Here is a 72,089-nt window from a genome sequence, read left to right on the forward strand (position 1 = left end):
GTGAATAACACATTCATATATCATAATAAACATGCCCAGAAGTAATAATCCTACTCATGCATGCATACCATTCATATAGTTGACTACAATGTCAAATGGGGCTAGATGCCCTAATTAAATGATTAACAGAATCATATCTGGACCCATTGCCCAAGTATATGATTAATAAATCATACTGGGGCTCAGCGCCTTAGGATCTGGGACTAATAAGTCACCCTGGGGCCCATTGCCCTATCCTTTATATAACTAGCCTTGGTGATGGCCTAGCGTACCATGCGCTTTAGTTTTCTACGAACATTGGGTCAAACAAGTGTATAAGGCGCTCCTAATTAGGTCTAACCATAGCGACCAGCGACCAGCGCTCAACGCGTTATTGCCGCCCTTGACTGATAAGTCAATGCTTTATGACCAACGCTCAACTCTATTGCCATCGTTGACTGATAAGTCAATCCTTTTCTCAAGTATATAATGCTAACATGCATTCTCCATATAACAAATGTCCATATTCAAAGAATTCAACACACTTTAATCAGTCATTCACAAGCATAATCATAATCATGCGCATTTATAGGGGTCAATGCCCAATCAAGACTATATTCAGCATCCGGGCCAAGCCCTAATCATGTACATCACATAATGGGTGCAGTTTTCTTACCTCAAGTATGAGTGCCACAAAAAAGAAGAATGACCCTCGAGCACGATCCTATCTTAAGTCCTACCGGTAACCATGTCTCAACCATAAACGGTGTTCAATGAGTTCATGTTCCAAAACCCAATCCCGGGACCAATCACGTGCTCTCGGGACCTCCAATTCCACCAAATAGGGTGGTGGAATCGTCCCCCAAGCCCTCGAGCCAAAACTGCAAAAAGTACCCAAAAATCATGTCCTGAAAATTGTGTAGTGCTACAGTGCTACCTACTGGGCGCTACAACGTTAAGGTCAAGGACTTAAACCGCCATTAAACTAGCGTTGTAGTGCTACCTACCTAGCGCTACAACGCTGATGGTAGCCACCCAAAATTTTGGGTTTTTTCCAGCGAACTACCCCGAGCCAAAGCTTCAAAAATCCATCCCTCAATACTCCCAAACCCAGAATTAACCACAGAAATCAATTCTACTCATGAAAAGCAATAAAACCAAACAAAGTTTTCCTCAAAACCTCAAAAAATCCCAAGCTCAAGAACACCAGAAAAACAGAGAGATAAACTCAGAATTATTACCTCAATTGCTAGGAAAAGGATTCCTAGTTGCACCTTAACCTTCCTCAAGCTTCAAATCCACAAAATCCACTCCAAAAACTCCAAGCTTTTCATCAAAATCTTCAAGAGATAGAGAAAGAGCGAGGGAGAGAGTGCTTTGTTCTAAATGTTTCCCCTGCTTTCTAAAATGGCTGAGTATATCTAAACTTTAGGAAGGAAATGACCAATATACCCATTAGCAAGGTTTAGGTTCTATAATGCCCTCAAGGGCAAAGTGGTCATTTGTCTGACACCTCGTTAATCATAATTAACGCCTTATAATTATCATTAATTCCAACATCCTCAAATAATTACCAAATAATTTCCCATTACCTGCTCAATCCCGGTAACGTACTAAGTACCAAATTACCCCTAGGCTTACCCCGAGCCCAGTATTTGACCCCGTTATGACTAAATCACTAACTTGTTTCCTAGGACCGCCTCACGCCAAGTAGCTCAAATATATCAACATCATAATGTGGTCTCAATCCATATACACACAAGTATAACAATATGCCCTCAACGGGCCAAAATTATGAAAATGCCCTTCTAATAAGAAATGGGCCCACATGCATGCAAATACAACCATATAATAATACATCTCACATAATCATGCATATTATCACGTAATAACACAATTTCTAATTTCTTTTCAGCTTCTGCTTGAAATTCTTTGAACTTTCCAAAAGTTTCAGATTTTCTTTGCAGTAAGTATAGGTAACCATATCTTGAATAATCATCAATAAAAGTGACGAAGTATTCATAACCTCCTCTTGCTTGTACATTAAGTGGACTGCAAACATCCGTATGTACTAGCTGAAGTGGTTCTGTGGCTCTTGAACCTTTGGCAGAGAAAGGTCTCTTGGTCATTTTGCCTTCTAGACAGGATTCACAAACAGGGAGAGATCCAATAGATAGTTCTCTTAAAGGACCACCCTTTACAAGCCTATTTATTTTGTCTAGACCAATATGGCCCAATCTTAAGTGCCACAGATATGTATCACTATCGGAATTAGTCTTTTGTCGTTTAATAGATCTAGGATTGTCTATTTTAAATAATTCAGAATTATTAACAGATTTCTCTTTAGCTTGCAGTTTATAAAGCCCATCGATAGATTTTGCAGAACATATCTTAAAACCACATCTTGAAATAACAATCGAATTATTATTAAAAGATATTTAAAATTTTTGTTTCTAGAAAATCCAGGAATATAATAAACATTTTCTAAAACAAGAAATTTATTATTTTCAAATTCCAAACGGGTTGTTCCAACTGCTGCTGCAGAGACTATCTGACCACTGCCTACCCTCATAGTCACCTCTCCATCAGCAAGCTTCCTCGTTGAACTAAGAATCGGAAGAGAAAAGCAGACATGGTTAGTGGCTCTTGAATCTACTATCCAGGATGAGGAATTATCTTCCACTAAACAAGATTCTAACACAAGTAAATCAAATTTACCTGTCTTTTTCTCTTTGAGGTCAGCGAGATACTTTGGATAGTTTCTCATCCAGTGACCATTTTCTCCACAATGAAAGCAAGTCCCTTTTGGGGTCTTCCTTTTGGAGGTTTTAGTGTTCTTGTTCTCTTTGCTTTTGGATGACTTTTTAGGCTTCTCACATATTAATACAATGTTCGAGTTTGATTTCCATTTCATGTAGTTTTCACCAGTCAACTTTTCATTAGCAAGTAAAGAAGATATAGGATTTGAGCTAGACATAATTGCTGAAAATAAATAAATAAACAAAATGAATCTATGCATATAATAAATATCAGTTATTTTCGGAATAGTAAACGTGATGCATGAATGCAACAAAAAACACATAAAAAATAATTACTAATTCAATGATTAATTAATTTGAACATTAATGGACCAGCCTTAGGGTAGGTCAAACTAATTCCAAATTAATTTTGAGACAAGTTCTCAAATTTATAAGTTAAAACTTAAATCAATATTTCTCTTTTGACTTATAAACAACCGCTTGTTTGGTCAAGAATACACTAGTCCGCTCGAAACCCTAATGTACCTTGTGAGTGTAACCCATTATTTTAGATCAATGACTTAACTCAAGAGTGTGCCTTAGGGTCAGTCAAACTTAAAATACATCATTAAATCCTATTCTTGAAAAAGAAGTTTGCCTTGAGAATAACACAGTCAGAAGTCTTCCTTAGGGGGACACAAGCAATGGTGCCGCGAGGCTCTCTCCATGTTACCTCGGTGCTAACTAATAATGGAGACCATGGGACTTATTGTCATAACTCCCTCTCCCACTCACTATTTTAGAACATGTGTTTTCTCAAAATATCCTATGCTTTTTAATTAGTTGTAAAAATAAAGTGATCTATTTTTACCAAATGATATTCTAATAATTACTAATCAAATTAAGCAAAATTAAAAATATAGAACTATGCCCTAATTAGTTCAATTTTATTTTGCTATAATTACTAAGAATATCATTTATAATTTAATAAAACAATTTTATTAAATACTAGAAATTAAACAGCTTTTAAAATCTATTTCTGCTCTTTAACTAGTTAAAAACTAGATTTATTATTATATGGACCAGCATATAATCACATAGGACAATCCTAAGGCATGTTTCTACTCATATGAGATGCATGCACAATTTTAAATACTGCATGGGTTATATGTATGGCATGTCAAAAAATGCATGATAAAGTATTAAACAATTGAATCGCATTCAAACATTTAATAAATAAATAAATACTAACTAAATAAATGTGGGCCAAGTGTCTTGGGTATTTCTAGAAAAAATTACAACACTTGAAAAAATATACATAAAAATGTAAGAAACTAAATAAGACCTAAAGAGATCTCTATCTATAATGTTGGGCCTTCACAAGTAGTCTTGATTCATTAAGCCACTTATCCATTTAATTTTGAATTAAAATAACTTTTAATTATCTTAAACAAATTTTAAAAATAATTAACTTTGGTTTGATGCCCGATAAGTTATTAGGCCCAGATTTGAATTTGGGCTCATACAATTAATACAAAATAAAACAATTTTAATTATGGGTTAACTTAATTAAGCCCATAATTTAAATGGACAATTTTTGGATGCAAGCCCTAGGGTTTAAAACCTTAGGGGCGGCTGCAATTGGTGGCTCGGCATGGGGCATGCGGCTGGGGTGCACGGGCTGCTGGTGGGTGCGGCACATAGGGGTGCATGGCTGGGAGCAGCAGCAGCTGGCGCAGGGGTGCGCAGGCGTGCAGCTGGGCGAGGCGCAGGGGTGTGCGTTGGGCAGGCTGTTGGGCGAGGTGCGCGGGGTGCCTTGGTAGGCAGCATGCAGGGGCTGGGCACGCAGCAGTTCGACTGGGTAAGGCTCGGGCTTCGAGGCTCGGGCCTTACAGAATTTTTCAAAATAATTTTAACACAGAAAATTAAAATTACAAAAATTCCTATGCCCCAAAATGGCTTACATTTTTCATCTAGACTTTTAAGAACATTTCCTAAACCCAAAACACCATATAATTAACGACCCTTAAGAACAAAATATAATCATACATACATCCATCCATTCACGTATATTACAATAACATAAGAATGCATATTATGCCCACACAGTAATTAATGTATGCAGAGATTAATGACCGCTCTGATACCAATTGTTAGGAATGAGTTTCCTATACGCAGCGGAATGGTGGTGGGGTTGGCCCAGTGTACAACAAAAATTTAGTAACATATTTAAACTACCTTTAAATATGCGGATCCATTAATATACATACATTAATCATAAGCAAGATAATAATAGAAATCATACCTCTTGAAGCCTATCGAGTGTCCTTGCTATCTTTTCGTATTTAGAACGATCTTCCTATCCAAGCCGCTCCCATGTACTCACACCAAGATCTTCCAAAGCGTTCTATACACCTCAAGAAGTGTGTGGGAACTTAGAGAATGAAGGATAGTTTATTTGTGATTCTACTTGATGTACTCAACACATGAGATCAAGAGAATAGGCCTGAGAATTTGTTCTTTATTTTTCAGGGAGAGAAAACTATCGTTCTATTTTTCACAAAGCGAATGTTCTGAGTTGTCACAAATCTCTGAATATTTTCTGATTAGTCATACTTAAAAGAAAATATTCAAATTTAAAATATAAATCTGTAACAAACTTACAATTTACTTTTTAATTAATTAATTATTCTATTAATGAAAAAATCCAAAAACCAATTTTTTGAATTATTCATTAATTAATTAAATAAATAAATAAAAATGAAAATCCTATCCCTGAAAATAGCCCTACACGCCACTGTGTGTGCACGTGTAGCCTCCCTATTTTTAGGGATGTTGGTTTTTCAATTTTTATTTAATTATTTATTCAAACTACTTTGTCAGATAAGATCTAACAACCTGATAACTAATTCAAATTTGAATTCAAATTTAAATTAATTATATTTTTAATTAATTATCAAATATAATTAATCATTTGAATAAATATTAATCTTTTAAATTCAAATCCAATTTGAACTTATCAGATTATTATCTCCCACTCAAATAAAAATATTTAATTAATTCTACCAATGAATTAAATCCAATATTTTCGAAAATAAATATTTAATTTATTATAATTTCAAAAAATTATAATTAATTAATTATTTAATTAAATTTCAAAATTACTTTAATTATTTAATATAATTTCAAAAATTATACAATAATTAAATATTAATTAATTTTGTTAACTACAACTAATTTGTAATTAATTAATTAATCATTATTATCATATAATTGCATATTTGGCCTGAAGAACAAATTTCTTCTTAAATATGTCCTTAAACTATTTTTCCCTTTCATATCAACTCTTACCTTGAACAGTGTTGATAGAGCCGTTATGGAGACCTATGGACATTTAATTCCAAGCTCCTATAAATTTGAGATTATTAATTAAACTCTTTAATTAAATAATCTTAATTTATTAATCTCATGATTATTCCACTATAAATATGAGACTGCACTCTTGTAATTATAGACATTTCTTTTACTGAGTACTTTATAATCATAAAGCGTCCATTGATATAATCATTGCATACAACTTGACCCTCTAATAATGGTTCATAATTAATTGGGAATAAAATTACCGTTTTACCCTTTTAATTATCTCTTGTTTCCTTAAGTACCATTAACTTTACTAGTGAAGGTTAATTCATAACTAAATTATGAATTTGAGCTCCATAACCTTCAAGTCCCAAAAGTCAACCCTTAAGAGAACCATCATTCAATCTCTTGCGAGAAGGCATAGATTCCATATCTGTATACTATGTCCCCAGCCATCTACATTAATGAGTTCCCAAAACAAAAGTTTCTAGCCTGATCATTCTGACAGACCCTAACAAGTGATTTAAAGAACTCATATAACATAAATAGGAGTTCATAGTAACTTCAGGATTAAGATCTATTTGTATATGATCATCAGTTGATATATTTAATTAATACTTTGAAACGGTATTTAACTAAGTATTAATAAACATATCTGGTCCAGTTCTATATATTCTCTAATATATAAAGCACCTCCACTAAATTGTCTTACCACACTAGTGATCTGGATCTAGATCACATGTATTCATAATACTAGTGGATCATACTTGCAGTAATTAATCTAAAGATTCCATAACTTTATTTTACTGTGAACTATTCAAGTCATTTATCTCAAACACAATCCTCCCGTACCAATACGTGTTTGAGATCACATGTATGAACTTAGGAATTTTCCTAATATTTACATAATATTATCACAAAATAATATAGTCCATAAAATATATGCATAACAAATTCAATTTATTTATTTATTTCATAAAACAATGTCTACTACATATGCTTTCAGGGCACATTTCCAACATTTCCTTTCTCCTGTCTCATCCCAATGAATGGGAGATCTGAATTTCCTATAATACAACATCTCATTAGGAGCCACCCCAATGGTCGACTGATAACTGTTATTGTAGGAAAACTCTATCAAAGGAAAATACTTACTCCAGGACCCATCAAAGTCCAGTACACATGCTCGCAACATGTCCTCTAATATCTTTATCGTCCTCTCAGATTGCCCATCTGTCTGAGGATGATAGGTAATACTGAATTGCAACTGCGTACCTATAGCCTTCTTCAAACTTCCCAAAAACTTGGAAGTAAACGTGGGGTCCCAATCTGACACGATCGACCGCGGAGTCCCATGAAGGCGCACTATCTCTTTCACATAGAGATCTACATACTGGTCAACTGTATAAGTTGTCCTCACTAGTAAGAAGTGAGCTGACTTGGTGTATCGATCCACAATAACCCACACTGAATCATGTTGACCCATAGTTCTGGGTAATCCCTCAACGAAATCCATCGTGATGTCCTCCCATTTCCAATCTAGGATGTTTAGAGGCTGTAATAGCATTGCTGGTCTGTGATGCCCAACCTTGACATGTTGACATGTCAAGCACTTAGCCACATATTCTGTCACATCCCTCTTCATCCAGGGCCACCAATACAACAATCTCACATCCTGAAACATCTTCGTGGTGCCTGGATGCAAAGAGAAAGATGTAGTATGAGATTCATCCAGAATCTTCTGTGTGATAACAGTGTCCATCGGAACACAAATCTGACCCTTGTACCTCGACAAGCCTATATCTGACATTGTGTAGTCCCTAGACACTCCAGCTAGGACATCCTCTCTGATCTTTGTCAGTTGTGGATCACCCAATTGACCTTCCTTTATTCTTTCTAACAGCGTAGACTGTAGTGTAATGTTGGCCAACTGGCCCACCAACAACTCTATACCAACTCTAGTCATATCCTCTGCCAACTCTCTGGAAATCTATCTCACACTGTATATCTGTCCCAGACCCTTTCGGCTTAAGGCATCTTTTACCACGTTGGCCTTCCCTGGGTGATATAGGATTTCACAACCATAATCCTACACCAACTCCAGCCAATGCCTCTGTCTCATGTTTAGATCTTTCTGTGTGAAAAAGTACTTCAGAATCTTGTGGTTAGTGTATATCTCACACTTCTTCCCATAAAGGTAATGCCTCCATACCTTTAATGCAAAGACCACTGCTTCCAACTCTAAATCATGAGTGGGGTACCTCTGTTCATACTCTTTCAACTAACGTGATGCATAGGCAATCACTTTCCCCGACTGCATAAGAACACAACCCAAACCTTGATGTGAGGCATCACGGTATATCACGAACTTCTCCTGATCTGTCAGAAGACTTAGAACTGGAGCTGTAATCAATATGTGCTTCAGTTCCTAGAAGTTGTTATCACATTTATCTAACCACACAAACTTCTTATTCTTGCGTGTCAGTTCAGTCAATGATGTAGCAATCCTTGAGAACCCTACCACAAAACGCCTGTAATAACCTGCCAATCCAAGGAAGCTCCTGATCTCTGAGGCATTCATTGGAATTGGCCAATTCTTGACTGCCTCAATCTTCGCTGGGTCCACCTTGATCCCATCCCTAAGGTAACCAAAACTCACATTTCTTGAACTTTGCAAATAATCTATGTTCCTTAATCTCTGTAGAACCAACCTGACATGTTGCTCATGTTTGACTATGACTGAGAATAAACCAGAATATCGTCGATGAAGATGATCACAAACTGATCTAAATAATCGTTGAACACCCTGTTCATCAGATCCATAAAAGTAGCTGGGGCATTAGTCAACCCATAGGACATGACTAAGAACTCATAATGCCCTAGCTAAGTGACCATAGAGTCACCCGGGGCCTTTTGCCTTAGCTCTGAGTAACTAGCCATAGAGCTAGCCAAGCGCTTCATTTTTCCAAACGACCATAGGGTCGGCCAACATAATAGTCAATGCCTTAACCAGATATCAGACAACCAAATAAACAGATAACTAGATACCGATAACCAGATACTATTAACCATATACAGATAATCATACTTCAAATAATTCAAGTATGCATACATATTAATCATATATCTTAGCTAGTTAAATACAAACATAGTAATAACCATGTTCCTTAATGGGGTCGATCTCTAATCCTACAGCTAATCAACTTTAACACGTGCTGGGTGCAGTTTCTTACCTCAGTTCCAAGTACAACGTATAATAAGAACGACCCTCGAGCACGTCTCGAGCCTTAACAGTAGCCTATTCATAACCATAATAAATGATATTCTTCAATTTTGAGTAAATAAAGGCTTCTGGACTGAGTCCTAGCCTCCGATACCTCAAATTCTACTAGCCCGGGTTGTAAAATCCGTCCCAAGCCCTTAGGTTTAAGCTCCCGTCACTCAAAACATTCCTAGCCATTTCGGTCTATGCGCGTTGCGGCGAGCCTCAAGTCAGAGGCTCTCAACCCCTACGTTCCCAGGGACACAGGTCGTGACTCGGTCCTGAGGGGTCGCGGCGCACCTAAGCAAAACCGAATCCCATGCACCCTGGGTGCACGCGGGTCGCGGCGCGACCCTATGAACCCAGTTTTCCACAACTTGTCCTCAACCACATCTTACCAAAATCCATCCCAAATAATACCCAAACTCATAATTCAATCCCCAAGCATCATCAACACATTAACACCAACAAAACACAACCCTAAACTTGGCCAAAACCCCACCAAATCTCCAATTCAATATCTTGAGCCTCAAAGCTCAAGAACACCATAAAACCAAAATGGAACTCAGTCGAAATAGGGATTGATGCTTATCTCAGCTATGATTTGTATCCTCCTAGTTGCAACTAATCCAACCCTAGATTCAAGCCTTCAATTCCAAGCTCCCCAGCCTTTAATTTCCCTTAGTTTTTCTCAAAAACCAACCAGAACTTAGAGGGGGAGAGAACGGTTGTGTGTGTGTATGAGAGAGAGAGAGATAGAGACAAACAGAGAGACAGACAGAGAGAGTTGGTGAGAGTGTTTCTATTTCCAAGTTCAAACCAAGGCTAGGTATATCTCTTCCTAAGGCTGGTAAATGTCTAAAATACCCCTGACCATTAACTTATCTATCATACACCCTCAAGGGAAAAATGATATTTCTTTCACATTTTCCCGTTAATCATAATTATCGTCTCACAATTCTCATTATCTCCAATATCCTCTAATAATCACTAAATGATTTCCCATTACTCAATAATTCCCGATAATGTACTAAATTGCCAAAATACCCCTAGCCTCACCCTGAGCTGGGTATTGATCCCGTTATGACTAGATCACTAACTTGATCCCTAGGATCGCCTCGTGCCGAGTAACCCAAATATATCCACATAATAATGTGGTCTCACACATATATCACATATATGTACATATATTGTAAATATTTCCGTAACGGGCCAAATTACGAAAATTACCCTTCTAATAAGAAATGGTCTCACGTGCATTTTAATACACCTAAACATGCATATCTAGTCTTATTATAATATAACTCACGTAATCATATAATGATACACATATATATCACATAAACACATATTTCATAATTAAATCACATATATTCAAATAATTCTCCATAATTTGCCATCCTGGCCCCTTAATCAAGGTCGTAAGCCTTATTAGGTAATTTGGGACGTTACAGTGGCGATCTTGGAAAATCCCTCCACGAATTTTCTATAATATCCTGCTAGCCCCAGAAAGCTCCTCACTTCAGAAGCATTCTTTGGTTTAGCCAGTCTCATACAACTTCAATCTTAATTAAATCTACTTTAATACCATCGTTGCTTACTATATGCCCTAGAAACACCACTTGAGAAAGCCAAAATTTAGACTTTTTGAACTTTTTTTACATCTTTAGCTCCTTCAATCTCTATAGAGTCAACTGTAAATGCTCTTCATGCTCCTCATCTGTTCTCGAATAAATAAGGATATCGTCTATAAACACTATCACGAATTTATCCAGATAATCTTTAAACACCCTGTTCATGAGATCCATGAAAGCAGCAAGGCCATTGGTAAGTGTAAACGAAATTACCAAAAATTCATAATGGCCATATCTCATACAAAATGCTGTCTTTGCAATATCCTCTTCTTTAACCCTCAATTGATTATATCGCAACCATAAGTCTATCTTTGAGAATATTGCATTCCCTTACAGTTGATCAAAAAGATCATTGATTCTTGGCAAATGGTACTTATTCTTAATTGTAACCTTATTGAGCTCCCTATAATCAATGCACATACGCATCGATCCATTCTTCTTTTTCACAAACAACACAGGCGCTCCCATGGAGGATGACTCGTCCTTATGAATCCAATGTCGTGTTAGGGTTTGTGCCCTAAAAGCATGTGGAAAGACATTTTTATTGATTTAACTAAAAGTACTATTTTATTATATTTGAATAATATAATTATTGTTTGAATAATTTATATAAATATAAGAAAATTTTATATTCATTTATGAGAATATGATCTTGTATGCATACAGAAGAATTAAGATCATATATAATGAATAAAATAGTTAGCATCATATTAAAGTATGAAATCTTTAATGAATGGTTACTAGTATGGTTTACTAAGCATATTGGATGCAAGTAATCTAGATTTGAATTACAGATGTGGACAGACATCTTGGTAAAGGTTCTTTAAATAATAGTGATTATATATGACAGGATCGATGAGAATTAATTATCTTTATAAACTTACCGTTTTCCATAAAGATTTAATTCATGTCTTAATAAATGATCATTTGTAGATCAGTCTAAATCTTAAGATATCATGAACTCCTGTGTATGTTTATTGGACCTTTGGATTCATTCGTTAAGGTGTCTTAATATAATGAGGCTAGTGACTTTTGTTTTGGAGATTCAATATCCTGAATGGTTGGGAACATGATTTTACAATAATGGAATCCAAGCTTTCCTAATGGATCGAATATTGGATCCCTTAATGGTTAATTATGGGACTGAATAGTTATTGAGGTCAAATCTATAATATGGTTATGGATTAATTATTCACTGGTAAATTAATAGTACTTAAGGAACAAGAGGAAATTAGAAGGGTAAAACAATAATTCGTGAATATATCTAATTAGCGAACCAATCCATGGATGGCATAACTACATTTATTGATTATATAACCGACTATAAGAGAAAACTCTGTAAATATAATTCTATAATTACTTAGAGTGGAATTCCATATTTATAGTGGAGTAATAACAGAATTAATAAATAAGATTATTAAACTAAAGAGTTTAATAAATAATATGGTTTATTGGAGATTCGTATTATAGGCCCATGGTCCCTTGATCGCCTCTGTCCTACACTGTCAAGGGCAAGGATGTCATAGGCAAGATTAATGGAGAAAATAGCTAAATTGAAAAGGAATTAATTTTCTAGGGCAAAGTGATAATTATGTGAAATTAATTAATTATTTAAGTAATTATTTTTTATTTGAAAAACTTTATATTAGTTTAAATAAATAGTAATGAGAGGTTGAATTAATATTTAAGAGATTTAAATATTATCTTATTATAAGAAAATTATTCAAACTGATAGTGTGAATTTTGAATTAACTGATATTTATTTTGGGAATAAATATATTGTCTTAAAATTAGTTAAACAAAAAAATGAGAAAAATTAGGAAGAAAACATCGTGGCTTACGCCACTCACTGTCTGGCAAAATGAGTGGCGCCAGCCTATCCCTGAGATTTGAATTTTGAATTTATTTATTTATTTTAATTATTTAATTATTAAATTTAAATAAATAGTTAAATTAAATTTTAACTGATCAGTTTTGAATTAATAAATTTAAAGAAAAATAAAGTTAGTTTACTTTATTCTTAAAAACCTTAAAAGAAGCAATTATTTTAATCAATTGTTATTTTTGTTATCAGACTCTCTAAAAAAAAGTGTCGATAGAATTTTCTAGGGCTGAAAATTCTAAAACTTTCCACAAGCCTTCTCTTTTCTCCAAACTCTTTAGATATCATGTGTTTAAAACATCTAGAGAGCCTAAATAATCAACTTGTAAATCATACGTGCCCACACACGTCGTTGTATGTTAGAGGAGCAATTTGGAAGGCTTTGGTGTGAGTCTTCACTAGATATGAAGAACGTTGATTATACTAAAAGACTCAAGGAATCTTGATAGGCTAGAAGAGGTAATCTCATTTTCCTTGTATGTTATGATTTAATGTATTAATATATGCATTGATCCTGGCTGGTATTAATGATTTTTTAAAATCCCCCTCCCCACCTTCCGATGCGTCCTTAATTTTATTACAATTAATACCAACATGTCAAGAAATTATTGTAGCTGAGTCTTCAACTCCTTAGGCTCCGCTGAGGCCATTCTATAGGGTGCCCATTAAATTGGTGTTGTTTCTAGTGCCAACTCGATTTTGAACATTGTTTCCCAGTGTGGTGGCAATCCTGGTAAATCCTTCATAAATACATCCAAATAATCTCGTAATATCCTTGTTTGTTTTGGTCCTTTCACTGCTGCTCTTGTGTGGTCTATGACGTTCGTTAAAAATCCCATGCATCCATTCTGTAGCATCCTTCCAGCCTTCAGTGCTGAAATAATTGGGATTCGCAGTCGATTGTCGTTCCAAAAACATAAATGGCGCATATCCTTCTGGCCTGAACAACATTATCTTTTTCTTACAATCAATCATAGCATTATACTTGGCCAACCAGTCCATTCCAAGTATAACATCAAAATAGGGCATACTTAATTCAATTAATTCTACAAAAAGTTCCATATCGTCTACCCTCATAGGCAAGGCTCTAATCCACTTCTTCGATATTACCACCTCCCTATATGGCAATATGGTCCCAAATCTGTCAACAATTATATCAAAAGGTTTATCAAACTTATCCACTATTCTATTTGCAACAAAATAATGAGTGGCGCCATAATCAATTAATAAATAAGAGTCAATTTCGACAATAGAGATTTGACCCGAGACCACAGAAGTGATTGCCTCTGCTTCTGCCTTTGTTAGTGCATAGACTCGAGCCAGAACTAATTTTTCATCCTTCTTTGGTTGTTTCTTATTGTTATTCTATCCATGTTGTGGGTAGTTCTTCTTTATGTGTCCTTCCTTTCCATATGCAAAAAATTCATTTGCTCGACACTCCCCTAGATGGTGCTTCTTACACTTCTCGCACTCAGGGTATTGTACCCATTCCTTGTTCCCAGTACGACCATTGTTCTTGTAATTCCCTTGACCTCTTATCTTGACTAGGTTGTCCATCATTATTGTTTCCGTTCCTCTTCTAGTCATTTGAGTATTTATTGTTGAAGGAGATCCTTTTTGCCTCTCTTTTACCAGCACTATAACGTCCCAAAATTCCTAATAAGGCTTAGTGCCTTGGTTAGGGGGCCAGGAGGGCATTATTGAAATATTATGTGTTTGTATGTGAGTTAATTGAATATTTATGTGATTATATGAATTTTATGGGTTATATTATTATATGACTGATTGGGTTAAATGTGTAAATTAGGCCCGATTTTATTTAAAGGGGCATATTTGTAATTTTGACCCACTAAGGGTATAATTGTGATTATATGATTGAGACTACATTATTATTTGGATATATTTGAGATATTCGGTAGGAGTCGGTCCTTTTGAGCAAGATAGCGATTTAGTCACAACAGGGGATTTATACCAGACTCGGGGTGAGCCAATGATTCAGTGAGTTATTGGGACTCATTGGAGTATGATTCATATTTTGGGAAAAATAATGATATTCCGGGTTTGGCGGAATTATTTGGGAATTATAAGTGTAATGTGAGAAAGGATAGTAAAATGACATTTTTACCCTTGAGGGGCTTTGAGAATGTTTTAGGAGAGTGAGGGCATTATGGTCATTTGGACCATGGGCTGCCTTAATCAAATGAGTTTATCAACTCAGATTTTAACAAAAACACAAAACAATCTATCTCTCTAAGTTGGTTTTAGATTTTTGGAGAAACTCTTGATATCTGAATGCCTTATTTGCATGCTTGAATTTGAAGCATGAGTTATACTGATAGGACCTAGCCCTTGACTATTGCGTGGATGATAAAAGGCCCGCTTATTAGCAATATTGCTGCTATGAATATTAAAGAAATGCTTATTAGCATTTTTATTTGTTTATAACTGCTAAGTGCATGCTTATGAGCACTGTTGCCGCTTCTGAAAGCTAGAAAATACTTATTAGCCTTGTTATATGCATATGAATACTACGAACGTGCTTATTAGAACCCTAATTGAGCATGAAAATGAACTGACTAGCTTATTAGCATGACTGTTGTATGTGAAAGTTATTGAACTGGTTATTAGTACTGTCATTGCATATGTATGCTTATTTGTTCAGTCTTGGACTGTGGGATGGTGCTGGGCACTGTTATTATTGCCTAATGAGCCGAGTCGTTGATTGCAGATAGACTTGGAAGTATGCTTCTAGGGAAATCAAATGAACTAGTTGGTGCTAGAATTCAGGTTTGAGATAACGACCAGGGTCAGAACCCTTCACCAGCTCCTGAGAAATGGAAACAGGTGTTTGCTGACATGCAAGCTAGATTATAGAGGCAGGAAGAAGAGATCTGCCTACTAAGACAACAACAGGTTACAACAGGAAACGGTGCCTCAGTTGTGCCACTTGTTGTTGCACTAGCCTTACAGTAACAGCTAGGGGCTGAGAACATGTGGGAGCATCTTTATGAGCGCTTCAGGAAGGATCACCCTCCTACCTTTGTGGGAGGGTCAGATCCACTGCAAGCTAAGTATTGGATGGGTATGACCACCTCCATCTTGGACTTTATGGGGGTTGCAAGAAATGAGAGAGTGGAATGCGTCACGTTTATGTTTTGGGAGGACGCCCGAATCTAGTGGAAAGTGGTATCACATGCCAGAGATGTGAAGACTCTGAGCTAGGAAGAGTTCTGATAGTTGTTTAACGAGAAGTACTATAATGATGTAGTCAGAGTTGCAAAGGCTTATGAGTTCAGTAATCTGGTGAAATTTGATAGGTTGGCCAAGTTTGCTTCAAACTTGGTGCCAACAGATGTGATAAGAAATGAGAGATTTGTTCGAGGGATAAATGTTATGATAGCCCAAGATGTTAAAATTACTTCAGTACCTGGAGTGACGACTTATGCTCAGGTAGTGGAGAAGGCCCTTACTACTAAGGGAGATGAAAACAAGATCTAGCATGAGAACATGGCTAGAAAGAACACCAGAAGGGTGGGACCTCTCTTTCCTGGATCTGGTAAGGGCGGAGGCCCTAGTGACCAGAAGAGGTAGACCGCAGACACTGTTCCAGTTTCAAGCCTAGATAGGAGGCCACGAGGTATACAGGTTGGCTGCCAAGCCAGCAATGAGAGCAGAAGGACTTATCCAGAATGTGTCAGATGTAGAACACGTCATCTGGGAGAGTGCCGGGCAAAGGCCTTTTTTATGTGGTGTAGTTGGGAACCTTAAGAAAGATTGCCTAAAAGTGATGAAGGAAGAACCAAAAAAGGCGGACAGCTTGGTTCCAGCTCGAGTGTTCACATTTATGCAATCAGAGGTTGAGGCTTATCCCTCAATAGTGATAGGCCAGCTCTTTAGTGTTGGCACTTCTTATACTATTTTGATTGATTTTGGGGCTAGACATTCCTTTGCATCTAGTAGAGTGATTGATAGGTTGTGTAGACCATGTGAATATTATGTAATGGGATTTGAGACTTTATTGCCTACTGGGGATTTGGTAGTCTCTAAGAGATGGGTCGGATCATTACTGGTAGAGGTGGATAGTAGAGAGTTATCAATAGATTTGATTGGGCTGGTCATGGATGACTTTGATATGATTCTGGGTATGGATTGGCTAGCCAAGTATGGGGCAACCATAGACTGTAAGAAAAATATGGTAACCTTTGAACCTGAGAATGAGGACCCGTTCGTATTTGTGGGAACTATGCACGGACCCCGTATTCCTACGATATCAACATTGAGGGTTAGAGACCTATTGGGAGGTGGTTGCATAGGATTCCTAGCTAGTGTAGTGGATTCCACTAGGGTTTCGCCAGTTGTACTCAAGGAGACCAGGTTAGTTTGTGAGTTTCTGGATGTATTCCCAAAAGAGTTACCAGGGTTGTCGCCCCACAGAGAGATATGATTTGTTATTGAATTGTCATCGAGGATAGAGCCAGTGTCTAGAGCACCATACAAGATGGCTCCAGCAGAATTGAAGGAACTGAAGGTTCAATTACAGGAGTTACTGGACTTGGGGTTTATATCAAGCCCAGTTTTTCGCCATAGGGTGCACCAGTTTTATTTGTAAAGAAGAAGGATGGTTTTTGTAATGACTCAAATTCCCTAATGTGGCTTAGTGCCTGGATTAAGGGGCCATGAGGGTCATAATTGATTTAATATGCAATTATGTGATTATATGCATGGTTATGTGAATTATATTATTATATGATGATAATTGCATTCATGCAGGCCCATTTCTTATCAGAAGGGCATTTTCGTAATTTTGGCCATTGAGAGCATAATTGTATATTTATGTGCATGTATGTGATATATGGGTGAGATCACATTATTATGTGGATATATTTGAGCTATTCAGCATGAGACGATCTTAGGATGCAAGTTAGCAGTTTTGTCATAACGGGGTCAATTATTGGGATATTGGGTAATGAGAATGATTATTTGATGATAAATTGAGAGTTAGTGAGATCAAGAGGAAATTCTGGGATTTCAACCATTTTACCCTCGGGGGAATTTTTGGGACCCCGAGCATCAGGATTTACTTGAGGTTACTTAACCTTGAAGTAACTTGTCAGAAGGAAAATACGTTCAAACACGCAAGAATCAGAAGTTTGTGTGGTCAGACAGGTCTTAGAACAGCTTCTAGGAACTAAAGCAGATGTTGATTATAGCTCCAGTTCTGAGTCTTCCAAGAGATTAGGAGAAGTTTGTGATATACCGTGATGCCTCACATCAAGGTTTGGGTTGTGTTCTTATGCAATCGGGGAAAGTGATTGCCTATGCATCACGTTAGTTGAAAGAGTATGAACAGAGGTACCCCACTCATGATTTAGAGTTGGCATCAGTGGTCTTTGCATTAAAGTTATGGAGGCACTACCTTTATGGGGAGAAGTGTGAGATTTATACTGACCACAAAAGCCTGAAGTACTTCTTCACACAGAAAGATTTGAATATGAGACAAAGGCGTTGGCTAGAGTTAGTAAAAGATTATGATTGTGAAATTTTGTATCATCCAGGAAAGGCTAACATGGTAGCAGATGCTTTAAGCCAGAAGGGTCCGGGACAGATTTTCAGTGCGAGGATGATATCCAGAGAATTAATAGAGGATATGACCAGAGCTAGCATAGAGTTGCTGGTAGGCCAGTTGGCCAATATTATGCTACAGTCTACGTTGTTTGAGAGAATCAAGGAGGGTCAATTGGGTGATCCACAACTGACAAAGATCAGAGAGGATGTTCTAGCTAGAGTGTCTAGATATTATACAGTGTCAGAGAAGGGCTTGTTGAGATACAAATGTCAACTATGTGTTCCATTAGACACTGCTATGAGGCGGGAGATTCTGGATGAATCTCATTCCACTCCTTACTCTTTGCATCCAGGCACCACGAATATGTATCAGGATATGAGATCACTGTATCTGTGGCCTGGGATGAAGAGGGATGTGGTAGAGTATGTGACTAAGTGCTTGACATGTCAACAGGTCAAGGCTAAGCATCAAAGGCCAGTAGGGCTATTGCAGCCTCTAGAGATCCCATAGTGGAAATGGGAGGACATCACGATGGATTTCGTGATGGGGTTACCCACGAATGTAGGTCAACATGATTCAGTATGGGTTATTGTGGAGATGGTTAGAAGAGATCTTCCCCAAGTAATACATCGCCAAATATAGCTTGGAGATGGTTCAAATACAGAAAATAAACAAATAAAAAATAAATACATAACTGAAAATAGATAAGAGTCGCACATGAGATCTTATAAACCGATTCTAACTTTGACCAACAAATGGACAAATATATGAAAACAAAAAATATAGCACAATGTTTACAAGGAAAATTTAATCAAATTGATGATCATTTGACAAAGTAACATTATTGTTGAACTTAGTAGCCTCGAAAATATATAATAACAAAGAAAAAAACTGATTAAAAAATGACAGCAGAAATATCTGAAGCAAGCAAAAAAATTTGTATGACAAAAATATTTGGCCTTGAAGATCCTAGAAGGTAAAGAGTCTGGACAAGTAAGAATTCTCCAAGAGAAGCCAAAAGTGCTTGATTATGATGAACAAAAGAGTGATAACCAAATCCACCTTGTTGTTTAGGATAACAAAACTTCCCCCATGCTAACCAATGTCTTTTCCTATTATGGATAGAAGAGCTCCACCAATATCTAGCCATAAGTGACTCCAAATCTTCACAAAGAGTCAATATAATTGGAAACAAGACATCACATATGTCGGCATTGCTTGATGACTGCTTTGAGAATGATTTCCCGACCACTATATGAAAACAACTTGGTACTCCAAGAATTAAGTCTAGACCAAACCTTCTCTTTAATGCTACTGAACAATCGTTGTTTGTTACACTCACTCCGCATTGAAAGTCTCAAATATTTTTCAATGGAATTAGTAATTTGCATGTGAAGAGTTGAAGCAAAGAAAGTATTTAGTTCCACGGGAGTATTTGGAAAGAAAAAAAATACATAGTAGACTTATTAAAGTTTATTATCTGGTGAGGGAAATTGAAAAATAAATGAGCAGAGTAAGAAACCAGAATAGAAATTACTTAGCATGAAAAAATATGAGAATCATAGAATTGAAAATTATGAAGAGAAAAACCGAGTAAATAAAACTAACTCAATGATGTAAACATCGTTGAGTGTATGCACAAGCATGCACAAGTAAGACCATCTTTATCTTAACAATCAACTCTTACAAAAATTATACATATAAAGATTAGTTTATAAGAAAAAAAAATTATGCCTGAAAGAAATACACATATATAATGATACACATAAAATGTGCAACCGCACACAAAGAATACACATATAACACTAGAATTTTTACGTGCAAATTATTAAAAGGTCTAACACATTTTAAATGACATATGATATACGTTGGAACGATATAATTTCTTAAGGTGAATGACTTTAAAGTTATTATAATAGGAACGATATTTAAAAAGATAGAGAACTAATTTATCATTCTTCCTATAATATATTTTATATTTTATATTATAGAACTTTATAATTAAAAGTAACAATTGAAAAATCTATCTAATCTAGTGTCAGCCCCCTCAACATTTTGGGGACTTTAGGCATAAAAATAAAAGATTCTTTCATATTTTAGACTTTTTTGTAAGTTGATTTATAAAAATATGGAATTTTAACTTTTCTATTTCTTTACGAATTTTTTTATCTAGAAATTCATAATTATGAGTTTTTCTTTACCATAAATTTGAAAAAAAAAACATATAATTATGACATAGTTCTAATGATAGTTATGTGATTTTGATTTTGAGTGTAATTTTGTTTTTGTTTTTATTTTTATTTATTTTTAATTCTTTATTTTTTTCCTTCCTTTTTTTTTATTATTTTATGAGCTTTTTTTCCATACTTTTTTTCTTTCTATTTTTCATTTTTTTCCTTCTTTTTTTCTTCAATTTTTTCTATCATTTTTCCCTTCATCCTTTTTTTCTTTTCATTTTTTTCATTTGTTTCCTTCTTTTTCTTTCATATTTTTTTTTTTCTTTCATCATTTGTTTTTTTTTTTTAGTTTTCTTTCCTTCTTTTTTTCCTTCATCTTTTTTTTTTCTTTCATCATTTGTTTTTTTTTTATATATTTTTTCAGTTTTCTTTGCTCATTTTTTCTTTATTTTTCCTTATATTTTTTAATATTAATATTTTAATATTACATAATAATTTTACTACTTTATTATTTATTATTGTACTTTTTTAGTATTTATTTCTACTATGTGTAGAAAAATTTAAATCAATTTTTTCAGCCTTTTTTTAAGTAACCCTGATAGGAACATCCAAATTTGGAAAGAAAAAAAATAGATATTAAAACATGAATGGGTAACCAATTACCTGAGAACATTCAAATTTGGAAAAATAAAATTTGATATAAAAACGTAAATGGGTAATCGGTTACCCTAGTGGAAACATCCAATTCTAGAAGAAAAAAAATAGATATGAAAACTTGATTGGGTAACCAATAACCCTGATAGGAACATCCAAAATTGGAAAGAAAAAAAATCTGATGAAAACGTGAATGGGCAACTAGTAACCCTGATATGAATATTCAAATTTGGAAAGAAAAAAATTGATATGATAATGTGAATAAGTAACCGTTACTCTGATGGGAACATTCAATTCTGAAGAAAAAAAAGTAATATGAAAACGTAAATGAGAAACTAGTTAAAAAACGTAGAAGAAAAAGTTTGAACAAAAAAATTGATTTGATTTTTTTAAATATAGTAAAAAAAATAAGTAAAATAATGACAAACGATAATAAATAGTGAAATAATTTGAGTTGAATGTGAAACGACTGAATATGAGACTCTTTCAAAAAAAAGTTCGACGAAAGAGGAAGGAGAAAAAAAACGTCACAAATAAGAAAAGTTGAAGAGATGAAAACTGAAAATGGTAATGTGAAAATGTATTTGTGATTTTGAATTATAACATTAAATTATGAAAATTAAAGATTAAACAATATAAAAATAATAAAATAGATTAAGTTCTATTTTTAAAGTACTAAACTAATACTATATAATAAAATCGATATAAAATAATTAAATCAAAAATACTGAAATGACTAAAATATCTTCCTAATTTAAATAAACTTAATTAAGAGTAAAAATATAGCATAAACTAATTTTTATACAAAAAGATTGGGAAATTAATTCATAAATTTGAAAATTCTTAAGAAAAAAAGCCATAAAATATGCTTTTTTGAAAGAAAAAAATGCATATTTTTTAAAAACTTGTTTGAAAAGCCATAAAATATTTAATTTCCTCAACAACAAAAAAAAAATTGATTTCTTATTTTTGAAGAAATTTTCTTGGGTCTTATATGTATATAAAAAACTATTCTGGCCTTATTTCATATTAAATGATACTTTTGGAAACTTTCTTAATAGATATTTTTTTGTGCCTTTTTTTCTCATAAAAATTTGAAAAAAAAAAATATGAGGCCTTAGGCTAAAGCCTAGTTGGTCGTATGGCTGAGCAAGCCATAATTAGTAATAGAAAATGTCCATTTTTTTAACTCTCTTTCTTTCTCTGTAGTTGTTAATGATATTCCTAAACTATTCATTAGATTTATATATATATATCAAATTTTATTTAAAAAAGGGACAAAATAAAAAATTAGAAGAAAATAATGATAAAAATATATATAATAATATAAATAAGTATTTTTATTACAAATATTTATCACACATTAAAAACAAGAGACATGAAAATAAATAGGTTGGAGAAAATTGTAGCAATATGTATAAATAACTATGTTACACCCTAAATTTCGAGAAAGATTTATTTAATCTCGAAATGTAGGCTCGTAAGTGTAAAAGTTAAATGAGCAAAGAAAAATAAAATAAATATGTTCATCTATAGAAGTGACTCACACAAGTGTCATGTCATGAGCTTACCTTAGAATGGGTTGATTAGCTCAAAGGAAGCAACCTGATTCAAAGATCAACTGAAAAAGCTCAGAGGATCAGAGGATGGTGATGCGGATAGCATTGTGACGGTGAGCTCGAACCACGGTGTAGGCTCGAAATCACATTTATAGTGGACGACATGTGGTTACAGTACAAGCCTGCAATCTTGAGCTTAGTTGTAGTATTGTTTAATTAACCCTATTTTTATGGGATATTTTGTATTTTAAATGTTTGTTTGTATTTTAAATTGAAATTAGATATTATTATTACTTCCGTAAAAATGTCATAAGTAATATTTGTAGCTAGGTCTATAAATACTTGGATTGTAGTCATTTGTAGGGGAGAGATAGTTTCATGTACTCAAATTCTGGGAAATTGCTTTCAGAGTCTTAACTCAAAACATTTAAAAAAAGTAACTCGTGGACTAGGTAGAGTTGACTACTGAACCACGTAAAAACTCTATGTTCATTTTTTTTGTTAACGAAAAACGTCATCGACAGTTTGGTACTTTCATAGAGAACATTAAGCATTCTTTCAAACCTCCCATCCAGATTTGTGGTCAAGACAAAAATGGTTGCACCTACTGGAAACATTCTCGAATCTGGAAGTGGACGACCATTGCACAGAATCTCAGAGGAAAATACCCCGTGGACTGAGGCACATCCCTGACAGCTTGGCAAGCAGCTCGTTAACGAGCAGACCCTGGATGAAGGAAATGCTTCATCGACACCACGAGACCCTGGTCAAAGTTCCAAGCCACCAAATCAGGATCACTACAATCTTGAGAAATATATCCCAATGGTGGAACTGGAAAACCAAAGGCTATGAGAGAGGCTAGCTGAAGCCACTCGGTTGAACGAGGAAATTGCAAGAATGATAGTTGAAGCCCAAGCACCCCCACGAAGGACCAGGGGATGTCCTCGGGAAAGTATTGCAGCTCGAATGGTTGGGCAAAGGGCTCAACAGAACCAAGCAGGAAGAACTGGAGTGAATACTGGAGTTAACCAATCAAGGGTGTCATCTCGAAACTCCCCACGTACCAACCAGACGAGGGAAATTCCTGCCAACACTAGGAATAACTAAACTTCCCCACAAGCAGCTCTGAACAATAACTCAGAACCTGCGAGGCCTGCCAAAAACAATGAGAGACCATCACCATCTTGATCAGGCATCCATCACTAGTTCGAGACATACTGCAATAGGCCCCAGGAGGACCTCGAAATGGCGAGGGGGTACCTCATTGGCCAACCTGAAGTGCAGGAAGTGCAGGAAACAACGATGTTGTTATATAAAAATGTTTAATCAATTTGTGCTTATTTTTAGTCTATTGGCACACCACCTGTTTGATAGAAGGTCTAAGTTAAAATAAGATTTCTCAGTGATTATTTTTCTTAATAATGTTGGCTATAACATAGATTTGTTTTTCTTTTCTTTTCTTTTTTTTTTTTTGGTTAGTTTTGTTAATTTTAGGTCGAAATATAAATAAAATTTTGTTTTTGTAAACCACATTCTAATAACCTATAGACATAAATTCTTGTTTAACATTCTTAGGGCTTGATATAAAGGTTTGTGACATCAAAACCAATAATTTGATTCAATTGGATGTGTCCTTCCGTGGTTGAAACTACTGATGATTCAATTAGATTTGAATATTTATAGTTTCTATGTGGTTTGTTAAGTCTGTAGTGCATTGGAATTCAAAACCAAAAGAGCTAGTCTGAGATGATTTGTTAAGTCTGTGATTGAAAGTGTTAATTGATACAATTCAATCAAAGTTTTTCAACTAGTATGTCAAACTTTTCAAGAAATTTTATTGCAAAAAATATTTTCAAACTAGAAAATATATAAAGAAAAGAACACACCCTAGCAATTGTGTTACTATGCTTAAGTCTAATTGTCTAAATTGTAGTTTCAAACTTATCATTACTCTTTCCATAACATAATGAATCACATGTGACATCTGAACATCATTTTGTTATGCAATGCACCTAGTTACCCTTACAACGATAATCACTTGCTCCTCAATGATGTCATCAGCCTTGTCCATCTCTCTCCCTCTGCAGATTCCTGTATTCGACTTTGAAAGGGTGCTTGTTTGCTTCATGGGTGATCTTCACTAATTCAACCAAAGCCAAAGACTGAATAAAGAAGTGAGTTTGAACCATTGCTACGTTAGGAGGTGAAAGGGTAAACATGTTCATGAACCGGCAATTCAGACTCAAGTCATTGTCAAGAGAGTTGTATAACAATTGTGAGTAAACTTATTTATTTACACTACAATAAAAATCTAGTTATAATTTTTCATATTTGGTGTACTATAATGTGATTTTTCATGTTTCAAGGGTGATTTTAGAAAGAAATTCATGGCAATCAATCCTTACTTTGGAAAGACTATTGGTGACGAGGGTGAGTACAAGGACAAAAAGAAAAAAGATATGTTGTTTCACAATGAATTTAGTGTTTTATTTTCTTTGTAATTTTTATTAGAGTAAAGGATTTTTTTTTGAGTGGTTAATTATTTACTTTGTAAATTTAGTTATTGTAATGACCCAACTACTCTAGACTTTGGACCATTAATGAAAACTATACATAGACACTAATCCTTAATAAAACTTACAAGTGAAATAATCATTACTTTATTAAAACTTGTAAAAACAAAAGTTAAACTTACATAAAATTTAAAGTAGGATATGGGATCCCATTGTTTTAAAAGAAAAACATAACATAATTGATTACATAGTAAAATGCGGAAAAATACATATAAACCATAGGTAAAGAAACTTCATCCTCAAATCGAACTCTCGGCCCTTCGATTCCATTCCACCTCAATACACATGCCCAAACTACCAAGAACCTTTCCCGCCACCAAAGCTATTTTCCTGCACATATAAACATAAAAGGAGTGAGCCTAATGCCCAGCAAGGAAAATCTAACACATAAACCATATACATAAAATTCATAATGTAACATAAAACATATCATAAACATATGTCACATACATACTATAATGGCCATTATTACTTGGGGTCCCATAAACAAACAAGTCATATGCCCATTAGATTTGTGGGGCTTGCTAGCTAAGCAAGTCATTGCCCATAAATTTATTGGGGCTTGTTAGTTGTATAGGTCATATGCCCAAGTCTACAAACAAACATAACATCACATAAATCATAGGTTAATCATAACACATATATTATAAGATAACACATAACATAACATATAGAATCCTATCCTATTTTCCTTACCAAAATTACCGGGATATGAGAACAATTTTGGGACATTGGAACACTCCTAAAAACTATTTATGACAAGGTGAGTATATTGAAGAAAAGTAATGAGAAAAACGGACGAACTATACCATCAAGAATATACTTACCAAAAACCTTATGTTCAAGATCTTAGATTTCCTAACCAAGAATAAAGAATAGAGTTAGGATGTTGAGTAGAAAACTATAAGAATTTTAAGGAAAGCAATACAGAAATGGACTAGAGTTTCGGAATACCTTGAAGACTTATATGACCGATCTAAACCTCGAACCAAAATGTGCTATAATCCTTACTTCCCAAGTGTTTGATAAGCTTATAATGATTAAGCATATAATCCTCAACCCAAGTGTTTACACTCTCAATAATAACCTAGCAACTTGCAGTCTCTGAACTTAGCTTGATGAATGAATATATGGCTGGGTACTAGGTCCTATTTATAGAGTTTAAGGATGAAAAGATCTTCATTTAACTTGAATAAAAATAATGGCTTTTTAAGTGAAAAATATTTGAATTATCGTTCAGCAGAGCCTGAAGACTCGCTCAGAAAGATGCTGGACTTATCAAGAGGTTAAGGATTTACATGAGAACGTTTTTGAAAACTTTAAAAAATACACTGAAGGAGCCGATATATCACCCCTTGTAGGCGATATATCGCCTGGGCCAGCATGCCCGAGGTTCGTCGAGGTGCTCGTGCGAAGTTACGTGTTTTTTGTATCCCCGTACTGTGATATATCGCCCCTATAGCTGTGATATATCGGCATACGCTGAATATTTAAACACGAAATTGTACATTTTAAGCTTAATTTGAATTAAGTAAACAGCCTTGACTAAGTCCTCTAACGTTTTCAAAGCTGTTGACAGACCCTAGGGTATTCATATATTACTCTTAATAAACTTATTCATCAAAAATACTTAATTATCATTAAACATACACATGACAAGTGTTACTTTCTTATTGGGTCTATCTAAACCTTACAATATAATAAATAACACCATCAATATCAGTCATATTAATCAAACCTTAGGTTAAAATTAATATTCTTAAACTATAGGTTATACTTAGAAAATCTACATGTGCTACTATGAGTGTCAAAATAAATCCCGGTCTGAACCAAAAATCCACAGTCATAACAATAATACTACTATTACTATTATATTACTATCTAACTAGCTAAGTAAAGTTCTTGGACTCTACAGTTATATATTTTTTAAGGTCAAGAAGATTATGTTTATAGACAAGGCTATATGATTTTTGAGTCAAGTAGTAGTGTTATATTTGTTCCGAAATTTGTTTTATTAGATTTGTAAATACTTTGTATAAGTTTTATGATTTTAATCTATAATGTCTTAGGTTTGTATATAAATGTTTCATTTAAATCATAATTTTTAATTTAAAATAAAAATAAATAAGTTTTTTGCAAGCAACGGCGACACCTGATAACTGTTGGCATTGCTTTTAAGTTTTTTGCAAGCAACAGCTACACCTAATAATTGTCGGCGTAGCTACCCCTACGCCGGCATAGGCAAATATGACTGTTAAAAACTGTCGGGAAACCCCATTTTCTTAGTAGTGTATTCACTCGATTTTGTGAATGAAATGGAATTCGAAAAGATTTTCATCGGTGGCACACCCCTAGGCGAATTGCCAGGTTGAGGCCGTGAATAAAACCTTGAAGAACTCTATCAAAAAGTGGCTCAAAGAAGCAAAAGGGAAGTGGCCCAATGAATTACCACAAGTACTATGGGCCTATAGGACGGGCATACACCATTTTCACTAGTCTATGGCTGTGAACCAATGTTGCTAATCGAGGTCAAAATATCGACACTACATCGTGAAATGTATGCACAAGACTCAAACCACTTACAGCTAGAAGAATCATTAGACCTATTATAGTAAAAGTGTGACAAGGCTCAACTTTAAAATGTCGCGTACCAGCAACGCGCCATAAGGTACTGTAATAAAAGAGTTTGAGACGGGAACTTTAGACTGGGAGATTTAGTACTCATACGAGTATTTTTTGCCACACGAGATCTAACAGCAGGTGTACTCGGGCCTAACTAGGAAGGACCTTATTTCATCGGGCCTAACTAGGAAGGACCTTATTTCATCGGGTGTACTCGGGCCTAACTAGCGTCTATCAATTGGCACGATTAAATGGAGAATTGATCCCACAAGCTTGGAATGGTGAGCATCTATGACCATATTATTAGTAAATTTTTGAAGATGTTTATTTAATGTAACCAAGTTTGTATTCAATTTAGTATTATCAATAAAATACTCTTAATTTCTATTTTTAATTTGTTAATTTTCTGCTTGCAACTCAATAACAAAATGACCTAAGGTTTTATAATCATAGGAATTTAAGGGCGCATTATGGCATCAAAATGACCATAGTCTCGAAAAAATAACAAAAAAATAATGATAATAAAATAAAATAGAGCATAAGTACAATGAAATTGAACCTAGCATGAGCATGAGCGATCTATTAAATCTGTACGCAAGTATACGTAGTCGTGTCAAGTAATAAAGTTTGTAAGAACAAAGATCGTCCCACAGAGACTATTAACCAATTACCAATAATTGATTTTCAAATTCTATTTGGTGAATTAAAATTTAGATGAATAATTAAAAATTAAAATGAATACTCTAAACTATAAAAAAAAAATTTAAATAACTATAAGTTAAACAATGAATCAACTAATTAAGAATCAATAATAAAAAGCCTAGGAATTAATTTCATCAACTTTTCATTCTATTGATTTTACTAATCAATTATAAATCTCTTCTTCCTATTCTAATAGCAGGTTAACATAATCGATTCCTATTCTTTTTTAAGATATAAGATCTCAGTCTATATGCAGGTTTTCTACATTTCTGTGATAAACTTAAACAGATAGAAGGCATTACGCATGGAAACCTAATTACTACACAAGTCATACAGGTACTTTCGTCCAATGTGCAACCTATGTCTATATAATGATAGCATATTCAATTCTCATCTTTTGAATTTTGAATCAAAACCATTAAATCATGTAAATAGTGATCAAGTATTTACCAGCATTAAACAAATATCATATAAATTAGAATAGAGAAGAAGAATCAATAGAACATCATAATAACATTAAATAGAAATCCAAGTGACTACATTAGTCCCTAGATAAAAGATTTAGTTCATAGCTAACATAATGAAAATAAACTTCAAATAATTATTCATAGAAAATAACCTAAAGAATTCAGATGAAGAGAAAAATCTAAAAAGTCAGGAAAATAAATCTAATTACAGCAGCCTTTCTAAATCTAGGGTTGTTGACGCGGTTCTTCGGCAACAGGTAATTAAGAGAAGAAGAGAAAGAGATTAGTACTTTAAAGTAGAACCGCCGCAGATATGAAATCTTAGTGAGAAGAACTAGGTGACCCTAAACACGTTTTTTAAGTGGTTCGAAGGTTAAAATCCTTCTACTCCACTAGTCAATATTATTGATCTTTTTCTGGGTAATTGGTTTACAAAATATATAGTTCTTACAAGACTATTTTTTCCAACCCCTATCAATTCCCAGGGTCTCCATATTTATAGGAGAAGGCACCTGGAAATTGGTAGGGAGGTCATCCCGTGACCTTACCATTTGTCATATCAAGTCTGTGATATTCATGATTACTTCCTAAACCTGACACACAAGTGTGGTCTAATCAGTATGGAAGGAGATAATGGGCCGCACGGCCCAACCCGTCCGTGGGTGTCTGAATACGCACGTTCCTGCGGCGTGTCCGAGAAGTCAGGGGGATATCGGACACGTGATGGCAGGATTATGCACGTTTATCTTGCGTGTTGACTTCCCATAGTGTCAGAGCTTCCTGAGAAGCTCGCTACCGGAGCAATCCATAACCCGAGCTGATCCGTCAGTGGTCGTCGGATGTTGTTCCCAGCTCCTGGAACAACAAGAGGGAGCAGGAAACTCCATCCCCTCGAGCTAGAAAGGGCCCGTCCTGAAGATAAAGCCTCTGGCCTGTGGGAGCCTCGGGCTAAATCATGTTTAGTCCGAGGATCGTCCTGCTAAACAGCCCGTGGGAAATCCAGGGCGTACATCTGCCCCCCAAGCTCCTGCTCGTGGTCCATGACGTCAGACATGGGAGACCACAGTTGGAGTTTTTAGACTTCTCCCACAACCCTTCGCATTCCATGCTTTTCGCATGCGTCTGATACGTGGAACGCCGTGGGTGGCGACGGTACATTCTACGAGAACCGCATTAAATGGCCTAGCCTACTGTCCAGCCGTCGTTTCACATTTCGAGTGGAGGGTCTCCCAGGAGCCTTTTACACGTGATCCCCCCTTGTATAAAAAGGGGGTGGTCATCCCACGCACGGACCACCTTACCATTCAGAACCTCTCAAATTTCCTTCTTTTCTCTCTGACCTTCCGAAGAGCAAAACCCTCATTTCCATTGCTCTCATCTTCTCCGTTCACGAAGCTTAAGCGTGCGAGTTCCTTCAAGGCCTTGGAGACTATTGTGCCAACGAAGCTCCTACCAGCGCAGCAACCTCGCTCACCATCCAACCCTATACTGTAAGTCTTCTGTCCCTGTTTATTTTTGAAAGCATGCCACTGTAGCCTAGGTAAAATTTTTTACTGTAGCCACATGCAGAGGTTTTCTGGGTCGCGCGGATATGGAGGGTGACGGCCCTTCTTTGATTAGGGCACACTTGCCATGGGACATCGCCTTAGAACATGGGTTCCATGATTCTCTCTTAGGAACAATTTCTGGGTAGGATCCGTAGGAACTTTGGGTGCAAAAACCGGGTAGCTTAGGGAATACGCCTTAAAAGCGGTTTTGCCACGCCTTGCCTGTTGAAACTTTCCCCCCAAGGCAAATTTTTTTTTTCTTCCTCTGAGCCATCTGACACACGAATTCCGAGTAATCTGGGATCTGTTGAGGGCATAGGCGCGTGTTCCTTGGAACGCGTGGCACCACTCTCCACGGGCTGGGCTTACCCCAGCTCGTGTACTTAACACTTGCCTCACTCTCCTGCTTGGGTCGCCTATTCTAAAGTGTTTTCTTTTGTTCGATAGGCGACCAGATGGCTCCAAAGAGAAATCTGCCACAGAAGAATGTGGGAAGTTCGGCCTCCCAGAAGGATAAAGGAAAGGCGGTGGTGACCAGCTCGCCAATTCCTCACTTTGGACCGGCGGTGGAGAAGCAGGCCGAGGTGGCTCCTGACGCGTTTTTCGAGGCGGAGAGAATCGTCTCGAAGATAACCAGCCAGGCAAAGATCACCAAAATCTTCCTTAACCACAACATTCCTCTGGGGAAGACCTCCGTGATCGCCCGACCTGCTGCGGATGGGGAGAGGAGCTGCACGCCGCTCGACGAGTCGTTCGCGGCCTGGAGCGGGGAACACTTCAAGGCAGGGGCCTTCCTCCCCCTGGATCAGTATTTTGCTGATTTTCTGAACTATGTGGGGTTGGCCCCATTTCAGCTCCCCCCTAATTCCTACCGTCTGCTGGCGGGACTGAGGTATTTGTTCCAAAAGCATGAGTGGGAGGTCCCCACTCCTGCTGATATCTTGTATTTCTTCTGCCTCAAAGCCAGCCCGGACCAGCGGGGGCGAGGCGACGGGTTCTATTACTTAACCCGCTTCCCTAACACAGCAGCAGTGATCGAGCTGCCGAGCCATCCAAACGACTTCAAAGACCAGTTTTTTATGTCTACTGGGTTCCGAAACTGCGATCATCATTATTTCAACCGCCCTCGTAAGTAATCCTCCATTTAGCTCGCCTTTTAACGGTTGTCTTATTTTAGCTCGTCCCTTATTCCAATTCTGATTTCAACCATCCTTGCAGCCATCTACTCGAGGACCGAAAAGTCCGTGACCCTCGGGGGTCAATACGACACACTGGCGAACCTGCCTCCCAGTGAGAAAGACTACCGCGTGCTCGTGACAGACGAGGCGATGGTATTCTGCAAGCTGATTTTCCCAAATCAGACTTTGAATTTGAAAAGGCCCCGGGGTCCTCCCCCAGCCCGCGACAACAGGCCGACCGTCGCGGAGGAGGTCGCAGATGACGAAGGCGAGGAAGAAGGTGAGGAAGTTCCTCTGGTGAGGAACAGGAAGAGGAGCTTGGAGGTCGCCCAGGGGATGATCGAGGAGAGGGCCCAATCCGGAGCAGCCGCAGGTCCTTCCGGTCAAGGTAACTTTTACTTATTTAAGAACGTAGATAGGGCCACTGCAGACCCCCGGCTGGTTAGGTTCAACCCTAGGCAGCTCGTCCATCGTCACCCAAGGAATCCGAACCTGGACACGCTTCTGCTCCACTGCGTTGACCAGCTCGTGCTGGACAACCAAGAGAGTCGGCCCAAGGGTACCGTAGTAGTAGATAATACCCTAGCCTTTAGGTCGGCCATTTTTGAGGAGTACGAGACCAATTTACGCACGTGGCTTGCGCTCCAGAGGGGCGTCTATGCTCCGGGGATTAGGCAGTACGTAGAAGAGTCCAGCCCCGATTCAGAACCGGATCTAGAACCTTCGCCAGTTCGTGAGATAATCGTCCTAGGCTCTTCCAGCTCGGGGGGTAGGGCTCCCTTAGTATTTGCTTTCTTATTGCCTTTATTTCTGTATGATTGCTGATAACCGTGTTTTTTGCTCTTTGGCAGAAGAGATGTCTCAGCCCGGGAATAGTCTGCGGGGCGTTGTGTTTGGTGGAAATCCCCCAGCGGGGCCGAGGTTAAAGAGGCTTCGCGAGTCCAAGAGCTCGACCGGGGTCTCCACCAAATCCCCGGCTACGGAGAAGGAGAGAGACCCGTCATCCCAGGTCGCGGGGGCGAACCTCCCTGTCGCCAGGACAGGACTCATGCATCCGCCACCCCAACGATCTCCACTGGCCGCCTAGGACGGGGTAATAGAGGTCGGGAATCTGGCCGCGGCAGCCCCGGACGTGCGTATCCCGGTCGACCCCCGGGCTCTGGAGAAGATGCCCGAAGCATTCCGGGGTACGGTGTACGAGTCGGCCAGCTACGCCGTCAGCCACTATTACAATATCAGGGAGAAGGAGCTCCGGGCCATCGAAACAACGAGCCCGGTCCGAGTTATAGAGTCCGCTATGGACATGACTTTAACGGTAAAGTGCCCCCTTCTTCTAAGGCTTTGACACTCACACGCCGCCTTTCTCCTTCCAGTTTGCTAATTTATCACTCTTTTCTTGCAGGGCATGGCTGCCGCCTATAGAGGCATCGTTAGGACCAAGGCCCAGCTCGAGGGTTTGGAAGCAGATCGCCAGACTGCCCTCCAGGAGTCTCAGGAGGCGAGAGACGCCTTGGCGGCCTCAAAAGCCGAGCTAGAGAAGGCCCGCTCGGAGAACCAAGAGCTTAAACGCTCCCTGGCCGCATCCGAGCTAGAGAAGCTTCGCTCCGAGAACCTAGAGCTTAAAAACTCCCTGGCCGCATCGCGGGCAGACCTTGAGGTGGTGAAGGCCGAAGTCCAGACCTCCCAGGTCGCCCTGAAAGACGAGCGGGTCGTGTCGGAGCAGTCCTTACAGGACCTATTCTATCACTGCTGGTCCCACAATCCGGACGCGGACTTCTCCTTCATGCCGCCGGACCTCTGGGCATTCCTGTTGCCGCGGCTTCAAGCCCGCCTGAATAAGGAGGCTCCTCAATCGGAGACTGGAGAGGCCTCTGCCGCGGCGGAGCAGGGTGAGACCGCGACCTCCAAAGGGCCAGCTGATGGGGCTTAGGATGCTTCTTGTTTTCGTATTTTGAACACTCTTTTTTCTATTGTAATTCTCTTTTTTCCGCCTCGAGACAATTTGCTCAACCAGTTTTACATATATATTTTCATGCATTTGGTCATAATTTATCTCTTTATTTTTATGAACGTAGTTCGCGTCAACTTTAATCCGTATCCCGGTCTCTTTAAAGAAGAACCTCGGTCAACAAATTTTAGCTAACTTCTAAGTTTTCTGACCTGGTTAAGACCAGGAACTTATTTTGAAAAAACTTAGATCGCGTCAACTTTTATCCGTATCCCGGGCTCTTTAAAGAAGAACCTCGGTCAACAAATTTTAGCTAACTTCTAAGTTTTGTGACCTGGTTAAGACCAGGAGCTTATTTTGAAAACACTCAGATCGCGTCAACTTTTATCCGTATCCCGGGCTCTTTAAAGAAGAACCTCGGTCAACAAATTTTAGCTAACTTCTAAGTTTTATGACCTGGTTAAGACCAGGAGCTTATTTTGAAAAAACTCAGATCGCGTCAACTTTTATCCGTATCCCGGGCTCTTTAAAGAAGAACCTCGGTCAACAAATTTTAGCTAACTTCTATGTTTTATGACCTGGTTAAGACCAGGAGCTTATTTTGAAAAAACTCAGATCGCGTCAACTTTTATCCGTATCCCGGGCTCTTTAAAGAAGAACCTCGGTCAACAAATTTTAGCTAACTTCTAAGTTTTATGACCTGGTTAAGACCAGGAGCTTATTTTGAAAAAACTCAGATCGCGTCAACTTTTATCCGTATCCCGAGCTCTTTAAAGAAGAACCTCGGTCAACAAATTTTAGCTAACTTCTAAGTTTTATGACCTGGTTAAGACCAGGAGCTTATTTTGAAAAAACTCAGATCGCGTCAACTTTTATCCGTATCCCGGGCTCTTTAAAGAAGAACCTCGGTCAACAAATTTTAGCTAACTTCTAAGTTTTATGACCTGGTTAAGACCAGGAGCTTATTTTGAAAAAACTCAGATCGCGTCAACTTTTATCCGTATCCCGGGCTCTTTAAAGAAGAACCTCGGTCAACAAATTTTAGCTAACTTCTAAGTTTTATGACCTGGTTAAGACCAGGAGCTTATTTTGAAAAAACTCAGATCGCGTCAACTTTTATCCGTATCCCGAGCTCTTTAAAGAAGAACCTCGGTCAACAAATTTTAGCTAACTTCTAAGTTTTATGACCTGGTTAAGACCAGGAGCTTATTTTGAAAAAACTCAGATCGCGTCAACTTTTATCCGTATCCCGGGCTCTTTAAAGAAGAACCTCGGTCAACAAATTTTAGCTAACTTCTAAGTTTTATGACCTGGTTAAGACCAGGAGCTTATTTTGAAAAAACTCAGATCGCGTCAACTTTTATCCGTATCCCGGGCTCTTTAAAGAAGAACCTCGGTCAACAAATTTTAGCTAACTTCTAAGTTTTATGACCTGGTTAAGACCAGGAGCTTATTTTGAAAAAACTCAGATCGCGTCAACTTTTATCCGTATCCCGAGCTCTTTAAAGAAGAACCTCGGTCAACAAATTTTAGCTAACTTCTAAGTTTTATGACCTGGTTAAGACCAGGAGCTTATTTTGAAAAAACTCAGATCGCGTCAACTTTTATCCGTATCCCGGGCTCTTTAAAGAAGAACCTCGGTCAACAAATTTTAGCTAACTTCTAAGTTTTATGACCTGGTTAAGACCAGGAGCTTATTTTGAAAAAACTCAGATCGCGTCAACTTTTATCCGTATCCCGGGCTCTTTAAAGAAGAACCTCGGTCAACAAATTTTAGCTAACTTCTAAGTTTTATGACCTGGTTAAGACCTGGATAGGACTTAGTTTGTGATAACTCTTATCCATAGATAAAAATTAACACCTAAGTCGTTAAGGAGACCTGGATATATCCGGGTACCATATGCCCCCCAAGTAACTGGGAAAGGGTCTTTCGTTGTTACTTTAAAATTACCCTTGCAAATAACGAGAAACATTTGATTTTTATTTATACATGGAAGGTGACCTTCTAGGTCTTACAAATGTTTACTGATAATATTTCTTTAGGTGGATTGCATTCCAAGTCCGCGGGACCGCCCCTCCACCAAGTCGAGCTAATTTATACGTCCCTTCTTTGATGACTTCGATGACCTGGTATGGTCCTTCCCAGCTTGGTCCCAAAACCCCATCTTTGGGATCTTTCCCGGCCAGGAAAACTCTCCTCAAGACCAAATCGCCGACGCTAAAGGCACGTCTTTTGACCTTAGTGTTGAAGTAGCGAGTGATTTTCTGTTGATAATGGGCGAGCTGGAGTTGTGAATCCTCTCGCCTCTCATCCATCAAGTCTAAGGAGTGGCATAGGAGCTCGTGGTTCTTGTCCTGTTCGTAGGACCGGACCCTGTGCGACAGGACCTTTACCTCCACGGGGAGGACCGCTTCACTTCCAAAGGTTAGGGAGAAAGGAGTGTGACCCGTGGGAGTCCGATGTGAGGTCCTATAGGCCCACAGAACTTGGGGGAGCTGTTCTGGCCAGATCCCCTTTGCCTCACCTAACCTCTTCTTGAGGCTTGCCTTCAGAGTTTTATTGACAGCTTCGACCTGGCCGTTCGCCTGGGGATAGGCCACGGATGAGAAACTTTTCACAATTCCGTTCTTTTCGCAAAATTCGGTGAACAGGTCGCTGTCAAATTGAGTGCCATTGTCGGAAACGATCTTTTTGGGTAGGCCGAATCGACAAACGATGCTTTTAACCACGAAGTCTAGCACCTTTTTCGATGTTATTGTCGCCAACGGCTCTGCTTCGGCCCACTTTGTGAAGTAGTCAATGGCTACCACGGCGTAACGGACCCCGCCCTTTCCGGTGGGCAGGGCGCCTATTAGATCTATGCCCCAAATGGCGAAGGGCCAGGGAGACGATATCATTTTTAGCTCGGCCGGGGGTGCTCGTGCAACCGCGGCGAACCGCTGACATTTGTCGCACTTTTTTACGTATGAGATCGAGCCTTTGGACAGAGTCGGCCAGTAAAAACCCTGCCGAAGGATCTTCAAGGCCAGGCTTTGCCCCCCAGTGTGATCTCCGCAGAATCCGTCATGAACTTCCTGCAGGATGGCCTTCGCCTCACTTGGAAGGACACACCGGAGGAGAGGTAATGAATGCCCACATCGGTACAACACCCCCTCGACTAGCGTATATCTCGGAGCTTGATAAAGGACTCGCCGTATGTCGTTGCGCCCTTCGGGTAACTTGCCCTCGACGAGGTACTCAACAATGGGAGTCATCCAGGTCGGCCTGATGTCAATCATCTCAATATCCGCTCGATCTCCGTCTATGCTCGGTTTGTCCAAGAACTCAATTGGCACCAACCCCAGGGTTTCTGCCTCCCCCGAGGTGGCGAGCTTGGCGAGAGCATCTGCATTGGCGTTCTGCTCCCGAGGTATCTGCTCGATCGACCCTTGCCCAAACGTAGACAATTCGGATTTTACCTTAGCCAAATAAGAGGCCATCTTGGGACCCCGCGCCTGATACTCGCCTAAGACCTGATTCACCACGAGCTGGGAATCGCTGAAGCATTGGACAGAGCTTGCCTTTAGCTCGCTAGCTATCCTAAGTCCGGCTAACAAGGCCTCGTACTCTGCCTCGTTGTTGGACGCCTTGAACCCGAACCTCAGCGCCGAATGGAATCTATGTCCTTCTGGGGATATCAGAATGATTCCGGCCCCGGAGCCGTTCTCGTTAGATGAGCCATCAACGAAGATCCTCCATGATGAGCCTGAGGATTTGAGCTGCTGTGAATCTTCCGATGGGATCTCACGGAATCCCGCGCATTCTGCCACGAAGTCGGCCAAGGCTTGACTTTTTATGGTAGTTCGGGGAGTATAGAAAATCTCGAACTGACTGAGTTCGACCGCCCACTTTAGCAAGCGTCCCGAGGCTTCAGGCTTTTGCAAAACCTGCCTTAGAGGCCGATCGGTCATGACGTGTACAGAGTGGGACTGGAAGTATGGCCTGAGTTTTCGCGAGGCCGTGATTAGGCAGAACGCCAGCTTTTCCATCAACGGGTACCTTGACTCAGCTCCGAGGAGTCTCTTGCTGATGTAATAAACCGGTTTCTGAGCCTGGTCCTCTTCTCGCACCAGAACGGCACTAGCTGCGTCCTCAGTCACGGCCATGTAGAGGAAAAGAGGTTCTCCTACCCTGGGCTTTGATAGCACAGGTGGCTCAGCTAGGTGCGTTTTTAGGTCGAGGAATGCGCCCTCGCACTCTACTGTCCATTCGAACTTCTTGTTTCCGCGGAGCAGGTTGTAGAAAGGCAGGCACTTGTCGGTCGATTTGGAAATGAACCGGTTCAGTGCCGCCACCCTTCCTGTGAGGCCTTGGACATCTTTCCGCGACCTGGGGGATGGAAGCTCGAGCAGTGACCTGATCTTGTCGGGATTTGCCTCGATTCCTCGGGTATTGACTATGAAACCCAAGAACTTCCCCGATGCGACACCGAAAGTGCATTTCTGAGGATTGAGCCTCATGCCATATTCTCGCAGTATGTTAAAACATTCTTCTAGGTCGGCAACGTGGTTGGTGGCAGTCTTTGACTTGACAAGCATATCATCGACGTACACTTCCATGTTCTTCCCGATCTGATCCGCGAACATTCTATTTACCAGCCTTTGGTAGGTTGCCCCGGCATTCTTAAGACCGAACGGCATGACCTTATAACAATAGACATTAGTCAGGGTCATAAAGCTGGTATGATCCTGGTCTGCTGGATTCATCGCGATCTGATTGTAGCCCGAGTACGCGTCCATGAAGGACATGAGCTCGTGCCCCGCCGTGGCATCCACCAGTTGATCGATCCTCGGCAACGGAAAGCAATCCTTGGGGCAGGCTTTATTCAGGTCGGAAAAATCAATACAGGTCCGCCACTTGCCATTGGGCTTTGGAACTAACACGGGATTGGCAACCCAAATGGGAAATCTGGCTTCGCGGATAAAGCCACACTTTTTGAGCCGGGCCACTTCTTCTTCAAGGGCCTCGGCTCGGGTTGTCCCTAAACGCCTCTGCTTTTGAGACTTTGCAGGGACGCTTTTGTCTAGGTGGAGCGTGTGCATGATTACGCTCGGACTGATCCCTATCATGTCCTCGTGCGACCATGCGAATACGTCTAGGTTCTTTTTCAGAAACGCGGTCAGATCCGCCTTTCTTCTATCGCAGAGGTTCTTTCCGAGCTTCACCGTTCGTGAAGGATTTTGTTCATCGATGCCTACCTCCTCGAGATCTTCAATAGCTTGGAGCTCGGACCTGTCCTCGCCTACTCGGGGGTCAATGTCCTCGCTTAAGGCGACCTTTTCGTCTTCGGAAACCCGAGGTTTTTCAATCTCAGGGGCCGCCTTGGGTCCTTGCGATTCCTCTTCATCCTGAATGGCCATCGCCACCTGCCCGGGTTTAGATTTTCCCTTCATGGAAATGCTGTAGCATTCCCTGGCAGCGAGCTGATCGCCCTTGATAGTGCAGACCCCTGTCGAAGTAGGGAACTTCATGGCGAGGTGCCAGACAGATGTGATAGCTTCGAAAGCAACGAGCGTTGGTCGGACCAAAATTGCATTGTAGGCAGCGGAGCAGTCAATGACTACGAATTCGAGCAGTTTGGACACTGTTCTGGACTCGTCGCCTAGGGTGATCACCAGCTCGATCGTTCCTATCGCTGCTGACCCTTCGCCTGAAAAACCATATAGCATCATCGAGGTTGCCTTTAGCTCGGAGACGGTCAGACCCATTTTTTCTAAGGTTGAACGGAATAGGAGATTCACCGAGCTCCCATTGTCCACTAACACCCTCCTTACTCTCCGGTTGGCGAGCTGGACTGCTACGACCAAGGGATCGTTATGAGGGAATTGGACATGGCCCGCGTCCTCCTCCGTGAAAGTGACTGGTTGTTTCTCTAATCTTTGTTGTTTTGATTGACGCTGTTCCGGGACGAACTCCCCTCCATTGTGGGCCTTCAACTCATTTATGTACCTCTTCTGGGCGCCTCTGCTCGTGCCAGCCATGTGTGGCCCTCCAGAGATGGTGGAAATCTCTCCCTCGACCACGGGGGGAGGGACGTCCTGATCTACTCGAGGTCCAGGTTGACTGGCTGGGATCTCCGGAGCGGGTCGACCTGTGGGGACCCTGTTCCGCGAGTATTGCGCCAACGGACCTGCTCGGATGAGAGTCTCGATTTCATCTTTGAGGTGCCTGCAGTCGTCGGTATTGTGCCCGACGTCGTTATGAAAACGGCAGAATTTGGAAGCGTCTCTCTTTCCCTTAGGGTGCTTTATTGGCTCCGGTCTTTTCCAGGGGACTCGCGTAGCGTTGGCCAGGAAGATATTCTCTCTGGTTTGGGTGAGCTCGGTATACGCTGTGAACACGGGCTTGAATTTATCCACGGACTTATTCTTCTTTTGACCGTGCTGGACGTTTTCACCATTTCCTTTTCTTTTGCCGCCACCGGGCTGGTTGCTCTGCGTGACGTCGGGAGTCGCTACTACGATCTCTGTTCCCGCCCCAGCGGGCTTCTCGAGGACCTGGCTGGTCCCCGCGGCTGAAGCTTCAGCTTCCTCCAAGTTTATCCATTCTTGGGCTCTGTTAAGGAATTCACTAACTGAGCTGACCCCCCTCCTTTGAATATCCTTCCACAGATCTCCGCCTACTAGGATCCCGGTCCTCATAGCCATGAGTTTGGAGCTGTCGTCGGCGTCTCTGGCTCGAGCAGCGACATTTGCAAATCTGCTCAAGTAGGCTTTTAGCGTTTCTCCAGGTTGCTGTCTCACGTTAGCTAGGGAGTCGGCCTGGACCCTGGCGGCCTGAGAGGCGCGGAATGCCCTCTTGAAGTCAGCCGAAAAGGTCTTCCAGGAGCTGATTGACTGCCTTTTACTTTGTTTGAACCACTGCCTGGCAGGTCCAGTTAGGGTGGAAGGAAAGATCAAGCAACGAAGCTCTGGCCCGATGTTATGAGCCATCATTAGGGTGTTGAACATCCCTAAGTGGTCAGATGGGTCTCCATCCCCGTTGAACTTTGACAAGTGAGGCATACGAAAGCCAGAAGGGTATGCCGTTGCTGCTATGTTGGGGGCGAAGAGCTCCATCTCATCCCCTGAATCATATTCGTCTTTTTCTTTCTCTGACAGGAGCTTCTTCATCAGCTCCTCCATTTGAGTTAAGCGCTCTAAGGTTTTGTCCTGAGATCCTGGGTTATTCCGGGGCTGTTCAACAGCTCCGGACCCGTTGTACATATTAGGCGGGTTATTGCCCCTCCTATCTGGAGATAGGTCATTTGAGGCATTCCCGCCATTACGTACTTCGGATCGGACCCCAACTGAGCGGGCCTGGCTACCATCCCTAACTCGATCCTCTCTGTGAGAGTTGAGGCGATCTCGAAGGTCGCCTCCATGGGTATTATAGTGACTTTGTGCTGAACTTAGTCGCTGTCGCAGGTCTCCTCCCGAAAGATCACTCCGTGCACTACCGGTCCAGTGACTCCTGCTGGACAGGCTCGATGTGCGTCTTTGGCGGCTCCGACCTGATCCTTCCCCCGGCACCCTGCTGCGCCGGGAAGGCCCGGCCGATGGCGGGTCTCTCCTACTATTTATGTAGGTCGGGATGTCTCGGACGGGCTGAGGAGACGGGTATCTGATGGGAGAAGGAGGATGTCTGACCGGAGAGGCGATCCTAGTGCCGTCTGGACGGACTAAATTTGGTGGGGGCCTCTCGGCCCTGCCAGCTTGATGGTTTCGCGCTGGGCGATCTGGACGAGGAACTGGACGCTCTTCGGGGACGGGCTGACGTCTCCGGATCTCCTCGGCCCTCCTTTGGTAATTTCCCCTATCTCTTCCGGGTGTCCTCGAGGAAGGCTGAGAGCTAGGGGTTGATGTCCTAATCGAACGGCTGTACCTGGATCGATTACTCCGGCGAGACTTAGGAGCCTCGCCTGGCCTCTCTCCAACGTTACCGTTGGTTGTGAGAGGGGGTAGTCGACTCAGAATATCCTGGATTTGCTGACCAGCTGCTGCTAGCTGGCTCCTCAGTTGAACATTCTCCATCTCCACCGCAGTATAATAACCTGGATTCGGATTAGGCGGCCGGGGCGTCGAACTACCAGTGTCGTCTTGGCCGGCCGGCTGCTTTCCTGGCCTTTGTTGGACTTCAGGAACTTGCTCCTCGGGGAGGGCAACATGGTGGGCCTCCTGCCCATCATGCTGTTCTGTCTCGTTGCCATGTTTGGATCGAGTGGTCACCATAGTTGTATGTTTGTGGTAGTACTAATTGGACTTGCTCTCAATGAAAGCACCAAACTGTTGACGCGGTTCTTCGGCAACAGGTAATTAAGAGAAGAAGAGAAAGAGATTAGTACTTAAAAGTAGAACCGCCGCAGATATGAAATCTTAGTGAGAAGAACTAGGTGACCCTAAACACGTTTTTTAAGTGGTTCGAAGGTTAAAATCCTTCTACTCCACTAGTCAATATTATTGATCTTTTCTGGGTAATTGGTTTACAAAATATATAGTTCTTACAAGACTATTTTTTCCAACCCCTATCAATTCCCAGGGTCTCCATATTTATAGGAGAAGGCACCTGGAAATTGGTAGGGAGGTCATCCCGTGACCTTACCATTTGTCATATCAAGTCTGTGATATTCATGATTACTTCCTAAACCTGACACACAAGTGTGGTCTAATCAGTATGGAAGGAGATAATGGGCCGCACGGCCCAACCCGTCCGTGGGTGTCTGAATACGCACGTTCCTGCGGCGTGTCCGAGAAGTCAGGGGGATATCGGACACGTGATGGCAGGATTATGCACGTTTATCTTGCGTGTTGACTTCCCATAGTGTCAGAGCTTCCTGAGAGGCTCGCTACCGGAGCAATCCATAACCCGAGCTGATCCGTCAGTGGTCGTCGGATGTTGTTCCCAGCTCCTGGAACAACAAGAGGGAGCAGGAAACTCCATCCCCTCGAGCTAGAAAGGGCCCGTCCTGAAGATAAAGCCTCTGGCCTGTGGGAGCCTCGGGCTAAATCATGTTTAGTCCGAGGATCGTCCTGCTAAACAGCCCGTGGGAAATCCAGGGCGTACAAGGGTTTATAAAACTAAAAATGCTTATCAAATTCGTAGAATAATGTCCTTTAAATAGTTTTCCCAGGCTCCCAAGTGAAAAGACCGTTTTGTCCTTCAAAATGTGGCTAAAAATCTGAAAATCGCGTCGATAGCGTTGTAGTGCTAGGTTTAGGGCGCTGTAGCGTTATTGACAAAGTCAAATTGCCTCAAAATTTGGTGCACTAGCGCTGTAGCGCTACTCTTCAGTTCTTGATAGCATAGTAGCGTTCGTTTTGTAGCGCTGTAGCGCTACTTACAGATTAAACACTTCCAATTTTCCCTTTTCTAGCGCTGTAGCGCTACTTACAGAATCATTTCTCGAACATCTTGCTCCCAAATGACGTGATTTTCTCCAAAATAACTTCATTTTCTTCCACTTTCACTTCATTCCACTATTTTCACCATCTTAGCATGAAAAACCTGAAACATGAACAAACGAACGCAATTCTGCAATAAAATAGCCCTAAACTAATGAAAACTTTCATAAAAACTGAACCCTAAACGAGCCTAAAATTCTTTTATCAAACTCCCCCAAACTAAACCTTTACTCGCCCTCGAGTAAAGAATCTAACTAGACTTAAACCTAAACAATCCAAATTGAAATAACCAACCAATTCCAACACTCAAGACTACTATGCATATATAATTCTTAGGAAAAACAATCATGCTATTTAAAATATTAATCTAGATTTTCAGTCAAAATACCGCACCCTTTCACTGCAATCTATCAACGCCAAAGCTCATTTACTCATAACTCGCAAATAAAATAATTGAACCACTTTATGCATATCAAATTCTCACCAGCTAACCACATAACATGTTATTTCCATATGCCTGCACTACTTACTATTCTCCATTAATATCAACAAATGCACAAACAAGAATCAATAGGGCTTTTCAAAGGTTGTAATAGAAGGCTTAGGTACAGGTAGATAAAGAAACATTTTTAGGCTTAATCATACCACAAGCATTCCAACTAACAAACTTTCCCATCAATTTCAAACCACGCATCCCTTGTTACCCCTTTTTCTGTGCAATGATTGAGAATTTTGTTTTGTTTTCTTTCTTTTCAACGATTGAGAAAACTATGCAAAACCAGCTCATTCTTATTTATCTTTCTCAGAATACACTCCCCCAAACATTGCTTTTTCAAGAGATAACTATTTGGGAACATAATCATTTTGCACTTTCTTTTCCTTTTCTTTCTTTAATTTTTTTCTCAATCATAAAGAATTTTCTGAATAACACATAATACATACATCTCATTACACATTCACTCCCCTCATATAATAATTTTCATGCTCATGGTATGGGTAAAAAGAGTAAATGGTAATCCAATTCACAACTAGGTTCAAAAGAATGTGTTAACAAGAAAACAATTATAAGGGTCAAAATGGTTGACTAAGGATTAAATTTAATAGGGTTAGCTTGAAAGGCACAACCAGTCAAAAAAAAAATACCTATATCATTTTCCTAAATGTGCATTGTTTCAAATTTCATCTCAAATAGTAAACAAACAGGTTCTATAAATTATTTCAATCTTTTTCAATCCACAATCCAAATTCGACATGCATAAAATAATTCAATTATAACATTTGCAATTTATGAGCAATAGATCTCTAATGTCAATAGAACACAGTGAAAAAACAAAGTAATCTAACCAAGCACACAGATTGTTTCGAAGCACATCAACTTTTCCTTTGGATTATACAACATAATAGTCAATCATATTAAAATGGAAATTATTATCAACTCAATTTATACTCTAAAACACAACTCAATACAACTAACTAAAAAAAAAACGAAAAAATGCATCAAATAACACTAAAAATAAGTCTCTCCCCCAAACTTAAAACCTAACATTGTCCCCAATGTTAAAGTGCATAAAAAATGAGAAAAGAGACTTACGTGAACTGCCACGTCAATATGGCGGTTGTTGCGGCTGGGACAAAGAACCATCAAAAGGTTGAGAAGTCGGAGGTTGTGATTGTTGAAACCCAGCAAATGGCGGAGGTGGAGGTGGAGAGAAAAACGAAGAATACGGTGGATACGGTGGTGGTGGAGCAAAATAATTCTGATCTACCTCATTTAAAGACCATCGACTCACCAAGTTATTTAAGCGAGCCACATGGTTCACCTTGTTTTCATACCGTTGTCAAATATATTGATTCATCATTTGATGTTGTTGAACCATGTATTGATTTTGTTGGAGAAGATAATCCAATTTATCACTAACATTCTGTATGCTAGGGTCACTACTACCCTCAGTAACACTGGGTTAACATCTTCTTCCACCTCAGTTTCAACTCAGCGTTTACCCTTCTTCCTTGTCTGTGGCACATAAAGAGCAGGTGCAGGATAATCCTTCATTTAAGTAATCGACAAAGGTTGCTGCAATGACTGATATATATCTGTGACGAACTCAGGAACTCCAACTTTGTAGCATAACATAGTGATTACAGACCCATGGCCCAAACCTCCAGTGGTATGGCCTTTTTAAATATACTCAATGTTTCTCTTTTATCCACAAGCCCATGTTAATAGTCATTCCTTTCATCAGCACATACATCAAAAGTACTTGATTCTTAGTCATGTCAGACACATGACTCACTGGCATAAACCGAGCACAAACAAAGAAAGCCCAAAATCTGGCTTCAATATTCAACTGACAGGAAGCAATACTCTTGGGTAAAGAACCAGATAAATTCCATGGAGCACCCTCAAAACATAGCTTTTCTGCCACAGCAGCAAAGTCAATCTATCCTTTCAAAAATCATGCATATTCCTCCTCTTGCTCATTTATATGCGGCACATTAAACAACTTATTAATGGATTTAGCTGTGAAAGGCACCCGCTTGCCTCTAACAAAAACTTTATCATTGTGTTTAGCCCTTAAATTCGCATAGAACTCATAAACCAATGATACATTCGCCTGAGCCAGTTTCGTAACAAAATTGTCCCACTTCTGAGTTGCTAGATTAGCTCGAACCAACTCAAAAGTTTGATGATCAAAGGGTTCCGATTGAAATTCTAATTATCGTTCAGGAATCAATTTTTTTCTCACAAATTTCTCATACTACTCCTGAGCTGAAAAATTGATAAATCATTTTTCATCAAACTCTTGCTCTGGTGTATCCTCCCTTTGTTGAGATGCAAAAGCTTTACCTTTACCCTTATCCTTAGACTTCCCATCCTTACTTTTAGGAGCCATAATAACTATTCTCTCAATCAACACAAAACCCAGGAAAATTTCGACATCACCTCCCCTTAAATTATAAACATTCCTTCCTCAAAATCACCCTATAAATCCAATGTCACAGAACACACTACCCAAATGCCACAAATCACAGCAGCAAAATGTAATTTCTATCCAAGGAGAAATCACATGCTAACCCAAAACCCAAAATTTGGCAAGAATCTTGAAGAAAAACTTGTGAAAACACTTACTAGCCTTTGAACTATCCTTCCACGTCCTTGAATGATCAAAGCCCCTTGAAAATTTTGTACCTACTTCAAAAAACTTGAAACTTTAATTTTTAGGGTTCATAAAATTTGAATTTGAAATTGATTTTAGGGGAAAGAATTGGATCAATGGGCAAAAATGGCTGAGATAAGAGAGAAGATGAAGAAGAAAGTTGGAAAATATGGTAGGATTTCTAGGAAGAGGCTTTAATGAAGGATATATGGTGGTTTGGGGTGATGGAAGAGAGAAAATACGGAATGGGAGAAGAAAATGAGGGTTTGGGAGAAGAAGAAATTCGAAATGAGGGTTTTTTTTTAAAAAAAAATCTAAACAAAGGGCGTTGTAGCACTACATATATAGCGTCGTAGCGCTACCTGGCAATCCTAGGCAAATTCGAGTCTAGAAAGAGCATCGAAGCGCCACTAGTACAACACTGTAGCGCTATTTGGTGGTTCAAACATCCTTTTCAACCCTGGAAGTAGCATTGTAGCACTACCTTAATGGCGCTGTAGCGCTACACTTTAAAAAAAAATTAAAGTCTTTTCTTATAAAACCCTTGCGTTTTTCACGGTTTATAAACTACATAAAAAAATTTCCTAATTAAAACTAAAAATAACTAAAAACATTGTTCCAAACAAAATAAAAACAAATAATATAAAGTTAAAATAAAAATAAACATAGGAATGCCTCCTAAGAGCGCTGTCTTTAACGTCTTTTAGCCGGACTCTTGTTTTCATTCAAATCAGAGTGGTTCCATAATCACCACAGCCTTGCATTTTTCCACCAGGCCCTCCAAATAATGCTTCAATTTCTAACCATTCACCTTAAAATGCCCCATCTTCTCACTATGAATTTGCACTGCTCCATACGGAAATGAAGCAACTACTGTGTATGGTCCTGACCATCTTGACTTCAATTTACCAGGAAAGAGCTTAAGTCTAGAATTGAATAACAGTACTTTGTCTCCTGGTTGAAAATCCTTCCTAAGTATTCGCTTATCATAAAAGGCCTTCGACTTATCTTTATAAATCCTCGCATTCTCATAAGCTTCATTTCAGAATTCATCGAGCTCATTCAACTCCATAAGCCTATTTTGTCCCGCCATAATGAGGCCAATGTTTAACTTTTTCACAGCCCAATAAGCTTTGTGCTCAAGTTCCACCTGTAAATGACACGCCTTACCAAACACCAATCGATATGGTGACATACCGATCGGAGTTTTGAATGTTGTGCGATAAGCCCAAAGTGAATCATCAAGCTTTTTCGACCAATCCTTCCTTGATGTATTTACAGTCTTTTCCAAGATGCTTTTAATCTCCCGATTTGACACTTCAGCTTGACCATTTGCAAGTGGATGGTAGAATAACGCCTTTCAATGATGAACTCCATAACGAGCACATAGAGCAGTAAAGGACTTGTTGCAAAAATGACTCCCTCTATCACTAATAATTGCTCTTGAAGTACCGAACCGGTTAAAAATATTTTTGTAAAGGAATTTAAGTACCTCTTTACCATCACAATTAGGAGTTGTTGCAGCTTCTACCAATTTAGAAACATAATCCACTGCAAGCATAATGTACTTATTATTGTAAGATGATGGGAAAGGTCCCATAAAGTCTATTCCCCACACGTCAAACAACTCAACTTCGAGAATACCAGTCATTGGCATTTGATCTTTTCTTGATATATTACCGATTCTTTGACAACGATCACAACTCTTGACAAAGACATTAGCATCTTTAAATAACGTAGGCCAATAAGATCCACATTGCAAAACTTTTGCTGCTGTTCTTGTTCCTCTGAAATGACTGCCACAATGCAAAGTATGACAATGAGTAAGAATGGACAGCATTTATTCTTCTGGGATGCATCTTCTAATTACTTGATCAACACAATGACAAAAAAGAATAGGCTCATCCCAATAATAATTCTTAATTTCTGAATAGAACTTTTTAAGTTGCTACGTTGACATGTCAAGAGGCACAACCTTTGTACCAAATAATTAACATAGTCTGCGAACCACGATAGCTTTTCTTCTTCAGCAATCAAAAATAATTGTTCATCCGGAAAGTTATCATCAATTTGTACATTTTTCTTATTGGGATCTTCTTCTAATTCCAATCTAGATAGATGGTCTGCAACTAAATTCTTTATCCCTTTTTTATCACAAATTTCCATGTCAAACTCTTACAATAAAAGGACCCATCGAATTAAACGAGGTTTTGCATCTTTCTTGGTCATAAGGTACTTAATAGTAGAATGGTCTGTGTAGACAATAACCTTATTACCAATTAAGTATGGCCTGAATTTATCAAATGCCAAAAAAATTGCAAGTAGTTCCTTCTCAGTAGTTGCATAGTTTAATCATCATTCAAGGTCCTACTAGCATAATAAATTGTTCGAAAAACCTTGTCAACTCGCTACCCCATAACTGCTCCAACTGCATAATCACTTGCATCGCACATCAATTCAAAGGGAAGTTCCCAATTTCGTGGTACCACAATCGGTGCAGTGATCAGTTTGTCTTTCAAAGTATTGAAAGCTCTTTGACAATCAACATCAAATTTAAAATGTACTCCATTCATTAATAGAGCAGACATGGGTTTAGAAATCTTGGAGAAATCTTTAATAAATCTCCTATAAAATCCAGCGTGGCCAAGAAAAATCCGAACACCCTTAACTGAAATCAGAGAAGGCAAGTTCTCAATAGTTGAAACCTTAGCACGATCTACTTCAATTCCTTTGCTTGAAATCTTATGGCCCAAAACAATTTCTTCACTTACCATAAAGTCGCATTTTCCCCAATTCAGGACCAAATTAGATTCTTCATATCTCGTTAACACCTTCTCCATATTATGTAATCATAAATCAAATGAAGAACCAAAGACCGAGAAATCATCCATAAATATTTCAATGCTCTTCTCTACCATATCCAAAAATAATGACATCATGCATCTCTGAAACGTAGCAGGAGCATTGCATAATCCAAATGGCATTCTACAAAAAGCAAACGTACCATAAGGACAAGTAAAAGTTGTTTTCTCTTGATCTTTGGGAGAAATAGGTATTTGTTGATAACCAAAATACCCATCTAAAAAACAATAAAATTGATGGCCCGACAGTCTATCAAGCATTTGATCCACGAAAGGCAGTGGGAAATGGTCTTTTCTTGTTGCCTTGTTTAGCTTTTTGTAGCCAATACAAATTCTCCAACCCGTCACTGTATGTGTTGGAATTAACTCATTATTCTCATTTTTGACTACTGTCATTCTTCCTTTTTTTTTTTGGAACAACGTGTACAGGGCTTACCCACAAACTATCCGAGATTGCATAAATAACACCTGCATCTAACCACTTCAAAATTTCTTTTCGAACCACCTCCTTCATAGATGGATTCAACCTCCTTTGAGCATCAATACTAGCCTTACTTTCCTCCTCCATGAGAATACGATGCATAACAGTAGATGGGCTAATTCCTTTTATATCAGCTAAAGTCCAGCCAATGGCCAATTTATGTGCTCAAAGTACTCTTAATAATTTGTCCTCTTCAACAGTAGATAATGGAGCAGAAATAATAATAGGGAGAGTATCATTCTTACCCAAATAAGAGTATTTAAGATGATCTGGTAAAGTTTTTAATTCAAGGACAGGTGGTTTCTTTATAGATGGTAGTGGTCTCTCGGGTCCTTGTCCAAGTTCCTCATATTTCTTCTTATAAATAGGTCCAGCAGAGTTTAGCCATTTTACATATTCAAGAACCTCAATGTCATCACAGTCTTCCCCACCTTGTGCAATAAGGCTCATCTCAAGTGGATCTTCAACAAGTTGTCTATTTGACAATTTTTCCTCAATTACATTAACACTAAAGCAACTATCACTTGCTCTAGGATACTTCAAAGCCTTAAACACATTAAATACAACCTCATCACCTTGACCCTCAGCCTTAACTCTCTTTTTTGAACATCTATCAAAGCTTGACCAGTGGCTAAAAACGGTCTTCCCAAAATAATTAGAACATCTTCATCTTCCTCCATATCAAGAACAATAAAATCAGCAGGAAAAATAAATTTGTCCACTTTGACAAGAACGTCTTCAATAATTCCTCAGGGGTGCGTCAATGAATGGTCAACCAGTTGTAGAGTAACCGTAGTGGGCCTAGCTTTCCCCAAACCAGGCCTTTGAAATACAGACAGTGGCATTAGATTAATGCTTGTACCTAGATCACATAAAGCCCCTCATAATGAAAATTTCCTATGGTGCACGGTATAGTGAAATTGCCCGGATCTCTCAACTTTTGATTAAGTTTCTTTTGAATTATGGCACAACACTCTTCTGTCAAAGCAACGGTTTCATAATCCTCCGTTTTTCTTTTATTAGAAAAAATCTCCTTCATAAACTTCACATACCTAGGCATTTGTTCAAGAGCTTCCACAAAGGGAATGTTAATGTGAAGTTTCTTAAATACTTCAAGAAATTTGGAGAATTGCTTGTCAAGATTCGCCTTTCGGAACCGCTGAGGATAAGGAATCTTGGGTGTCGACTTGGAAGGTCATCAGTAACCTCCTCTTGCACTGGACTAGGTACAGGTTACTCTTCCATCTTCTTGCCCTTGTTTTCTACTGTAGGCCCCTCATATTTTGTCCCACTCCTCAAAATGACCGCTTGATATTGCTCTTTTGGATTCACCACAGTTGAGCTAGGTAAAGCCCCTTGATTACGATCTGCCATTAACTTTGCAAGTTGGCCAACTTGTGTTTCTAAGCTCCTAATGGAGGATCTAGTTTCTGTCATAAATTGGCTCAATGTATCAGCGGATACCTCTGGTTTAGTCATGTGAGGTGGTGGTTGTTGATGTTGCGGCATTTGTGGCATTTGAGTATCATAAAAGGGCCTTGGGTTTAGCCCATAAAATGGTCTATGTGGAGGATATTGAGGTGGATTTGGATGGTACTGTGGTTGGTGCCCTTGAATATTACTCCATGAAAAATTAGGATGGTTCTTGTATGCTGGAGTATAGTTGTTAGGGTATGGGTTATTATTAGGTGGCCTTGGGAAATTACCAATGGCTTGAACCTATTCAAGTGGGACATCATCAACTGAATAAGAACTTGTCGGTGGACATTGCTGAAAATGATGAGGGCCTCCACATGTCTCACAACTAATAGGAGTAGGTTGTAGTTGCATCGCTTGAGCTAAACTGTTGTTTTGTTGTTGTATTTGTTTTGCTAGCGAAGCAATTTGAGCAATGAGCATAGCAATTGGATCAACTTCTAAACCTCCTGCCACCTTCTTATTTCTCACTCAGATGGCCAATTATAATTATTCATGGCCATTTCCTCTAAAAGCTCATAAGCTTAATTAGCGCTTTTGCTCATAAATGCTCCACCTGCTGCTGCATCTATGATAGTTCTTGTGTTTCCCCTTAGTCCATTATAAAAAGTATGCACCAACATCCATTTCACTATACCATGATGTGGAAATTTTTGCAGCAGCTCTTTAAACCTCTCCCAAGCGTCATATAATGATTCCCCCTCAAATTGACAAAAATTATTTATTTCACCTCTAATCCGTGCTGATTTAGCAGGAGGAAAGTACTTAGCGAGAAATTTTTGAGCAAGATCTTCCCATGTTAGAATGGAATTGGCTTATAGCGAAATCAACCAACTTTTAGCCCTGTCTGTCAATGAAAACGGAAATAGCCTCAAACGGATTGTGTCATTACTAACTCCGTTCATTTTGAAAGTATCACATAATTTCAAAAAGTTGGTTATATGGAGGTTCGGATTCTCATTAGGTAGCCCCCCAAATTAAACACAATTCTGAACCATTTCAATTATTGAGGGCTTGATCTCAAAATTGTTCGCCTCCACTGCAGGTGGACGAATACTAGAATGCACCCCTGTAACTGTAGGGAGTACATAGTCCCTCAAAGATAAGTCTGCCTCAGCTGCTACATTCCCAACATTACCCTGATTCAGATTGTTAGCGACATTATTGACATTCTGGGCCATCTTTTCAAGTTTTTTCTATTTTCTTTCTCTTTTGCAGGTCTTCTCAATCTCAGGATCAACAGGTACTAGTATTTTCGACCCCTTACATCGCATAAAAATAAGTCACCTGAAATTGAGAAATTTAAAAGCAACTTGATTTAGAAAACGTTAAATGAAAACCAAAGTAGATTGAAAAACAATTATATTTGATATTGATTATTAGTCCCCGGCAACGACACCAAAAACTTGATCAATTTAATCTGTACACAAGTATACGTAGTCGTGTCAAGTAATATAGTCTGTAAGAACAGATATCGTCCCACAGAGACTATTAACCAATTACCAATAATTGATTTTCAAATTCTATTTGGTGAATTAAAATTTAGATGAATAATTAAAAATTAAAATGAATACTCTAAACTATAAACAAAATTTAAATAACTATAAGTAAAACAATGAATCAACTAATTAAGAATCAATAATAAAAAGCCTAGGAATTAATTTCATCAACTTTTCATTCTATTAATTTTACTAATCAATTCTAAATCTCTTCTTCCTATTCTAATAGCAGGTTAACATAATCGATTCATATTCTTTTTCAAGATATAAAATCTCAGCCTATATGCAGGTTTTCTACATTTCTGTGATAAACTTAAACAAATAGAAGGCATTAAGCATGGAAACCTAATTACTACACATGTCATACAGGTACTTTCATCCAATATGCAACCTATGTCTATATAATGATAGCATATTCAATTCTCATCTTTCGAATTTTGAATCAAAACCATTAAATCAAGTAAATAGTGATCAAATATTTACCAGCATTAAACAAACATCATATAGATTAGAATAGAGAAGAAGAATCAATAGAATATCATAATAACATTAAATAGAAATCCAAGTGACTACATTAATCCCTATATAAAAGATATAGTTCATAGCTAACATAATGAAAATAAACCTCAAATAATTATTCATAGAAAATAACCTAAAGAATTCAGATGAAGAGAAAAATCTAAAAATTCAGGAAAAGAAATCTAATTACAGCAGCCTTTTCTAAATCTAGGGTTTTTCCAAGAATTCTATTGGCACCAACCCCAAGGTTTCCGTCTCTCCCGAGGTGGCGAGCTTGGCAAGAGCATCTGCATTAGCATTCTGTTCTCGAGGTATCTGTTCGATCGATCCTCACTCAAATGTGGACAGCTCAGCTTTTACCTTTGCCAGATAGGCGGCCATCTTGGGTCCCCGCGCCTGATACTCACCCAGAACTTGGTTTACCACGAGCTGGAAGACGGAGCTCGCCTTTAACTCCTTGGCTATCCTCAGCCCGGCCAACAAAGCTTCGTACTCTGCTTCGTTGTTGGAGGCCTTGAACCCGAACCTTAGCGCCGAGTGGAATCTGTGTCCCTTCGAGGGATATCAGAATGATTCCGGCCCCGGAGCCGTTCTCGTTGGAAGAACCATCCACAAAGATCCTCCACAAAGATCGGGGGCGGGGTGACCTGGGGTGAGCCCTCTGCTGGATCCTCCTAGTATCCCATGCATTATGCCACAAAATCGACGAGGGCCTGACTTTTTATAGCAGTTCGTGGAGTGTAGAAAATCTCGAACTGATTGAGTTCGACTGCCCACTTTAACAAACGTCCCGATGCTTCAGGTTTTTGCAAAACCTGCCTAAGAGGCTGATCGGTCATGACGTGTACTGAGTGAGATTGGAAGTACGGCCTGAGCTTTCACGAGGCCGTGATTAGGCAGAACGCCAATTTTTCCATCAGTGGGTATCGTGATTCTGCCCCGAGAAGTCTCTTGCTGATGTAGTAGACTGGCTTCTGAACTTGGTCCTCTTCTCGTACCAGTACGACACTAGCTGCATCCTCAGTGACAGCCAGGTAGAGAAAAAGAGGCTCTCCTGCCTTGGGTTTGGATAGTACGGGTGGTTTAGCCAGATGTGCCTTCAGGTCGAGGAATGCGCTTTCGCATTCTACTGTCCATTCAAACTTCTTGTTTCCTCGGAGCAGGTTGTAGAAGGGCAAACACTTATCGGTTGACTTGGAAATAAACTGGTTGAGCGCTGCCACTCTTCCTGTTAAGCCTTGGACATCTTTTCGCGACCTGGGCGAAGGAAGCTCGAGCAGTGAACAGATCTTACTAGGGTTTACCTCGATTCCTCGGGTATTGACTATGAACCCCAGGAATTTCCCTAACGCGACCCCAAAAGTACATTTCTGGGGATTGAGCCTCATGCCATATTCTCGTAGTATTTTAAAATATTCTTCCAGGTCGGAAACATGGCTATCGGCAGTCTTGGACTTGACTAGCATGTCGTCAACGTACACTTCCATGTTTTTTCCGATCTGGTCCGCGAACATTCTATTTACTAGTATTTGGTAGGTAGCTCCGGCGTTCTTCAGACCGAACGATATGACCTTATAGCAATAGACATTAGTTGGGGTCATGAAGCTAGTGTGTTCCTGGTCCGCCGGATTCATCGCGATTTGATTGTAGCCTGAGTACGCGTCCATAAAGGACATGAGCTCGTGCCCAGCCGTGGCATCCACCAGCTGGTCAATCCTTGGCAATGGAAAACAATCCTTGGGGCAGGCTTTATTCAGGTCGGAGAAGTCGATGCAGGTTCGCCATTTTCCGTTGGGCTTTGGAACTAGCACGGGGTTGGCGACCCAAATTGGAAACTTGGCCTCGCGGATAAAGCCACATTTTTTTAGCCGGGCTACTTCTTCTTCTAGGGCTTCAGCCCAGGTTGTTCCTAAACGTCTTTGCTTCTGAGACTTGGCGGGAATGCTTTTGTCCAGATGAAGCGTGTGCATGATGACACTCGGGCTAATCCCCACCATGTCCTCGTGGGACCAGGAAAATACGTCTAAGTTAGCCCGCAGAAACGTAGTCAGCTCCGCCTTCCTCTTGCTACAGAGATTTTTCCTGAGCCTGACCGTCCGTGACGGATTCTGTGGATCAAGGTTCACCTCCTCGAGCTCCTCAATAGCCTGGAGCTCGGATCTGTCTTCGCCTACTTGGGGGTCAATATCCTCACTCAAAGCGACATTTCCCCCTTTGGCGCTTTGAGGTTTTTCAATCTCAGGGTCCCCTGAGGGTTCCAGAGATTCCTCTTCACTCAGAATGGCCATAGCCAGCTGCCCGGGTTTAGATTTTCCCTTCATGGAAATGCTGTAGCATTCCCTGGCAGCGAGCTGATCGCCCTGGATAGTGCAGATTCCTGTTGAAGTAGGGAACTTCATGGCGAGGTGTCGAATGGAAGTGATAGCCTCGAAGGCTATGAGCGTAGGTCGGCCCAAAATGGCGTTGTAAGCAGCGGAGCAGTCTATGACCACGAACTCGAGTAGTTTGGCTACTGTCCGAGATTCTTCCCCTAGGGTGATCACCAGCTCGATCGTCCCTATCGCCGCTGATCCTTCTCCCGAAAAACCATACAGCATCATGGAGGTTGCCTTTAGCTCGGCGATGGTCAAACCCATCTTCTCTAAGGTGGATCGGAATAAGAGGTTCACCGAGCTCCTGTTGTCTATCAGTACCCTCCTCACTCTCCAGTTGGTGAGCTGGACTGCTACAACCAAGGGGTCATAGTGAGGGAACTGGACATGACCTGCATCTTCCTCCGTAAAAATGATTGGTTGCCTTTCCAATCGCTGCTGCTTTGAATGGCGCTTCTCCGGGACGAACTCCACTCCATTGTGAGCCTTTAGTTCATTCACGTATCTCTTCTAGGGACCTCTGCTCGTGCCAGCCATGTGCGGACCTCCAGAGATGGTGGATATCTCTCCTCCGACCACAGGGGGAGGGACATCCTAATCTACCTGGGCTGACTAGCTGGGGCTTCTGGAGCAGGTCGACTCGCTGGGACCCTGTTTCGCGAGTATTGAGCCAAGGGACCGGCTCGGATGAGAGTCTCGATCTAATCTTTCAAATGCGTACAATCATCGGTATTGTGTCCCACATCATTATGAAAACGGCAAAATTTGGAAGTGTCTCTCTTTCCCTTGTGGTGCTTCAATGGCTCCGGCCTCTTCCAGGGAACCCGATTAGAGTTGGCCAAGAAGATACTCTCTCTGGACTGGGTGAGCTCGGTATACGTCATGAAAACGGGCTTAAACTTATCTACAGACTTATTCTTCTTTTGGCTGTGCTGACCGTTTTCGCCATTGCCCTTTCTTTTTCCTCCACTGGGCTGGTTGCTCTGTGAAACGTTTGGGGTCGTTGCCACGACCTCCGTCCTTACTCCCGCGGGCTGATCGGGAACCTGGCAGGTTCCCGCAGCTGAGGCTTCGGCTTCGTTTATCCATTCTTGGGCCCTGTTAAGGAATTTGTTGATCGAGCTGACTCCCTTCCTCTGTATATCCTTCCATAGGTCTCCTCCGACAAGGATTCCGGTTCTCATGGCCATGAGCTTGGAGCTATCATCCGCGTCTCTAGCCCGAGCAGCGACGTTCGCGAATCTGCTCAGGTAGGCCTTCAGAGTCTCACCGAGCTGCTATCTCACGTTAGCCAGGGAGTCGACCTGAACACAGGCGGCCTGGGAGGCTCGGAATGCCCTTTTGAAGTCGGCTGAGAAGGTCTTCCAGGAACTGATTGACTGTCTTTTACTTTGCTTGAACCACTGTCTGGCAGGTTCGGTCAATGTGGAAGGGAAGATTAAGCATCGCAGCTCCGGGCCAATGTTATGGGCCATCATTAGGGTGTTGAACATCCCTAAATGGCCCGACAGGTCTCCGTCCCCGTTGAACTTTGACAAGTGAGGCATACGGAAACCAGATGGGTATGCCGTTGATGCTATATTGGGCGCGAAGAGTTCCATCTCGTCCCCTGAATCATATTCGTCTTTTTCTTTTTCAGACAGGAGCTTCCTCATCAGCTCCTCCATCTGAGTCAGACGCTCGAGGGTTTGGTCCTGATGTCCTTGGTTTTTCCGGGGCTATTCAATAGCTCCGGGTCCATTGTACACATTTAGTGGGTTATTGCCCCTCCTATCTTGAGATAGGTTATTTGGGACATTCCCCCCATTGCGTACTTCAGACAGGCCCCCCCCTGAGCGAGCCTGGCCATCTCCTCCTGCTCTGTCCCCTCTATGAGAGTTGAGGTAATCTCGCAGGTCACCTCCCTGGGTGGTTTGGTGACTTTGTGCCGAACTTAAACACTGACGAAGGTCTCCCCCGGAGAGTACACTCCGGCTACTGCCGGTCCAGTGGCTCCTGCTGGATAGGCTGGGAGTCCGCCCTTGGTGGTGACGACCTAAGCTTTCCCTTGGCGCCCTGCTACGCCGGGAAGGTCCAGCTGAAGGCGGGTTTCTCCTACTACTCCCATAGGCTGGGATGTCCCGGACGGGCCGAGGAGGAGACGGATATCTGATCAGAGATGGAGGATGCCTGACTGGGGAGGCAATCCTAGTTCCATCTGGACGGATCAAGTTTGGTGGGGGTCTTTCGGCCCTGCCAACCTGCTGGTCCCGCACTGGACGATCTGGACGGGGCGCAGAACGGTTGTCGAGGATGGGCTGGCGTCGCGAGCCTTCTCCGGATCTCTTTCGGGAATTTCCTCGACCTCCCCTGGGCGTGCTCGAGGATGGTTGGGAGCTAGGAGTCGACCTCCTGACCGAACGGTTGTATTGCTGTTGTCCGGTCCTAGGCATTTCCTCGAAGTTTGCCTCTCGATGGTGTGATAAAGGGGTGGATTTGGCTGCCGGAAGTCTATCCGAACGGCTATGCCTGGACCGGTTACCCCAGCGAGACTTAGGAGCCTCGCCTTGCCTCTCTCCAACGTTAACGCCGGTTGTGAGAGGGGGTAGTCGGGCCAGGATATCCTGGATTTGCTGGCTAGTTGTTGCTAGCTGACTCCTCAGTTGAGCGTTCTCCATCTCCACCGCAGTATAATAACATGGGTTCGGATTGGGTGGCCGAGGCGCCAACTACCGGTATCATCTTGGCCCACCGGCTGTTTTCCTGGCTGCTGCTGGACTCAGGATCTTGTTCATCAGGGATAGTAATATGATGAGCCTCCTGCCCATCATGTTGTTCTGTCTCGTTACCATGCCTGGACCGAGTAGTCACCATGGTTGGATGTTTGCAGTAGCACTAATCTAACTTGCTCTTAATGAAAGCACCAAACTGTTGACGCGGTTCTTCGCCAACAGGTAATTAAGAGAAGAAGAGAAAGGGATTAGTGCCAAATGTAGAACCGAAACAGATATATGATCTTAGAGGACGAAAGAGGTGACTCAAGACACGTTTTTTAAGTGGTTCGAAGGTTAAAATCCTTCTACTCCACTAGTCAATATTATTGATCTATACTGAGTATTTGATTACAGAGTATCTTTTACAAGAGATTATTTTTCCAACCCTTATCAACTCCCAGGGTCTCCATATTTATAAGAGAAGGCACCTGGAAGTTGGTTAGAAGGTCATCCCGTGACCTTCTTACTTGTCGTATCAATTCTGTGACGTTCATGATTAATTCCTAAACCTGACACATAAGTGTGGTCAAATCAATAGGTAAGGAGGTAATGGGCCGCACGGCCCAACCCAGTCGTGGGTGTCTGAATACGCACGTTCTTGCTGCGTGTCCGAGATCTCAGGGGGATATCAGACACGTGATGCCTGATATGTGCACGTTTACCTTGCGTATGTTGACTTCACAAAGGGTCATAGCCTCCATATGAAGCTCGCACCACGAGCTTCATACTTAGCTCGGTCTTCGACCTTCGGAATCCCTGCTCCGGCCTTGGGCAGTGAAGGCGAGCTCTTGGGGCTTCCTCGAGCTAAGAAGGCACGACACTACGACAGAAGCTCCGGCCCATGGGGACGATCAGGAGGAAATCATGGTTAGGCCGCGGCTCGACTTGCTAATCAGCCCGTGGGAAAACCAGGGCGTACAACGTGGTATCAGCAATCTTTGCAGATTGCTACTAGTCCATGAGGCCACGCCCAGAGAATGAAATTTATTAGAAGAATATCTAAACGATAACAAAACGAAATTGACTTATACAAATAAAGACTCTCTCTTGAATTTTTCGCAACTATTGTAATCTAAACTCCTAATCAAATTTCTGAAGTGCTAAGATCTTGAACTCCCTTCAAATCATAACACTTGCACTTTTCCTCCCGAAAAGTGACTCACGAACAAGACTTCTCCCGAAGCTTGATGACCAATGTCCAAGTGTGTTCAACCTGCACAATTAACACAAAGAAAACAATACAGAAGTACACTGTAATAAACCACTAAGAACTTGCTGGACTCAAGTTCTTCACATAATAAAAAGTCTCTCTAAAACATGAAAAATATTTGGAAAATAATACACCAAGAGAGATGATCAAAAACCAGCGACCTAAGGATGATTATATACTTTTTAGAATCTGTTTAGGTCGTGGAAAACAAATCAGAAACCAATCAGCCAATAAATGGAAAATCTTCCAAAACAGGAAAGTCAGAATCTGTTCAAACAGGTTGGCAATCCGTTCAAACGGATTCATTGAACCTGGACAGATTTTAAACCCAATTTCCCTAAATAAATAAGGAAACAATATATTCTTTATCACTGCAAGCTATACACGATTTCTAGACAAACAAATCAGATCAAAAATAAAAATAAATACCAATAATTTCCATTTCAAGAAAAGATATTCTTTTATAGGAAATTATATATTTATTTTATTAACATATATGTAATAATCTAATTATGGAAAACATATCACAAAAAAAACAAGAAACTACCCATTTCGAAAATATCACTCAATATTACAAAACAGGAAACTACCCATTTTGAAAATACCACTCAATATTACAAAACAGGAAACTACTCATTTTGAAAATACCACTCAATATATTTCGAAAATACATTCCATAATTAATTTTGTCAATTTTATCAAATATGCCAATAAAAGATTTTACAAAGTATATTTTATTTTGAATTTTTGCTTCATTTCTTTGTTTAATTAATTATTTAAATGTTATATCTAAAATATATTTATTTGTCTTTTATTTTAATTTGTGTATGTGTTAAAGGTTAGGATAAATTTAAAATCCCAAATTTTGAATTGAAGTCTCTTGTTTATTTTTTTCAATTTTTTTTTTTACAAATAATGGTTTTTATTTAGTTAATATGTAAATGCTTTCTCTAAAATATATTGGTTTTTCTTGAATTTTAATTTGTGTATTTGTGTAGAATTTGGATAAATTTAAAATTCCTTAATTCAAATTGAAGTCTCTTTATTTTCTAATATTGAGTGGGTAAGTCTTTTATTTGATTTTGTTTATGTTAGATAAAATTTTGGTCAATTGTTGAGTGTCTATTACTAAAAATTCGAAAATTATAGTAATTATGTATATTAGATAGGTTTCTTTGTTTGAAATTCTTTAAATCTTTATGAATATTTCCATCTATAGTTATAATATATAGTAATTGATTGAGGATATTTCTTTGTCTTTTTTTCAACTAATTACAATCTATAGTTATATTATGAGTTATATTTTTATGCGGTTGGTTTAATTCTAATGATATATGATAGGATGATTCTTCATATTTTATTCTCTTTTTGTCTTTGGATAGTATTGAATAATATATTTTTAATCTAAAAAAAATTGTTTGTTTTTAGTTTTGTTTTCTCATTGAAATATGACATTAGTCAACAACAAAAATGAAAGTGTTAGCTACCTTTTGAAAAGTGTTAGCTAGTTTTTAATTCTAAATTGCTTGACTTAATTATATTATATATATTGTTGGGCCACATGACTAACTATGCACATTTTTTTTTCTTTTGCTTGGAAATATTGTATATTAAAAAATCTTAACTCTTCATTCATGTGTCAACATGTATAATATATATTATTCCATTCTTGCTTACGTACACATTTGAAAGTTTTGTTTAATCAAAACTATTAGAGTAGCAATATCATATAATTATAATTTCTCTTTATAAATAGTTACTACGTGTACATATGGAAATATATATATCTAGATATTACAAAAACTTAGGCATGATTTTCCTTGCTATATTCCTTATTCTTGTCTTTATTTTTTGATATTTCCTTGCTATGTATATATTTATGCATATATATATTAATTAGAAATGCATATATATATGGAGCATTTTGGAAGCAATAACATGACTTGGTGTAATAACATGATATGGAACATACATCTAACTTTTTTATTTTTTATAATGTTGATAATAATGTTTAGGTTAATATTTTGATTGGTCTTAAAGCATTGGATTGGTAGCTAATTGCAAGAGGTATGTTGTATTTGATTTTTTTTTTTTTAATTTTCAATCTCTTACAATTTTGAATGATAACTATTTTACTTTGGTGGAGTTTGAATATCTTAGATATTCATCCGTAGTGAAGTAGGTTCTGGGAATTATGTGTGCTATAGTGATAACAGAAGATTGAGAACTTGCATGTCTTAGTGAAGTAGGTTCTAAGAATATTGTGTGTTGCGGTAATATATGGATGAAAATCCGTGTATTGTTTGATTTGTTTGACATGTTGGTATTGATTATGACAGATGGCTAGACTAATAAATTAGGGGATATGCTATCCGATTTTCTGTAGATTTTTTTATACTTAGATTTTATTTTGTATGTTTGTTTAATTTTCTTAATTTTTATTTTTTATTAAAACAAATAGGTGCAATATGAAAAAGGAATGGATGTCAGCTGATAGGTTGTTAGTAGAATATATAAAAGGGGTCGATGAGTTTCTTAAATTTAGTTTGGATCATGTCAACGATCCAAACTATATTTGTTGTCCTCGTAGTAATTGTGGATATATGAAAAAGATGACTGCCTTAATGATAAAAGAGCACTTATATTTCCAAGGGATAGACAAAAGTTATAAAATATGGTATTGGCATGATGAAGAGCTTCATGTTACTCCGGACCCTCCTAGGATATATGAAGTTCGGAATTATACGCAATTTTATCATGAGGATAATTTAGATGAAATGATTGATGATGCATATTATGAATCAAAAGTAGATCCCATTAAGTTTGAAAATCTTCTTAATGGTGCTGAAAAGTCGATTTACCCTGGTTGCACTATATTTACAAAGTTATCAGCCATTCTTAGATTGTACAATATGAAAGCCAAAAATGGATGGAGTGATAAGAGTTTTGCGAAATTGTTAATTTTTTTGAAAGATTTATTGCCTGAAGAAAACGAGATGCCTGTGTCATTTTATGAGGCTAAGACAACTATGTTCTCATTAGGCTTGCAATATGAAAAAAAATACATGCTTGTCCTAATGATTGCGTATTATATCGGAATAGCCTTGTAGATGTGAATTCGTGTCCAACTTGTGGTGTGTCCAGATGGCAAAAGAAAATGAACTCAGAGGAAGTTAAGGAAGCAGTACCAGCAAAAGATTTGTGGTATATTCCTCCAATTCCTCGTTTGATTAGGTTTTATCGAAATGTTGATCATGCTAAGAATTTGACTTGGCATGCGAATGAGAGAATAAATGACGGTAGCCTTAGACATCCTGCTGACTCACCAGTGTGGAAGATAGTGGATTTTCAATGGCCTTCATTTGCCAATGAACCTAGAAATATTAATCTAGCTCTCTTTACGGCCGAAATTAATCCTCATACTTCTCTCAGTAGTAAGTATAGTTGTTGGCCTATTATGGTAGTCATATATAATTTACCGCCATGGATTTGTATGACGAGGAAGTTTACCTTATTGACCTTCCTGATATCAGGACCTAAACAACCTGGTAATGATATTGACGTCTACTTAGCTCCCTTAATTGATGACTTGAAAATTTTATGGAATGAAGGGGATAGGGCTTATGACGCATACCAAAAAGAAGAGTTTACCCTTCGAGTGGTGTTGTTATGGACAATCAACGACTTCCCCGCTTATGGAAATTTATCCGGTTGCAGTGTAAAATGATACAAAGCTTGTCCTATTTGTGAGGAAAAGACTTTTTCTCAATATTTGAAACATTCCCGCAAGGTTTGCTATATGGAACATATAAAATTCTTGCCCTAGAGACATTATTTTAGAGCTTGGAAAAAATGCATTCAATGGCGAACAAGAGTTTGGTTTGGCTCCAGCTCCTTTGATTGGGAATCAAGTACTTAATAAAGTATCTGCAATTAAGTTTAAGGTAGGAAAGCCTATTGTTTGTCAAATTAAGAAGAGGAAGGGTTGTGGAAAGAGTGTTGGCAAGGATAAGACTAAAGTTATTATGGCTAGTCCAGATGACTCTAAAAGTCCTTGGAAGAAAAAATCAATTTTCTTTGAGATTGAATACATGAAAAACTTACTTTTGCATATAATTTAGATGTTATGCACATTGAGAAAAAATGTGTGTGATATTCTAATAGGAACTTAGTTAAATATTCCTAGTAAGAGTAAGGATGGCATTAAAGCTCGAAAAGACTTGGATGCAATGGGCTTGTGAAAAAAGTTGCATCCAAAAGCTGGCCCTAAGAGAATATTTTTACCGGCAGCTTGTTACACAGTCACTAAGGATGAAAAAATTGAACTTTGTGGTTGTTTATACAATATTAAAGTTCCTGAAGGGTATTCTTCAAACATAAGAACGTAGGTGGATATGAAGAATTTGAATTTGGTTGGCATAAAATCTCATGATTGTCATGTCCTGTTCCAACACATTCTAACTGTGGCTATTCGTGGTGTGCTACCTAAAAAGGTTTGAGAGATAATCACATGAATGTGTTTGTTTTTCAAGTATTTGTGTTGTAAGACGATTGATGTTTCAACATTGGACAATTTACAAGTTGAGATTGCTATAATCCTGTGTTACTTGTAGCGATTCGTCCCACCTTCTTTTTTTGACATAATGGTGCATCTTACAGTCCATTTGGATAAAGAGATTAAACTATCCAGACTTGTTTACCTAAGATGGATGTATTCCTTTGAGTGATACATGAAGATTCTTAAGAGTTATGTTAGAAATAGAAGTAGACCCGAAGGATGTATTGTTAAATGCTATATTGTAGAAGAAGCCATTGAATTTTGTTCAGAATACTTGCATAGTGTCACAAGCGTGGGCAATCAATCTACATTAGATAAAAGTAATGGTGGTTATGGTGGAAAAGGTGGTATTGTATGCTCAATAAGTCAAGATGAAAGACACGAAGCACACTGTCTTGTATTGCAAAACATTAATGAGATTCAACCTTACATCGAGTAAGTTATCTTTGACAGTACGATATGATAAAACATTGTTGTGATATTTGTATTGATTCTTACTAATTTTTTATACATTTATGAAGGGATCATTTTGTTTGGATTGAAAAAAATATCCATCTAAGTTAAAGAACCAAAAATGGACCCAAGATGAACACTATCGTACGTTTAGTACTTGGCTAGAGAACAAGGTATTGATTTGAGTAAATAATTTTATATCTTTTGTTTTGATCGCATGACAAGCTATTAATTTTTATTTCATTTTTTATTTTTAACAAAGGTTGCAATTGAAGTGACTCAAACATCAAGTCATGTGTCAGACATAGTTAAGTTGATTTCCCATGGTCCTTCTATGAATGTGCTTACGTACCCATCATACATTGTCAATGGTACTCAATTCAATACTTTGGAACGAGATAATGTAAGAACCACACAGAATAGTGGAGTTTGTATTGTAGTAAAAACTGTGCAAATCTCTAGTTCAAGGGACAAAAATCTCATAGAGTGTGATATGACATTATATGGAGTAATCCAAGAAATTTTAGAATTAGATTATATTACAACTAGAGTGTCAATATTCTTGTGTGATTGGGTGAAAAGTGACAAGGGAGTAAAGTTTGATGATTTAGGTTTTACATTAGTTGATTTAAATTGAATTGGGCACAAAAATGATCGTTTCATAATGACAACACAAGCCAAACTAGTTTTTTATGTGAATGATCCATCAGACAAGCAATAGTCAGTCATGGTTCCTACTCAATCGATAGATTGGAGAGACAAAGAGAATGATGTACATGACCTAACACTCCTTTATGTGATAGGATGTTATACTGCACGTCTAAAAAGCATGATTGGATAGTTATGCCTTATAAACATGGGTAAGTTTAATTAATATGCTTTTCATTGATACAATGCGATATATTTTAAGTTTATTTTTTTGGCATTTTTTTAGTATTTTCTTTTCAAATTTTAGAAATCTAACATATATAATACATTTTGGACATTCAATGTGATATATTTTTTAAATCAAAATGAAAATTGTAGCTGCGTTTTAAAAAAAATAACTTTTAAGGGCATGCAAAGAGAGCCCTAAAAACTTAATTTAAAGATACTCAACGGGATCTTTTAGGATACGCATTGCGAGTCCTAAAACATTCTTTTAGGGCACGCGAAGAGAGGCCCAAAAACTTTACTTGAAGGCACTCATCGGGATCTTTTAGGACTCGCATTGCAAGCCCTAAAAACATTCTGCGAGTCCTAATACAATTCTTGCGAGCCCTAAAAAATCTCACTTTTAAAGGTTCTCAAATAGAGGGTCCGCGCCCCGCGAGTCCTAAAAAAAATTTTAGGGCTCGCTTTGCCTTTTTTGTAGTAGTGTAATGAGCAATGCTTATATAATTCATAGGCATGATGATCACTTGTATATAGAACAAAATACAAGTTTCTTTTTAATTAAAAAAATGGACAAAACAAGACAAAAACTCGATAGCTTTAGTGACTGTATTTGCATTTATATCTATATATCTCTTCTATGTAAAAGTGTGTAGATAACAAAAAGTCTTGGTTTTAAAGGTTTTTTATTTTTTTCTGTTAACTTTAACGGAATAATTTTATATTTAACAGTAGATTGTAAACATGACTTAAATTTAAATAAAATTAAATAAATAAATAATTAAACAAATTAAAATAGTATATTTTGAAATATTTTACAATGATAATTATTTAAAAATAATAAAACCATACATTTTATAACTTAAATAAAATTTAATTAAACTTAATATTATATTAAACATATAATATATAATCTTTTGTTGTCACTACCCAATTCAAAAACTAGAATAAACATAAACTTAAACAAAAAAATATATATATTACTTAATTAAAATATGATATTTTTAAGATATTTTATGATAATTTAAATAATGAAATCATATTAATTGAAAAATAATAAAGGCGCATATATCATTTTTTTATCTTATAAATTTGTGTGATAGTTTGTTGTTTATCAAGTGATTGGAGCTCTTTTTCTTCATCAAATTCCCCAAAGGACATTACGAAATATATTAGAAACTAAAAATAATTGATGTGTATATACTATTGTCTACACTATGACTTTTTCTATTCTTATTTTATTTCTATTATTAATTTCTTTTTAAATATTATTATATTTTATATATATATATATCATGTAGCCATATAAATATATATATATATATATGTCAACATTGTATTTAGATGTCATATATGTAGAGATTATTGATATAAATATTTATATATACTATAGAACTATAATTTATTCTATTATATAAATATATATTTTTTAAAACAGTGAACAAATTTTTATTAAAATTATAAACAATGCTTACAACTTTAAAACTAAGCAAATGAGCATTCCACATTACTTTTACCTAGTATAAATATATATATACACGTATATAATTAAATACAACTCCCTTTGCTATTTTGAGCCTTTTTATTCGTTAGTATTCAAATATAACTTGTCTCTTTTTTAAGTTAGGGGAACATATTTATGGTTTCCAAATCTTTGTTATTGTTTTGGTCGAAAAGGGAAGTGTTCTATTTTTATTTTTATATATATATAAATATATTTGCTTAAGAGAAAAAAGAAATAAATTAATTATTAAGTAGGATATATGTCATGCATGTGTTATATATATACACAACATACAATGCACATTTGCTTAGTTTTATTTATAGAATTTATTAATTATTTTTATTAAATTTATATCATTTTCATATAAATTTCAAATAAATAAATATTCTTATATATAAAAAAATGACATAAACATATTAAATGAAAAATTAAACAAAAACAATGTTTATGATTTTTTAAAATATATATTATGATAACCTTTTTAAACATAAATGATCATTTTTTTTAATAAAAATTAAGATTATGTATTATATATAATTATTATAATGGTATTTTATAATTGTTAATTGCATTTTTCGCTATCAACCTAATCTAAGAGTTTAAAGAAAAATAATGGAAAAGAACACAAGAATTTTACGTGGTTCAACCTATAAAAGAGCCCTAGCCCACGAGTTTCTAGTATTTAGTGAGCTTGAAGCTTTTTTGAGCAAGCTCCAATGGTAGTTCTCAAGCAGCGTATATATTGCACTAAGTTACAAAGTTTCTCTCTCTAAAATCTGGGATCTCCACAAGGAGATACCCCAACCCTAATTATAGAAGTTGTGGTCATTAATGTCAATCATGTATTAATAATACAAATTTCCCCATTATTGGGATATTAATTATAAATTAATACAAAAAGGGTTGTACTAAATAGAGACTACAGCCCAGGCGAATTGCACAAGGGCCTATTGCAGAAAGTTATTTACCAACTTTATGGGGAACATACCTCTGAGAGTGTCATGGTGCAACTGCACGTTTCTCCATGTCAGGCAGTTATAGAGTCCCAGAATGTTTACTTAGCTACATAGTAGTAGTAGTAGTTGTTATAGTATGTTTATTACTGTGGATTTTGGTTCAAGCCGGAACTTAGTTGAACACTCGTAGTAACACTTATTTTTATAAGTTTAACCTATAGTTTAAGAATACTAATTATAACATAAGGTTGGATTAATATAGTTGATTATAAAGTTGTTATTTATTATACTATAAGGTTTAAATAGAATTAATAAGATCATGACACTTGTCGTGTCCAGGTTTATTTAAGGATTTAATTATAGTTTAAGTAAAAGAAAGTTCAAGAAAGCTCTAGAATCTTCCAAGACCAATAAGAGCATGACATTTGTCACAATCTTGTTTATTTGAGGAATTAAGTATTTTTTTAGTGGATAATTCAGAAATAGAGGTTTCTAGAAGCTCTAGACCCTTCCAGAACCTGCTGGAATCTCGTTTTACTCAGTCAAACATGTTTTATCATTTCAAATTAAGTTGATAATGTGCAATTACGTGTTTAATATATCGCAGCCTATGAGTCGATATATCGCCACACGAGGAATACGAAAAACACGTGAACTTCGCACAAACGCATCGACGAACCCTCGGGATATAAGCCCAGACGATATATTTCCTACAATGGGCGATATATCGGCTCTAGGGTTACATTTTCAAATGATTTTGAAACTGAGCTCAATTCAACACTTAACCACTTGACCAGCCTATGATCGTTTTGACCGAGTCTTAAGCATCTGTTGAACGAATATTCAAATATTTTTCAATTAATATTCATTATTTTTATTCAAGCTAAAAGAATATCTTTTCACACCTTGAACTCTATAAATAGGACCTAGTACCCAGCCATTTCTCTCATTCTTCAAGTTGTGTTCAGAGCCTTCAAGCTGCTAGGATTACTATAGAGTGTTAAACACTTGGGTTGGGGTATAAGCATTATCATCTTAAGCTTTATAAACACTTGGGAAGTTAGATGATAGTGTGTTTTTCAATATCGAGGTGTAGTTCGGTTCTAGTATGTAGAGTCCAAGAACTTTACTTAGCTAATTGTTAGTAGTATTATAGTATGTTTAGTGTTATCATTGTTACTTTGGATTTTTGGTTCAGACCGGGAGTTATTTGGACACTCATAGTAGTACTTATAGATTTTCTAAGTTTAACCTATAGTTTAAGAATATTAAGTATAACCTAAGGTTTGATTAATGTGACTGATATTAAGGATTATATTATTATATTATAAGGTTTAGACATCAACCAATAGGATTTTAAGCACATGTTATGAATGGTAATTAAGGATTAAGTATTTTTGAGGATTAAATTAAATAAGGGTAAAATTTGAATGTTACAGGGTCAGTCAGCAGCCTTGAGTACGTTGAGGGCTTAGTCAAGGCTGTTTAATCCATTCAAACTTAGCTAAAAATGTGTAAATTTGTGTTTAAATATTCAGCGTATGCCGATATATCGCAGCTATAGGGGGCGATATGTCGCAACACGTAGATACGGAAAACACGAATCGATGCACGGTCGCCTCGGGAACAAAGGTCCAGGCGATATATCGCCTATAGGGGGCGATATATCGCCTCCACCAGCATGAATTCAAATACTTTTGAATTCTTTTCCCTTCAGCCATTCAAACTCCTTCAACAGTCCAGCATCTTTTGAACGAGTCTTCAGCCTCTGCTGAACGATTATTCAAATGATTTTCACTTAAAAAGCCATTATTTTTATTCAAGTAAAATCAAGATATTTTCATTCCCAAACTCTATAAATAGGACCTAGTACCCAGACATTATTCACCATTTGCTCTAAGTTCAGAGGCTGCTAGTGTTAAGTGAGTGTGAGAGTGTAAACACTTGGTTTGGGGAAAAACTATAAGCTTAAACATCATAAGCTTATCAAACACTTTGGGAAGTGAGTGCTATAGTATTTCGGTGGATGTTAGATTGGTCTTGCAATCTTTGAGGTAAACCCAAGACTCTAGTTCTTTTCTGTATTTTTATGTTATTTCCTTTCTCAAAACCTTCTACTCAGTCCCCTAACCTTATTCTTATTTTGGTTAGGGAATCCAAGCTTTTAAGCATATAAGTCGGTAAGTATGTTTTCTATGGTTTAGTCTTTCCATCTCTTTCATTTCATCTCCTTTCTTTAGACTTACTCTTTCTTATGGTTTTAGGAGTGTTCCAACAATCCCAACTCAGTCCATAATCTCGGTAACTTTGGTAAGGAAAATAGTCTAGAATTAATATGTTATGTGCTTGTGTTATCTATATGTTTTATGTTATTAATGTGTTATGTTTTGTTGTGAATATGTTATTGATGTGTATGTTGTAGGCTTGGGCATATGCTCTATTTGACTAACAAGACCCCAAAAAGATTGTGGGCATAAGCCTATTTAGCTGGTAGGACCCCACTAATCTCATGGGCATAAGCTTGTTTAGTCTATGGGACCCCAAGTAATAATGGCCATTATAATAAGTGTATGTTATATGTGTTATGTTAAGTCTTTATGTTTTCTTATGAATTTATGTATATGATTTTGTGTTAGATTTTCCTTGCTGGGCATTAGGCTCACTCCTTTCTGTTTATGTGCAGGAAAATAAGTTTAGAGGCGGAAAGATTCGTGACGCTTGGAGAATGTGTATCGATGATGAATGGAGTCAAGGGGCCGAGCGTTATTCGATTCGAGGATATAGTCTCCTTTTATGTTTTTATGGTTTTTATGTGTATTTTTCGCATTATTATGTAATGTCTTTTATTTTAAATCATGTTTTGTTTTAAAAACAATGGGATCCCATAATCCTTCTTAGTATTCTGTTTGTTTGTAAATAACTCTCATTTTTCAAGTTACTCAATAAATTATGGTATTTTTGTAAAAATGTAAGTTTTATGTATAGTTTCGTTAATGGTCCAATTAGTCTAGATAAATGGGTCATTACATAGTACATCCAAAGGTATTCCTAATCTTAAGTTCATTTCTGTATATTTCTGTAATTTCTCTTAGTTTTCTTCACTCAAATCCTAACTCATTGTTTCCATTCTTGGTTAGGTATTTAAGTTCTTTGAACTTAAGGTTTCTCTTTAGTAAGTTTCATCTTGGTGGTTTAGTTCATTTCTTGGTCATCTCTTTCTTTTAGAAATACTCACCTTCTTATTATTGGTTTTAGGAGTGTTCCAAATCCCTTCCTTGTTCTCAAATCTCGGTATTGGTAAGGAAAATAGGATAGAATTTATATATTTATATGATATGTTATGCTATCTTATGTTATGTTATGTTGTGTTACATTATGTATAGTATGTTTATAGACCTTTGGCATATGACTTGTATAGCTAACAAGCCCCAATAAATTATGGGCATATGACTTGCTTAGCTAGCAAGCCCCACCAATCTATTAGGCATATGACTTGTTTAGTTTACAAGCCCCAAGTAGTATAATGACCATTGTAGTAGTATATGACATATGTTTATAGTATATGTTCATAATATAGTTTATGTGTATGTTTTATGTTTTTAGTAGATTTTCCTTGCTGGGCATTAGGCACATTCCTTTATTTTTATGTATGCAGGAAAATAGTTTTGGCGGCGGAAGCATTCTTGGCAGCTTGGGGTTGTGTATTGAGGAATAATGGATTCGTTGGACTGCGTGAACGATTCGAGGACGAAGTTATTTTCAGTCTTTTTAATTATGTTTCTATGTATTTTCTACACTTGGTTTTGTAAACAAATTTTAATTAAGTTAAAGTTATTTTTATTTTTTTTAAACAATGGGATCCCAAACCCCGAATTTATGAATTCCAACATTTTAGATTTTAATAAAGTTATGAATGTTTCGTATGTATGCTTTCTTAAAGTGTATATGTATAGTAGTTTTAATGGTCCAAAGTCTTAGCATTAGTTGGGTCATTACAGTTGGTATCAGAGCAACGGTTCATTCGCATGAAGTTCTCCTTGATACACACGCTCAAGCTCCGAATCTAACCGCCAAGTAAGTGTTTATGTTATAGTTATTATGTTTGTATGTATAGCTAACGTTTTAACCTTTATGTTTTCAGTTAAGAA

At 38.4% G+C, this 72,089-nt stretch overlaps 1 protein-coding gene and 1 non-coding gene across 2 annotated transcripts; one reads left to right on the forward strand and one right to left on the reverse strand.

Moving 5' to 3' along the window:
- Positions 1–47,468: 47,468 nt before the first annotated feature.
- Positions 47,469–49,266, reverse strand: LOC133784934 (uncharacterized). The gene is made up of 4 exons (XM_062224200.1): positions 48,867–49,266; positions 48,435–48,570; positions 47,919–48,222; positions 47,469–47,783 (listed from the first exon to the last, which is right to left on the reverse strand). Exons 1-4 carry the CDS (start codon positions 49,264–49,266, stop codon positions 47,469–47,471), a joined length of 1,155 nt encoding a protein of 384 aa, XP_062080184.1.
- A 2,611-nt stretch (positions 49,267–51,877) lies between these two features.
- On the forward strand, positions 51,878–51,984 carry LOC133787730 (small nucleolar RNA R71). Its single transcript, XR_009872732.1, has one exon. It is a non-coding gene; the product is annotated as a small nucleolar RNA R71 (small nucleolar RNA).
- Positions 51,985–72,089: the final 20,105 nt, after the last annotated feature.

This window comes from Humulus lupulus, chromosome 6, assembly GCF_963169125.1.
Source record: "Humulus lupulus chromosome 6, drHumLupu1.1, whole genome shotgun sequence".
NCBI classification, from domain to species: domain Eukaryota; kingdom Viridiplantae; phylum Streptophyta; class Magnoliopsida; order Rosales; family Cannabaceae; genus Humulus; species Humulus lupulus.

Excerpts from the sequence above, each read along its gene's own strand:
- LOC133784934 (XM_062224200.1), bottom strand. The coding sequence starts at position 49,266 with ATGGAGAAGGTGTTAACGAGATATGAAGAATCTAATTTGGTCCTGAAT. Across the intron at positions 48,223-48,434 it reads GAAGAAGAAAAGCTATCGTG|TCATTTCAGAGGAACAAGAA; the intron begins GTTCGCAGACTA and ends GCATTGTGGCAG. Across the intron at positions 47,784-47,918 it reads CTAATTGTGATGGTAAAGAG|GCGTTATTCTACCATCCACT; the intron begins GTACTTAAATTC and ends CATCATTGAAAG.